The sequence below is a fragment of the Arachis stenosperma genome, chromosome 4 (assembly GCF_014773155.1).
Source record: "Arachis stenosperma cultivar V10309 chromosome 4, arast.V10309.gnm1.PFL2, whole genome shotgun sequence".
In the NCBI taxonomy this organism is placed as follows: Eukaryota; Viridiplantae; Streptophyta; class Magnoliopsida; order Fabales; family Fabaceae; genus Arachis; species Arachis stenosperma.
The window spans coordinates 150,674,390-150,734,309 of NC_080380.1; the positions used below are offsets into that span (position 1 = coordinate 150,674,390).

The 59,920-nt window shown below is 29.9% G+C and overlaps 6 protein-coding genes across 7 annotated transcripts; all 6 read left to right on the forward strand.

Annotated features, from left to right (window-relative positions):
- Positions 1-8,684: 8,684 nt before the first annotated feature.
- On the forward strand, positions 8,685-9,227 carry LOC130975975 (protein FAR1-RELATED SEQUENCE 5-like). The gene has a single exon (XM_057900684.1). It carries the CDS (start codon positions 8,685-8,687, stop codon positions 9,225-9,227), a length of 543 nt encoding a protein of 180 aa, XP_057756667.1.
- A 97-nt stretch (positions 9,228-9,324) lies between these two features.
- On the forward strand, positions 9,325-10,542 carry LOC130975976 (protein FAR1-RELATED SEQUENCE 5-like). The gene has a single exon (XM_057900685.1). It carries the CDS (start codon positions 9,325-9,327, stop codon positions 10,540-10,542), a length of 1,218 nt encoding a protein of 405 aa, XP_057756668.1.
- A 6,711-nt stretch (positions 10,543-17,253) lies between these two features.
- On the forward strand, positions 17,254-20,426 carry LOC130973210 (uncharacterized). The gene is made up of 2 exons (XM_057897647.1): positions 17,254-17,706; positions 19,510-20,426. The coding sequence occupies exons 1-2, from the start codon at positions 17,402-17,404 to the stop codon at positions 19,949-19,951; spliced, it is 747 nt and encodes a 248-aa protein (XP_057753630.1). The 5' UTR covers positions 17,254-17,401; the 3' UTR covers positions 19,952-20,426.
- Positions 20,427-23,018: 2,592 nt separating this feature from the next.
- LOC130974246 (uncharacterized) lies at positions 23,019-29,852 on the forward strand. The gene is made up of 4 exons (XM_057899046.1): positions 23,019-24,524; positions 26,232-26,803; positions 26,912-27,131; positions 27,307-29,852. The coding sequence occupies exons 1-4, from the start codon at positions 23,253-23,255 to the stop codon at positions 28,654-28,656; spliced, it is 3,414 nt and encodes a 1,137-aa protein (XP_057755029.1). The 5' UTR covers positions 23,019-23,252; the 3' UTR covers positions 28,657-29,852.
- A 6,269-nt stretch (positions 29,853-36,121) lies between these two features.
- Positions 36,122-38,289, forward strand: LOC130973156 (protein FLOWERING LOCUS T-like). Of its 2 annotated transcripts, none has more exons than XM_057897579.1 (4): positions 36,122-36,417; positions 36,733-36,794; positions 36,889-36,929; positions 37,720-38,289. In XM_057897579.1, exons 1-4 carry the CDS (start codon positions 36,178-36,180, stop codon positions 37,908-37,910), a joined length of 534 nt encoding a protein of 177 aa, XP_057753562.1. In that variant the 5' UTR covers positions 36,122-36,177; the 3' UTR covers positions 37,911-38,289. The 2 variants fall into 2 exon arrangements, with proteins under 2 accessions (XP_057753562.1, XP_057753561.1); XM_057897578.1 differs by having other exon boundaries at positions 37,714-38,287.
- An 11,919-nt stretch (positions 38,290-50,208) lies between these two features.
- On the forward strand, positions 50,209-53,577 carry LOC130972968 (protein TWIN SISTER of FT-like). The gene is made up of 4 exons (XM_057897317.1): positions 50,209-50,451; positions 50,543-50,604; positions 52,660-52,700; positions 52,795-53,577. The coding sequence occupies exons 1-4, from the start codon at positions 50,245-50,247 to the stop codon at positions 53,025-53,027; spliced, it is 543 nt and encodes a 180-aa protein (XP_057753300.1). The 5' UTR covers positions 50,209-50,244; the 3' UTR covers positions 53,028-53,577.
- Positions 53,578-59,920: the final 6,343 nt, after the last annotated feature.

Consider the following 59,920-nt stretch of genomic DNA (forward strand, 5'->3'; position numbering starts at 1 on the left):
ATTCAAGGGTAGAAGATTACATTTTACTCTCTAAAGTGAAATTCAAACTTTAAAGAATCTAAATTCAAAAAAAAAAAAAAAGAGTGAGACTCAAAGGATTCAAAGGAATTAGCGAGCTTGGATTTATATATATGTGATCGATATCATCATCATGTACATAAAAATCTCCATCATTAATAATGATATATTTATACATATTTGGTTGATTATTTTATTTAAAAATTATATAAAATAATATATATGTAAATATATAATTATTGATTAGTGACAGATAATTTTTAATATACACAATGTATTTCTTTCACAGACATATATGTAGTTATTTAAAAAAAAAATCAGCCAACTCACAAAAGTAAATCAAACCGAGTTGAATTAAATCAAACTTAAATTTGACTTACAAATATTATAACAAATTTAACTTACCAAAAATTCACAAAATAACTCAAATAATTAGAATTTATATGGATAAATTATAATTTATGTATGAAATATATATATTGTATATCTATTAATTATTATTTATTTTCTCTATTATATATACAAAATTATATATGTTCTTATGTAAAATTATATATTATTATTATAAATTAAAAATATAAAATACATACTTAATATATTAATATAAATAATTATATTAAGTAATATATAATTATCATATATAGTCGAATTAACTCAAAAACTAATAAATTTAGTTTATTCAAGTTTAAATTTAAGTTATTTAATATATAAATTTACATTAAGTTCAAATTTAACTTACAAACTCATGAACTCAGTTTATGAAATAAACTATTAACGAATTGAAGTTGTGCTACTTCATGAGCTTGCTTGAATTAATTTTAGTCTAATGTGGGATCTATATATCTAGGTACAAATTAAAGCACTCTTCGATTTATATGGGGATTGCGAGCCACACCTCTAGCTAGCTTTATAGGGTTGGGTGCTAAACATGAAAAGAAAAATTAGAGTTAAAAAGATAAAAGACAAAAGGAATAACCACGTGTGTGATCATTTGATATGCGTGCTGTAAATTTGAAGTTGTGATTCCAATTTCTAGCCAGAATAAAAGAGATTACAATTCACATATTCATGTCAAATTCAAAACTTGATTGATTCATCATATATACTTAATTAAATTTCAAATTGAATAAAATAAAATCACTCTTATGCATGTATAATTTTGAAGTTTCCTCTTACAAAATTTTCGTCAGGGGAAAAAATAATGTCTGAGAAGTTATGTTTTTTAAATGGAAATGTAGAAATATAATTTGTTTATAAATATAATATTGAAGGTATGATTTGAATTTAGTTCCGTCAGAAAGAAATATTTTAAGGAATATATATATATAAGAGGAATGATAGAGGCCAATAACTTTTGGGATTTATAGCCATCAAATAGCTATCAATGAAACTTTTAATGATGTGAAATTGGTGTGAAATTTCATCAAATGACTCACTTCTCTTTGCTAGTTACATGCTGACCAGAATTTGATAAAATTGCTGGCTCTCTAAACTTTTCCTATATATAATGTTGATGATATTTTAGGGTAAAATATATAGTTAAATCAAATCATCTTTAATATTTCCTGAATGTTCCAAACCAAAAAAGGCTACATCAAAATCCCATATACATATCTATATAAATCGAATTAATCTAATTTAAATTAGTCTTTTTAGTAATAAATCGAATTAATCTAATTTGATTTATATGGAACACACTGAATATTAGTAAATTGAATTGACCTAATTCGATTTATAAAGAAACTGAATAGATACTAGTAAATCGAATTGACCTAATTCGATTTACTACTTAACAGCCCATATATAGTAAATCGAATCAGTTTAATTCGATTTACTACTATTAAGTTAATTATTTATTTATTATATATTAATTTTAAAACATAAATATCAATAAAAAATACCTCCCATTTGAATTCAAATAAAATATAAAAAAATAAAAATGAGTAAAAATAGACATCCAATTTTTATATTTTAGTTCAAATTCTAGAAATTCTACATTTTCATAAACTTATGAATTTAAAACGGAATAATAAACGATTTCTAAAAAGTTCATTAAAAAACATTCTTTGACTTATTAGCATGTAAAAAATCATTATCGAAACGTTTGATGTTAAAAAAATTAATAAGGTATAGCCCTCCAAGGAGACATAGGACTTAAAACTTGAATTTTTTCAGAATCAAAAGTAACATATAGTTATATATTATAAAATGACTAACTATATATATTTATACAATATGTAATTTGAGAAATAATATATTTAAAATTTTAATTATTGAAATATATTTTTTCTCAAATAAATATAGTTGACTATTTTAATATATATTTCAATAATTAAAATTTTAAATATGTTATTTTTTAAATTACATATTGTATAAATATATAATTAATCATTTTATAATATATAACTATCTATTACTTCTGACTCTGAAAAAGTTTAAGTTTTAAATCATATTCCATCTTTGAGGGTTATACTTTATTTGTATTAATTTTTTTAACATTAAAAATCTTAGTAATAATTCTTTACATGCTAACGAGTCAAAAAATAATTTTAATAGAAATTATTTATTGTTCTGTTTTAAATTCACAAGTTTATAAAAATATAAATTTTTTGAAATCTGATCTAAAACATAAAAATTGGATATCTATTTTTATTCGTTTTTATTTTTTTGATATTTTATTTGAATTTAAATATAGAATATTTTTTTATTAATATTTATATTTTAAAGTTAATATAGAATAAATAAATAATTAACTTCTAATTTATATCAGTACTACTAATTGAATTAGGTCAATTCAATTTACAACTAAAAAACCTAAATCAAATTAGGTTAATTCGATTTATATAAATATATATATAAGACTTTAATATAATGATTTTTGTTTTGGAATATTCACAAAATATTAGAGATAATTTGATTTAATTATGTACTTTATCCGATATTTTATTTTTCTTTGACTAGTATGAATGATTGTAATTAGTAGATATTCTCGTTATTGGGAAGCTATTAAATTATTAATTAATAAGAATACCCAATCATTATTACTGCAACAAAACGTTAATAACATTATATGTAATTTGCACCGACGCGTTTTGCATACTGCATGCAGCACTTTTGGATGGTAAGAATATTTAAAAACAAAAAAGATGGCAGGTAATGGTACCGGCGGTGGTTTATGAGTTTTTGGTATACGTGAATTTAAAAATTGTCAGTGTGTGTGTGCAAAATAGAATGATGTAATTCATGGATATAATATGCTGTTAAGTGTTAACCACTTCATCACTTAATACTCATAGATTTTATAAGAATAATAACAGAAAATTAATATTTTTTCGGTCAAAATAAATTAATTTTTTAGAATTATTTTATTTATCTTATATTTTAAATATTAAATTATAAATTAATAATTTTAGAACTTAAATTATAAATATAATTTTAAAAATTGACTAATATTAACTAATTAAAAATTAATTTTTTTATATATTTGTTTCATTTTAAAATTAGAGGATGGTGATAACCAACTATTTATCTTTAGTTTCCTGCACTTTTGGTTACGACTTAAGAGGCGCATGCACTCAGCATGCTCTAATTAAAGGGTACATATTCATTTTATTTGTCGTTTGAAGGGAAAAAAGGGGGTGAAAGTGTTATGTAAAATACTAAAAAAACGTGAACAGCTATTATAACAACTATATATCTTAATGATCCATAGTAGTTTAGGTTTTATGATTGTGTTCATTGCATTTTGATATTTCGATTGATTATGACTATATATATATAATTTTAATGTACTAATAATATAGAATATTTTATATATATACAGCCGTTTAATTATATTTATTAATTTTTTAATTTGGATAATTATTTGTAGTTGTCAATATAAAAAATACTTATTTTTTTATATGACATTATATAATTAGATGAATATTTTTTTTTGAATTAAAGAAGCTCAACACGAACGTGGAGCATAAAGTAGAGACAACAACAAATAAAATAAAATAAAAACAACGCAAGTTATATCCACCTAGTAACTTGTTAGAGCGAATAAGAATATCAATGTCATCTTCGACATTGTCATCAACAATAAAAATGATCTTTACACTTCTACTCTTTGTAGTTAAATCGAGTCATGTTGATAATGTCTTCAACACCTTTATTTTTATTCTGATTCCTTTCCAGCCAGACGTTACATATAATGACAAAAAAAACTTATAAACCACACCTTGCGTTCCTCCTTTCTACCTGTAGCACCTGTTCAACTTTCAAAGTGTTTCTTGAGGGTACCTTGAATAGACTATTTTCTGCCAAAATCAGATAGTCAAACGCACCACACCTGTCAGATAAATTTATAGCCAACAAACAGGTGGTGAACATATTCCACATCATGATTACATAATACACACACATTATCATCCTGGTTAACGAATTCCGAGACGACACAACATTTTCTTTGTGTTCATCCTACCTATATAAAACTATAAAAATTTATTATTTTTAGTTATCATTTTTAGTTATCAATCTAATTCTTTTAATTTAGTAATCTAATAATATCATATTTAGCTTGTATTTTTAAATATTGATGACTGAAAATAATACATTTTAATAATTTTTTAATATTTTTCACAAAAATAATAAAAAAAAAATGAATGAAGAGTTACTCATTTTTCATTGGAAATATATTATGTGAAGTGTATGGAATGGGCGGTGCAACATCGTCATACTAATGTGGAACCTAACAGAACATGCTGGGTCATCTTATATTCTTATCTTGTGATCGTGGCCCCTAAAAATTCCACTATTTTATATTCGTATAATGCACCTTCACGTAGTAGCTGAATTACTGTTTTTAGAATTCGTTTTTTTGCCTCAATAATTGTTCTTTACATAAATTTATTGAGGTTAATATCTTAATGATTAATTGGATCAGCTAAATAAAAATGGAAACTTCATATCCTTCCTTAAAAAAGTTTTAATTACATTTAAAAAACCACAACATTTTGAAGAACTAGTTTTGATATACGTAATATTTTTGTTATTTTTTGTCTTCTTATTATCGTTTTCTTCTTTTCGTATATATATATATATATATATATATATATATATATATATATATATATATATATATATATATATATATTCTGTTTTACCATGATGTAGTACATAAAATGAACGAATATATTTATTTTCTTCTGGTAAGGTGATATATCATCATGCACGCGATGATTTAATTTGGTACTGCCACAAAGTATAAACTAATGATGAATAATGACTGAATGAACAAATTAATTAGGCATTGCAATTTGCACCCAAAACAAAATTAGGTATTTCACCAGAAAGGTAGGAACTACACAAATATAGTGGAGTGGGAGCTTGTCCTATTAATAACTTGATTTTATTAATGCTGATGGATAATATTCTTATTTGCAATTTGATTTTAAATAATTTTTGCATTGGATTATTTTGTCTTTCACTCTTAGTTTTATGTCATAATCAAAATCTTTAACCATATAAATCATGAAACAAAATAAATATTTCTTCAAACTGAAAACGATTAGTCCACATCTTGCATTATTTAAAAAAGTGACATGTTAAATTATATTTTTAGTTGTCCGAAACATTTTTGTTTGAATAAAAAAAAAATAACGATTAATACATTTATAAAAATGCTATTTCTTCAAAACTTTTATTTGTCTAAATAGAAGGAAAATGAGTTAAGTCCTAATAAAGCGATTCTTGATATTAATGCCATGTATTAAAATTATCTGTAAAATATTAATTGCACCAATTATATTTTTGATATTGGTCATGTTAATCTTTGACCCATTTTTCGTTAGGTATATTAACATGACTTGATAACCTAAACTTTTAGTGATACATGTTATTTTATAGTTTGGCCACGTGTGACATATGATATATTTAAGTGGATGGTTGTGTTTCGTGTTACAATACTATTTGGTCACATATCAGTTTGTGTTATTTGTTCCAACATTTTTAGTTTATGGGCTCAGGATTCGGTGGTCCAGGAACCTTTGGACCACTTAGTGGTCCAAGTAGAAAACATGTTTTTTAAGATTTTTTAACAACTGCTACATAGTTCTTTAACTAATTTTAATTATAAATTGACCCATATATTTTATATAATTATAAAAATAATTTTTTATTTTATAAATAATTAATTTATCATAAATCTATCATGTTCATTAACAATCAAATACAAAAACAATTTTTTGGCCATTACAATCGATTAAAATATTAAATTTGATTCGTGTCGTTCGCGAGGAATCATAAAATTGTGTTTTCTGCGAAAACCAATCGATTGGAATAATAAATCAATCGATTGAATTATATCTCAATCGATTGGATTACAGTTTACCACTAAACAATCGATTGAAAATTGCCAAAAGCATGATTTTCGCATAACTCAATCGATTGGTCATACGATCTAATCGATTCGATCTAATCGATTGAACGATGCATAAAAATTGGATTTTTGTAATTCAATCGATTGTTTAGAATTTCCAATCGATTGAATGCTTCAAAACAACCTGAGTCTCACCAAATTCAATCGATTGCTTTTGTGACTCAATCGATTGAATTTACCCAAACAATATGAATTTGCCAATTTCAATCGATTGTAGTGTGTGTGAGTTCAAATTCAATCGATTGAAATGATAATTCAATCCATTGGAACACGATGTATTACGTCAGTCTTGTTTTCGTTTTTAAAAATTATCTTCTTATTCATCTATCTCATCTTTAAAATTCTATCTTCCTTTTTTAAGGTTTTATTTTGATTTAGATACTCTAATCTTATCTTTTTCTTAATATTAATATTATAAATTAGTGAATAATCCATCACCAATTATTCAATCCCACCATTAAAATCGTGTATCATTCTCTTTATAAAAAATTTCATTGTTTTTCTTTCGAACATCCATCCATCTACTGAATATCTAATTTTTCTTATTTTTTATCCGTCTATTTAATATCCAATTTTTGTTCATCGTTAATTGACAATCACCGTTGCAGCAATCAGTAAAGGTCCAATCAATTTTTTTCATTGTTCAGAAAATAATCCATCGTTTTGATTACAAAATCGAGGTAAGTGGATAGAATCTCTAATTTTCCAATTATTCGTTTCGATATTTTATTCGTAAAATTGATTGTGTAATGAAAAAATGTTTTTTTTTATCTTTTATTAACTTACAAGACATTGAGAATTACTAAAAAGAAAATAGATGTTATTATTTTTTATTACTAATTAGCTAGCAATCAGGGACGGACCTAGAGGGGGCGAGTAGTGGCCTGACCCCCCAAAATTTTAAGAAATTATACTTATATATACGATTTATGTTTAAAAAATAAAAACAAATATTAGGTAATTTAATAGTTTTATATGTATTATTTTTCACTATGTAATAGATTTATGTCTTAATTGTTAATTCATTAATATTTTTACCTAACTAATTTAATATCATACCCTCAAGTCTTTGTACCTTTCAAATTAGTTTTTATATAATAATTTTTATGTTTATTTTTTTAAAAATCATTTGTTTTTTTATATTAATATATTTAACATTCATATTTTTATATTAATAATAACTTAAGTAGTTATGCTTTGGTAATCACATTATATACTGTAGATATTGTTTTCTTGTAAAAAATATTAATTCTTCTTCTAAATTCACATTGGTAAAAGAAAAATTTTATAAAGATATCGTATATCTTGTATTCTACAATGGTACCGTGTCTTTCAATTAATTAATAATTTATAATTTATTTTCAAATTTTTTTAAAACTTTTGAAAGAATGAATTTTAATTAATAAGATATGGGATCATTTTTAGCAAATCCCGTTATAAATTATATGGTATTTTATAAATTTGTAATGTACAATTGTTAAAGTTATATTTTATTTATGTAATTATCATATTAAAAATAAAATTATTGGAAAAAATTATAATTATATGTATCTTAATAAATCTATTAAAAAACTAACTCCAATAACTATATGTTAATTATTTTTATAGATTAAAAAAATTATATAAAAATTGGCACCTCAACATTAAAATCTCTGGATCCGTCCCTGCTAGCAATATACGAATCTATCTATTTTATGTAATGTTATAAGATGGAGTGTACTGATTTTTTTTTTCATTGGACATTTTAAGATGTCAGGTATATTTACAGACACTGAGATGAATGAGCAATACCAGGAGGACAATGACTTTAACCAACAAGAAGAGCTAGTAAGTGACCAATATATGATGGATGAACAGAATGAATTCGAACAAGATTTCAGAGATGAATTTATTGAGGGAGCGTTTTTTTCTGAATCTGATATGTCAGAAGATATCCTTGAAGCCGCTTATGCGGTTGACTCCGTGCAAGACATTACAACTTTGAAATTTAGTGAGAATTTTGCGGAGAAAATTGACAAATACCACTTTTCTACTTTGCAGCTTGCATTTGATTTTTATATGAAGTACTCAAAGTCGAAGAGCTTTAGTGCAAGGAAGAGCAAGACCTTCAAGAATAGTACTGGCGAGATATACAAACAAAAGTTTGTATGTCATAGGAAAGGATTCAGGATGGAGAAATATTACACGATGGAAAAAAAGGAAGAAGGAGCCTAGATTGGAAACAAGAACTGGATGTGAAGCCCAAATGGATGTTAAATTTGTACCAGAAACTGGAAGGTGGCATATCTTTTATTTCTCTGACAAACACAACAATGATCTATTGGATACACAATTCAGTGCTATGTTGCCTGCCCACAGAAAAATGTCAGAGGCAGATATTATGCAAATGATGAACATGCTAAAGTCAGGGATTAGCACTTCACAGATATTTGGTCTTCTAGCTAGTCAAGCAGGCGGGTATGAATTTGTTGGCTATGGTCCCAGAGATATGTACAATGAGATTGCTCGGCAAAGGCGTCAAATTCCTGGTGATGCAGCACGAGTGTTGAAGAAGTTGGAGGCTATGCGGTTGAAGGATCCACAATTATATTTCAAGGCATGTCATGATTCAAGAGGTTTGTTACGTAACTTGTTCTGGTCTGATGGGATTAGCCAACTAGACTACCGACTCTTCGGGGATGTTATTGCTTTTGATGCTACGTACAAGAAGAACAAGTATAGTTGTCCATTAGTCATATTCAGCGGGGTTAACCACCACAACCAAACAATTATTTTGCTGCTGCGTTAGTTGTGGACGAAACTACTGATACATATATTGGCTCCTGCGTCAGCTCATGTTTGCAATGAAGGACAAGACCCCGACCTCAATAATAACTGATAGGGCCATGGCGATTAGGAATGCAGTCAGAGTTGTATTTCCCGAAGTCAGACATAGATTATGCGCTTGGCACCTTATTCGAAATGCAACTAGCAATGTTGGAAGTCCATCGTTTACATCTAAATTCCAAAAAATTATGTTGGGAGACTACGAGATTTCCGTGTTTAAGCATAAGTGGGTTCAGCTTATTGAAGAATTTGGCCTTGAGGATAAGCCGTGGGTGATCAACATGTACGAAGAGAAGCATATGTGGGCTACTGCATATATAAGAGGAAAATTCTTTGCTGGCTTTAGAACTACCTCAAGATGTGAAGGTTTACACTCAGTTGTTGCAAGGTATGTGGGGTCGCGGCATGATTTGACAAGTTTCGTAGAGCATTTTCAAAGGTGTGTTGCACACTTGCGCTTTAAAGAATTTAATGCTGATTATGAATCTACACGTGGGGTGCCCGTTATGCAGACTTGTATAGAGCTGCTAGAGAGATATGCTGCTGAGTTATACACTCATGAGATATTTCGTTTCTTTCGGCCATTTTTTTCTAGAGCTGGATCAATGCGGGTGCTAAACATAGAGAATAACGATGATTGCATAAAGTACATTATGTGTAAGCATGGGAGGCCCGATTTTATGTGGACTGTTGATTTTCGTCAAGAAGAAATGATCTTCATGTGTACCTGTTTAAGAATGGAGTCATTTGGAATTTCCTACGAACATATTGTGAAAGTTATGGTTGACAAAGACATTTGTGAGATTCCCCGGTCATTGGTATTGGATAGATGGACAAAAAAGGTTAAGTCAGCACTCATTGATCCAAGTGGGTTCACGAGGGATGCTGTTATTATTAGTCGCCAAAGTGCCTTGATAGAATTTTCTAAAAAATTGGCTGCTGTTGCTGCTAAAGTACCAGGGAGATATGAAGAGACACGTGACCTAATTATGGGATTGTACTCATCTTACAAGGCTGCAAACGAAGGCACTAATCAACCTCATTCAGGTGTAGCTAAAAGTAGCAATCCGTATGCTCATCAAATTGGTGTAGGCTCAGGACAACCATCTAGGAAGAAGCGGCAACGTTGTAGTGTTTGTCAAATGGAAGGACATAAGAAGACAACATGTCCTTGGCAAAAGGACATTGACAACAATGTTATTGAAGATGAAGCTAATGGTTCAGATGATGGCGACGTATATTCAGTACCGACGGTTGAGTTAGATAGTGATAATTAGCCACCTCCATATACTTAATATTTTTGCGGAATGAATCAGTTCCATAGTTGTGTTTATTTATTTTATTGCACTATATTAATGAAATATATATAATTCTTACAATAGTCGTGCGTATGCTCTTTAGATGAAATAATTGCCAACTGAATATCGGTTTGCGAAAAAGGGTAAAAAAATCACTCAAACCGGCAATGTAAACGGTCTGGTTCAGTATTTAAAATCGTCAGATTGAAAACCATTGAAAATTGTTGAACCGGCCGGTTTGATCGGATTGTGCTCTCTGACCGGTTCAACAATAGGACGCCGGTCTGATTAAAAACAACACCAAACGCGTAACGCGTCAACCCCCCTTCCCCTAAAACCTTCCCCCCTTCGTTCCTCATTCAGAATCAGAATCAGAAAAACTAGGGGTGTTCAAAACCGATCCGGACCGAACTAAACCGACCAACCGATATGAAAAAATCGAAAACCGAAAACAAAAAACCGAAAAAATGTGTTTTGCAGTTTTTTGCGGTTCGGTTCGATTTTCGGTTCTGAACAGGAAAATCTTAACCGAACCAAACCGAACCGGTTTAGTAAAAAAACCCTTAAAAACCAACCCACTCCCCCCACCCCCACCCCCAAACGGCCAAACCCAATTCCCTTGAGCGCGATTACTGAGCAGAAGTGAGCCCTAACCCCACGCCTCCCACCCCCAATCCAAAGCTCTCAGTCTCAGCCTCTCACCGTCGCACTCTCCTCTCACCGTCGCGCTCTCCTCTCTGCAGTGGCGCACGACACTCGCACCACAGCCTGAACAACGCTCGCACACAGCGCACGACCCTCGTCCCTCGCAGGCTCGCACCCAGCGCTAGCAATAGCAGAGCACGAGCCTCCTTCCTCGCACCCAGCAGTAGCAGAGCCCGAACCTCGCAACCTCGCACCCAGCAGTAACAGAGCCACAACCCTCGCCAGTCGCCACCCACAACACAGCACCCACCAGTCACCGATTCAAGTCAGATATGGAGCCCGAGCCACCGAGTCAGGTATGTGATTTGGTTAAATCGTTGATTCATTGATATTGTTTACTTTATTGCTGACTTGCTGACTTGTTAATTCATTGTTAATTTGATTCATTGTTGCTGGTTATTGATTTATTTTGTTAGGTTTTGTTGCTGGTTAGGATTCGGATTAGGATAATTTTGATTTCCCATTGTCTCTTTCAGGTTAGACTAGGCACTGCAAGAGGCGCAGAGGTAGTGAAAGTGGCAGTCATGGCACTCTATGCTCTTTTGATTGCTTTCGGTCTGTGCAAGGCGCTTCCCCTAGCCAGTATTGTATGCAACTCTAAACACTTAATTTCTGATATCTTCTCATCTCATTATGAGCTTATGATTTGTTTGTCTTCTCTCTTGCTATGACTATGGTGGTTCTAGTTCCTTTGTGCCTTGACCTTACCAATTGGAAACTTGGTAGTGAGATTTGTGCAAGAAAATCATAAGGCACGTCCAAGACTTTGTGTTACCCTTTTATGATTCCTGGAGTTTGGTATTAAGCCTTGGTTATGTTATTTACTTACAGGACAAAAGCAATGTCTTCATGGCAAAGTACTTCTGTGTGAGGTTACATGCTTTGTTTGGAGCAGCTCTGGCTTGTGGGCTGGTAGCGGCTAGAGTGGTTTAACAACAGTTCTATGCATGCAAGAGACCATATCTCTGAAGATGGAAGCTGTCTCAGAATTTTATACTGATTCTTTGCATTCTTCATTTCAAGTGTTTTTCATTTGCCTCCACTTCTTATGGCCAACTAAATAGTGGAGAAAATTTATATCTTATATGTTGAGATACCAATCTAGTTAGGAGTCTCACTTAGGTTTTTTTGATAGTTTAACATTTTTTGGTGTTACATACAAGGACACATACCTTTGTTTGTTTTCAAATCTGATTGCTCCTTGTCCAGTTGTCCCTAATGATGTAATTGCATAGTTTGTAGTCCAAGTGAATATATGCACGGTTGATTTTTCTATGTTACCTAAGAAACTCTAGAATGGAAATCCAATTTACCACATGTTCTCTACAATTAAAATATGTGTAATGAATTTTTCATTCCCCTCGGAATTTTTTCATTATGTGGTCTCACCTTGGTTTTTCTAGCCGAACCAAGAATTTCTATATCTCATATCATACAGTATTAAAATTAAAAGGTATTTAGTAAGTCCCTATGAAATATGAAGGGTTAAGAACGATTTTGGTTCTTAAGGTATAGGCTAAAATTTTTTTCGTTTCTAATCTTTTTTTGTATACGAAATTGTCTTTTTTACTTAGATGTTAAAATTTTGGATCAAATTACCCATAATAAAAAATTATAAAATGAAAAAAAAAAAGAGAAAGAGTGTCTCTGTTCGTCTGAAAGGGGAAGGGAAGAAAAAGAAGGGGGAAGGGAAGAAGAAGAAGCTGTTCTTTATGTAATTTGAATTTCTGGTTTGCTATTCTAATTTATTGCTTCTTGATTTTTCGTTATGTTGTTTTAAAAAATCTCTCTTTCCAAATGCAATATATAATAATCATGATTGATTGTTCTTATGGTTACTCTTATCAAGATTTTTTTATCTATTAGCAATATATATAAAATTAATTAAAATAGAGAGGTCAAATTTTATAAGATGCAAAAATCCAAAATAGAATGCAAACAAATAAAAAGACATGGAATTTTTTTATTTATAAATTAATTAAATAATATAAAATATAATTCACAAGACATAATATTTGTATGCAATTGTTGTTGAAATAATAAACGAAAATAACATTACTACATCAAAATAATATGAGTTTTTTAAACTAAAGTATCTATAAATTGCATAGAAATAGAGAAAAATTGTAGAAGCCACAAAACGATAAATATCTATTTAAGAAGTCATTGAAAAATAACTAAAGAAGTACATCCACCAAACATAACAAATAAATTGACAATAACCAAAGTATTAAGTTTTATCTAGATTACTACTATAATCTTTACATCTTATGCTATAATTTGTGCCTTCTTATGGTTGATCCGATTTCAGAGTAATGCGAATATCGTGATCCTCAAGCTGCAATTTATTCACTATAAATTAGTACAAAAAAATGGTAAGTGAATAATTTTTTTTGTAAATTTTTTTTGTTAAAAAAATAGTAAGCTGCAACTTATTCACTATAAATTTTTTTTGTTAAAAAAATGGTAAGCTGCAACTTATTCACTATAAATTAGAGATTCTATCACTTACCTCGACTTTGTAATCAAAACGATGGATTGTTTTCTGAACACTACAATGAAAAAAATTGATTGGACTTTTGCTGATTGCTGCAACGGGTGATTGTCAATTAACGATGAACAAAAAGTGGATATTAAATAGACGGATAAAAAAAAAAAAAATAGATATTCAGTAGATGGATGGATGTTCGAAAGAAAAACAATGAAATTTTTTATAAAGAGAATGATACACGATTTTAATGGTGGGATTGAATAATTGGTGATGGATTATTCACTAATTTATAATATTAATATTAAGGAAAAGATAAGATTAGAGTATCTAAATCAAAATAAAACCTTAAAAAAGAATATAGAATTTTAAAGATGAGATAGATGAATAAGAAGATAATTTTTAAAAACGAAAACAAGACTGACGTAATACATCGCGTTCCAATCGATTGAATTATCATTTCAATCGATTGAATTTGAACTCACACATACTACAATCGATTGAAATTGGCAAATTCATATTGTTTGGGTAAATTCAATCGATTGAGTCACAAAAGCAATCGATTGAATTTGGTGAGACTCAGGTTGTTTTGAAGCATTCAATCGATTAGAAATTCTAAACAATCGATTGAATTACAAAAATCCAATTTTTATTCATCGTTCAATCGATTGGATCGTATGACCAATCGATTGAGTTATGCGAAAACCATGCTTTTGGCAATTTTCAATCGATTGTTTAGTGGTAAACTGTAATCCAATCGATTGATTCATTATTCCAATCGATTGGTTTTCGCAGAAAACACAATTTTATGATTCCTCGCGAACGACACGAATCAAATTTAATATTTTAATCGATTGTAATTGCCAAAAAATTGTTTTTGTATTTGATTGTTAATGAACATGATAGATTTATGATAAATTAATTATTTATAAAATAAAAAATTATTTTTATAATTATATAAAATATATGGGTCAATTTATAATTAAAATTAGTTAAAGGACTATGTAGCAGTTATTAAAAAATCTTAAAAAACATGTTTTCTACTTGGACCACTAAGTGGTCCAAAGGTTCCTGGACCACCAAATCCTGAGCCTAGTTTATGTGTAGGTACTTCCTATTCTTCTCATATAAGCCAGTTTAAATTCTAGTTGATATAGGCATCGAAGTTTCTTATAGGTATTCTCAATCACTATTTTAGAATTGATATAAAGGCACTTCAAACACTCTTAGTGTCATTTTCGACATCTTTCATCTAGTCTATTTACACACAACTGATTTTTAAGTATGTCTCGTAACAATAACTATGTTATTCAATAAAAAAAATTATATCATTAATTAAAAATATATATTTTTTAAATCCAAAATACAGGTATTTTATAGAAACTGAAAAAAAAATTTTAATTATTGATTTTTTATTAAAAATATGCATATTTTTGGACGAAAATAAATAATGTATTTAATCAATCATATAATTTTTAAATCAATATACTTATATAAAATATTTTATAAAAATATTTGTATTTAAATGACATGAAAAAATAAAAATAAAATTAATATATTTAAAAATATTAAAAATTTTGAATTTATAAAAAGGATAAAGTGCTAAATTGGTCCTCTAGGTTTGGACGTAATTCTGTTTTGGTCCTTAAGGTTTAAATTGTTCTATTTGAATCCAAAAAAGTTTCATTTAACATCAATTTAGTCCCACAGTGAGGTCAAAATTAAATAATTAACAAAATGTCCTACATAACAACAGTTCATGAACAAAATCGATAATCTGTCGAACAAGTACAATATCCAGAGGCACAAAATCAACCATTGATGCATCAATATATTTATTTATCATTTTTTTAGTTTTATAGAAAATATTTTATTTATATTATAAAAAAATAGTAAATAAATGTATTATGTATCAATGGTTGATTTTATGCCTCTAGAGCTTGTACTTGTTCTCTAGATTATCAATTTTGTTCTTGTACTGTTGTTATGTAGGATATTTTATTAATTATTTAATTTTAACCTCACTATGGGACTAAATTAATGCTAAATAAAACTTTTTTGGATTCAAATAGAACACTTTAAACCTTAAGAACTAAAACAGAATTACGTCCAAACCTAGGAGACCAATTTAGTACTTTACCCTTATAAAAATAAAAAAAAATTAGTGAATGAATCAATTTTTTTATGATATTTAATTTTAGAAACTAAAATAAATTATTTAATGCAAAACTAATTTAATATATTTATAATAATAATATAACAGATAATATGTGAATAAATAATATTAACAAAAATAAATATATAATTAAAGAAAAAATATTTAAAACCAGAAGGTTACCAGCCAAAAACTAAACAAAACTACATGAATTTATATTAATAATAAATTTTAAATTTAAGGAATTCAAAAATTAAAAAATTTAAAATTAATTAAGTAAACCTAATTAAAACTTATAAAAGCTTTTCTTTTTTTTTCTCACATCAACATACCCACCTTCAACAATCACACACACCGACTTCTCTCTCTCACCAATGCGGGCGCACTGCTGATCGTAAGATTCAGAAAACACTGATGGAGTTGCTTAATCAACTAGATGGATTTGATCAACTTAAAAAGGTACAACATGCTTCATTTACTTTGTTTTTATTTAGAGACCACCATATGATTTAGAAACATTTTTTCTCTTCCTTGTAGCAATTTAGAAGGATTAAAAACTTTATCTTGGAGACCACCGTATGGTTTAAAAACATTTGCGACGTGTTCTAGCTGGAGGCTGGGATCCTGAGGTCCAATTGGCTGGACGGTGCTAACTACTTGGGCCAGGAGACGGTTGATAATTTTGTTTGCAATATTTGGGATAAAGCTGATTTCATTGTTTATATGAAGATGTTACTCTGTATTTTGGGATATTAGGTGTCATTTTGATGATTAAAGAGACTGCAAACTATACAATTACAAAATTATAAAAAAACATTTATTTAATATAAAAAAAACATCTTAATACTTAACAAAAGAAACATCCAATTATATTTTAGCAAAAATAATTAAATATCTATAAAATTTAAAAAATAAATATGAAATTCTTAAAGAAATAGAGACATTCACATTTGCAAGATAAAAAAATTCAAAAAATATATAAAAGAACATCTATTTAGTATAAAAAAGAAACATTATGATATTTAGCAGAAGAAACATCCATATATATTAACTCGTAAAGACTTTAGATTCACTCAAAAGTATTTGGCTGATTTTTGGCTAATATCCTTTTATTTTCTAGTATTGCTCATAATTAAATAGTATTGTGAGTTTATAACATATGACAATCATTCATATCAACATATCACATGTCACTAACCAATCTATCTTCGTATTATTATAGGTGGTTAAATTATAAGATGTTATTAAACTACATCAGTATACTATTAACAAAAAATGAGTCAAAAAAATATGGCACATTTTTACTGACATTAAAGATGTAATTAGCGTAATTAGAATAGACGATTTTGCTGTACGACCCAAATGGGCTCCGGGGCTTAACTCAATGGAGCGAGAAAGGAAAGACCAACGAAAAAATTTTTTTTTTCGGGTCTTGAAAGGCGAAAGAGTTGAGTTGCGGGTTTGATATCGTCTAATCTATTCCAATCCAAATGGCGCGGTGGTGGTGGAAGGCGGCGCTGGTGGTGGCGATGGTGGCCGCGCTGAGAAGTTACGCGCTGAGCCACGGTTGGGACAAGGACGCCGCTCTTAACTTGCTGACTGACTGGTCCCAAAGCCTGGGCGTCTGGGCCATCCCTCTTTATGTCTCCGTACACACTCTCTCCATCGCACTCTGCCTCCCCTCCGCCGTCTTCCTGGAAGCCGCCGCCTCTCTCCTCTTCGGCTTCCTCCCGGCCGTCCTCTGTGTCTTCTCCGCCAAAATTCTCGGCGCCTCCCTTTCCTTTTGGATCGGCAGGTCAGCTCGCTACTTTTTTTAATTCTAGGGTTCAAAAGTGCGAATTATTTCTCTGCTTTGCTAATTGCTAGTGTGATATTATTTTTTCGACTTCAAATCCAAAGTTAGAATTGAATTGTTTATCTTCCGAGTGACTCAGCTCACTCGAATGTTTATTTTGCCATTTCAATTGAAACTTGAGAGTGCGCGATTGGTTGCTTTTTGCTACTGCGATTCCTCACTAGTGTTTATTTGTTGACCTTCCAAACATGTTGATTCCATTTTTTGTGTCAAAAGTGGTGAAGTGACTGCGGAATCAATGCTTTTCCTGTTTGAATAGTAATTCAATTCTATGAAATTCAGTTCCTACGGTGCTCAAGGCAGAGAGAGACTTATATTTTAGTGGCACGAATGTATACATGATTCACACTAGGGCACTATGGCTGCATTTGATTCAGCTTAGTTGATGTTGTTGCCTTGCTATAGGTCTTATTTAAGCTTACTATTGATGTGCTGTATCGTGGTTGTTCTTGGTGTTCTTAGTATAAAGGATTGTAGATAGTATGTTAAATAGGTTCAGAAGGCTTAAGTTATGTTTTGGTGCTCCTAGGAAATTGGCATTGCCTAACACAAATATTTTGAAGGGCTATGATTTATGGGGACTAGAATCTGTGGCCTTTATAAAAGTTCTGAAGGGCACTTCATTTGCTTTCTTTCCGAGTCTTTTAAGGATTTTTAATCGGTTACTTATTGCTATTCTCTTTTCAAAGAATTCCTTTTAAATCTTTTAATCTCTATTTCTGGAATCAAACTCATTGGTGTACTTGATTTCTCTTAACTGGGATTAAGGAACTCTATCAAGATAGCTCATACAAACCCTACCATAATTTAACTTCTTATTGTCTTTGGAACCAGAACTTTAAGAATCAAAGCTCTTCTGTGTTACTTTAGGGTATTTGGCTTCTTCTTCATGTTTTTTCCATGGCCTTTTTCAAGGCACCCCTTTCACAAATATTCAAAGGCATTGTTGAGTGGCCACTGGCTAGTGTTCTGTTGATTTTGTCTTTTTTAATCTTTCCTTTTTGTTTTTTTTTAACAGCATATATTCTTGTCTTTCTCTTTATTCTTACTTTTGAAAGGAAGCCTTGGGTGGGATTATCCTGTTAGGCTGCATACATAATACATTACACCCCTTAGGTGCGGCCTTTCCCAGGACCTTGCCTAATGAGGGATGCTTGTGCTCCGGGCTGGCCCTTTTTCTTGTCTACATTCTTACTTTTCACTTTCCATTAAAAAAATTTTCCTTTCCCATAAAGTAGACTCCAATAAATGTAAGTAGCTGTTGGCATTGTCTATTGTTTTGACATAATAGCAGGAGTCATAAAATCAAATTTGAACTGAATACAAAAATCAACATGGGGATAAAGAATTTTTTTTGTAATTTTGAAATTTTAATTCATAAAATCAATGCGCATAATGAAAACATTAGCTGTTCTGGAACATCAAGTTTCCTCAAGGGGACCTGAATTCATATCAGTAGGAAGGGGCAGAATTATGGCACTGCTGTTGAGGTGGTGGTTAAGCGACATACTTTAGAATTTGATTCTTTGGCATCATAGATTTGCTTGGAGTTGTAGTTCACTTATGCCACAAACGATTACTATTAGGCTACAATACTATGAAATGGTAGTTTCAGTTTGTGAGAATTAGTGAATGAGAAAGTTGTGTGAATATTATTCTATTTTAACCCACCCGTCATATATTTCTAGATCAGTTTATTTACGTTGTGAAAGACTAAATTAAGGTTACTTGGGGTTATATCAGGTTGATATTCAGGAGTTCCAAGTCAGCAGTTGAATGGGCCCACAGAAACAGATACTTTAATCTTCTTTCGAAAGGAGTTGAGCAAGATGGTTGGAGATTTGTTCTTCTTGCTCGCTTCTCACCGCTGCCGTCATATGTTATTAACTATACCTTAGCTGCTACCGATGTTGGGTTCCTTTTGGATTTTCTTCTTCCCACTGCAATTGGATGTATACCCATGATCTTGCAGAATACATCAATTGGAAGCCTCGCCGGTGCTGCTGTAGCTTCAGCCTCCGGCTCCAAGAAATCTCAATTTTGGTCTTACTTTTTCCCCCTAGTTGGTATTTTATCAAGTGTACTTATTTCCTTGAGAATTAAAAAGTACTCAACTCAACTTTCGGTATCTCAAAACACTCCCAGCAAAGATAACCCCGTTGAAGCGCATTCAAAAAGTTCTTAACATTGTCTTAGGTGCAAAATTAACATCATATAAGCTTTTCTTTTTTCATATTTTTTATTTTTATAAATGAATGTTCTGTTATAATTTGAAACATGATCTTTCACTTAGTCTGGTAGTTCCTCTTAGTTTTCACTCTTGTAAGATTGTTATATGTTCAGACTCAGTCCCTTAGATCTTGGTTGGGATTTTCCTCTTAACATTTGAGTAGATTCGTTGAACTTACTCAATAATTCTATTGATTGAACCTGCACGCAAACTGAGCTTGACATGTGGGTCGGTGGGATGCATTATGCAAGTTTGTGAATGGAGGGAATGTGCAATAGTTTACGCGTTTTTATTATTAAAATACATTGGAATTCAATTGAAAGCATTACCGTATACAATTCTGTGAAAATCAAATAATATAATATAAGGTTAAAATGGTATTGAAGTAAAACGATAAAAAGAAAAGAATTATCTATCCCCAATAAAAAATTTTACAGAAAGGAGAGAGTACCTGGAAAAGAAAGAGATAGAGAAAGAACAGGAAGAAAAAAAGTAAGAGATAGAGAAAGAACAGGAAGAAAAAAAGTATCTCTGAACGACGCAATAGGAAAAATAAGAAGGGGTAATAGTGGAAAAAAAGAAAAACAAAATTTATAAAATTGTCCGTGTCCACTCTTCTAAATTCCGTGTCCATCATTGTCCTTCGTGAAAGAGTGGACACAAAAGTATCAAAAACTGTCTCGGAGACAATATGTCCACTGTCCATGTCTCTGCTTCCAAACACTTTTTAAACAAGTGTTGTCCATGTCTCCGTGTCTTGCCCCCGAAAACAAACGCTACCTAACAGATCTTTCGGAGATTTTGACTTATGAAGCAGTTATCGTCTCAATGAAATTCTCTTAACACACGACAAGTGTTTGATTGCGTGCAATTATACACTACACCAATCACCCGTGTGCGTCGACATGCAACAATATGGTTTTCAACAAGGTTAATGGCGGCATTAGTGGTATCGTAACACAGTATAAATGCCCGTAACAAGTGTCTAGATTGCAGAGGATTCATGGGTGGGTCACTGTCATGGGTGCTTCACCTTTGAGAAGTCATATTCAAAGAAGCAGCATAAAGGTAAGATGCCTAAAAGAAAAGACGCGCATTTTCGTGATCATATCTAAATTTTGATCGATAAAAAAGCTAGGGGTTAAATTCCGGACAGGTGCACATCGTATCGAGGTTTACCTGATTTTTGTGCGGCGTTTTACAACATAAGTAAATCAATCATCCTTCCCCCGAAAAAAAGTGACAACTTTTCCCCTAACAAAATCGAAGGGTCGGACAAGAAGAAATGAGCAGGTGTACCACGCATAAACACACGGATTCGGATATAGCAATGCGCTTTATTTGGACTTATCATCGATCTCCACTTCAAGCAGGATAATATTTATCTGGCAATCTTTGAAGCATTATTCATGATGCAGTATGTACACATAAGAGAACCATGTCTTAACTAGAAAAGCCATATTGTATGATGTATAGAGCACTTCAATCCAATACCAAACATGTGGCCATAATATATAGTTACACTTTTATTAAATGGACAAAAGTTAAAGAAAAAGGGGGAAACAATTACAATTAACGGAAGAAATTCTAATCTTCTTACATTCGGCATTCCTACTTAGAGTATATCACTATATGTAGAAATAACAACATTATTCAAATTTAAAAGTATCCATTCTGTTTTTATCTGATCGAAATAGATAATTATCCGATTTCAGTGTGAAGGCGAACTTTTTGTGGGATAAAATTTTAAATAGAACAGAGTCGGATTTATGGAATCTTCGTCCCAGTATACATATATTATATGTAATTTTAATATATAATATATATAAAATAATTAGTAAAATAATTAATAATATTGTATTATTGTTAAATTTTTATTTTAATTTATATTATATATCAAAAAATGGTTATACAAATTTTGAAATTTAATTTTATTCGTTAGATTATAATAATTATAGGGGCGGGAGCAGTAAGGACGGATTAATATTCAATTTCTTATTATTCGAAGATAAAAGTAAAGCGAATTTTATATTGGTTATTGTAAGGTGGAGCGGGGTCAAATAGGATAAAAATTTGCTCCTACTCGCTCCATTGCCATCCTTATGTATATGCAATCTTGCATTCTATTTTAGATATTAAAATTTAAGGCTTGCTCATATAATTTTGAGATAGTGGTTTTAGTAATAATCATAAGTTGTTCAACACGGAAATATGAGTGTCCTTTATTTTTGTTATTTTTTTAGTCGATTTTATTGATTAAAAAGAGAAAACTACTGTATTTATTCATAAAAATTTATAATGTTAATGTTCTGGCCCGACCAGCCAGTGACCCGGATCTAAATCTGAGCGGCCGACCTGACGATCACACTACTAAAACTTAGGAGAACACGTCTCTCACCACGTGGAGTTTGAACAGCTAACAAAAGCTTTTAAAATAGTGGACCGACCACAAGGGACTCACCCGAATACGGACTATAAAAAGGGAGGGACCTACCCCTCCCCGAAGATATGTCACCTTACCTAACCCTAATAACCACCTTTATCCAGATAATTGACTTTTTTTTTTTTGTAGGAAAGACAAAAAATTGGCATTTATACCAATAAAAGTTTGAAATGTTAAAAAATCTACACATGAATAAAATTAATGTTTGAATATTTTTGTTACATAAAAATCATATTTTATGAATATCAAACTAGTTTTGTTCGTTCATTATGGTTAGAACGATAGCTTGCTCAATTAAAAATGAAAATTCAGACATTAGTAGCTATGCATTTTTGGGCCCGTAGCATCTGTTTTCTGGTTTCCAGATTATGTAGAGCATTTTGGCCCATACCGCTTTTTGTTTCTTTTTAATGTATTGCAGCGAGCTGTCAAAAATAGTCGCGACCCTGAGCCCAAAGACTCTTCCGAAAGAAACGGCCTTGTTTAGCAGAAGCAGAAGCATACTGACTACTCTGTACTGCAATGTAACCAACAAAAAGTCAAAAACAATCAAAAGAGATGTGGAGAGTGCAATTCAGTAGACGAAGGTATTCGGTATTCCAAAGTCCAAACACCCCCCACCCAAAAAAAAAAGAGGTTAGTGGAGAGTGGAGGAAGACAATGTGCATCGTCATCGAAGTTTTGTAAGCGAGGCGAGTGAGGTGTATGAGCTGAGTCAACTCAACTGATAAAAAGTAGTAGTAACATCACATCACAAAACGACAATCACCACCGCCGTGTGCTGAGAAGAAGAAGAAGGAGGAAAAGAAAGAAATGCTGCCGCCGGAGCTGCAGCCTCGATCATTCCGCCCCTACATATCAAGCTCGAGCAGCGCTCCCTCATTCTCCTTCTCCAATTCCCAATCCCAGCAAAGCTCGAACCCTAGCTCCACCGAATCGAATTCGTCATCCCAGAGCCATGGCAACCAGCGTGGTCACTCCGCTTCCCCTTCCACATCCTCATCCTCCAGATCCATCAAGAACCCCACCGGCTTCACCCACAACTACCGGATCGCGATGGCGCTGGTTCCCTCCGCCATGTTCCTGCTGGACCTGGGCGGCGCCCCCGTGGCATCCGTTCTGGTGGTGGGGCTGATGATCTCCTACATCCTGGACTCCGTGGTGACCTCAAAGGTTCCCTCCTTCTTCGGCGTGTGGCTCACACTCATATTCTCCCAACTCTGCTTCTTCCTCTTCGCCTCGCCCTCACTCTTCGCCACCTTCAGTTCCTCCCTCCCTCTCACCCTCCTCTCCTCATTCCTCTGCGCCCACACCACCTTCCTCGTCGGCGTCTGGTGCTCCCTCAACTTTCGCTTCCTCCCTCTCGAGAACCCTTCCATCGCTCTCTCCCTCGAGCGCCTCCTCTTAGCCTCCGCCCCTATCTCCGCCTCATCCATTTTCACCTGGGCCACTGTCTCCGCTGTCGGTATCCGCAATGCCGCCTACTACCTCGCCGCCTTCAACTCCCTCTTCTACTGGCTCTTCTCCATTCCCCGCCTCTCCTCCTTCAAGACCACCCCCAGGGCCAGGTTCCATGGCGGCGAAGTTCCTCATGACAGCTACATCCTCGGACCCCTCGAAAGCTGTGTCCACACCCTCTACCTTCTCTTCCTTCCGCTTGTCTTTCACCTTGGCTCGCACTACGCCCTCGTTTTCTCCTCTGCTGCTGCCTTCTGCGACCTCATTCTCCTGTTCTTCCTGCCGTTTTTGTTTCAGCTCTATGCCTCCACCAAGGGTGCTTTGTGGTGGGTCACCAAGAATGAGAACCAGGTTCATAGCATAAGGGTCGTCAATGGTGCTGTGGCTTTGGTGGCCGTTGTCGTTGCTTTGGAGGTTAGGGTGGTTTTCCACTCGTTTGGGAGGTACATTCAGGTGCCCCCACCCTTGAATTATGTTCTGGTCACCATCACTATGCTTGGAGGGGCTGCTGCCGCTGGTTCCTATGCCATGGGGATGGTCTCGGACGCCCTCAGCTCTGTGGCTTTTACCACCTCCGCCATTGTGGTCAGCGCTGCCGGAGCTGTCGTCATTGGGTTCCCAGTGTTGGTAAGCAGGTTCAGCTTTGTTTTCAATATGATGGTTTTCTTGATCGCTGATTGTGTCTATCACATTGATTAGCTAGCTGCCTGGAAGCTTGTTGGCATTACCTTATTGTTAATTAGGTGTTGTTTTTGTTTGTTCATATTTGGTGGTTTTAGTCTTCCTATACCTGGAATATGTTCAGCATTATTGCTTGTCTCTGATGTTCTTGATGCTTGTGGTATAGGTTATGGTAGACCTATCTGAATGGTATTGCTTTATTTTTCGATAGATGATAGGAGACTTTCTTAATTTATTAATTTTCGCGGGGGGGGGGGGGGGGGGGGGGGGTAGAAAGGTGATGCCGTGATAATGATCTTACAACGTGGATAATGAAGGAGTCACTAAAGGCTATAAAAGTAAAAGGAAAAAGAAAATTGAGTAAACGAGCAATGTGGTGACTTTGTCAAGCGCAAAATGGTGTTTGAAGAACTCTTGAACACAATGCCAACATTGTGAGGACTTGTATCCTCTCATCTGAGTCATCTCACTTCATTTTCTAACTAAGTAACATGAGGAAGCCTTTCAATTAAATTAGAGCTGTTATACATGTTAAGAATTTGAAAAACCATCCAATAGGTGACTCCTATCAGTCTAACCATCATAGCTTACCCTTTCTCTACCATCATAAATCCTCAATAACCCTTCAACTTCCTGCATCATTTTCTTTGTGATATTCTATTGGAGCCAGACTAGCAAACCAAGGTGTGCAAAAACCAGTAGGCGTTCCTGGTTATAATGAACTGATAAACCTTAGAGACATGTGGTTTTGTGAGTGTGTCTACATATATTTGGAATCTGCAAGTGGTTGCAAAGAAAATAGTAGTCTGATTCACTCTGGTTGGTTTTGTTAAGGTTTGTTCTTGTCTATGTTGAGACTGTAGTATGCATATTTTTTGGTTGATTAGTGTCAACTATCTAGATGTCTTGTGCTGATGGCCAAAAATTGTTCAGTTGATTTTCATTTATTTTACTTTTGCAACTTGTGGGATATGTTATTTCTTTTTCTATTGCTTATTTATGATCTGGATTTTTTCTGTTCAAATTTTTAGTATGGGAGTTTTAGATTGATATCAAGAAGATATATCTGGTGATCTCTCTCTGGGTTGTGTGGTGGCGCCTAGCACAGAGAGATGGGGGAGACTATGTTTAATTAGGTTCTTGAGTGAGAAACTGTTTTTACTTTAAATTGCCTGGATTTAAGATCAGCTTGAGATATTTCTTCGATGATCCGATCATTGCCACTGTGCTGATGATCAATAATCAGTCTTTTGCTTCATCAAATATCGAACACAGAAATCAACAGTCTATTGTAGATGATGTGTGCATTCTTTTTTAATAATTGTTCTCCATTTTTCCTTCTTTATAACCGACAGATTAATTCTGAAAGAATTACAAGATGCTGTCATCAATTAGAAGTGGAAATGGGGGAATAACATGGTATGCTAAAATTCAATCAGATTAATGAAACAACTTATGAACCATTAGGAAAAAAGGAGGCTTTTCATATTATGAGATGCATAGCTTTTTCATAACATATTCTAATCTTGGCTGCTGGTTTCTTTGGTGGATGATGATAATGTTAATTACTTCGGTCGTTACATATTCAATTTGATTAACCTTTATTGTTTTTCCTTACTCTTTTTTATTGATTATTTACTTTTTGACTTGCAGTTCCTTCCTCTGCCTGCAGTTGCCGGATTTTATTTGGCTCGATTTTTTGAAAAGAAGAGCCTGCCATCTTACTTTGCTTTTGTTGTTCTTGGGAGTTTAATGGTTACATGGTTTGTGCTTCACAACTTCTGGGATTTAAATATTTGGCTAGCAGGCATGTCCCTGAAATCTTTCTGCAAACTTATAATAGCAAATGCTGTCCTGGCAATGGCTATTCCTGGTTTAGCTCTTCTACCTTCGAAGTTAAAATTTTTATCCGAGATTGGCTTGATAAGCTATGCATTACTCTTATGCTACATCGAGAATCGGTTCTTCAATTACTCCAGCATTTACTATTATGGGTTTGAGGATGAGGTGATGTATCCTAGCTATATGGTTGTGATGACAACTTTATTGGGTTTGGGTTTGGTGAGAAGGCTACATGTGGATCAACGAATCGGAGGAAAAGCAGTATGGATTTTGACTTGTCTTTATTCTTCAAAGCTCGCCATGTTGTTTATTGCATCAAAGTCTGTAGTATGGGTATCGGCTCTTCTATTATTAGCTGTTACCCCTCCATTGCTTCTTTATAGGCAAGTTATTCTAAATTCTTAAAATAGTTTGGAAGGATCCTAACTTGTATTATGCCTCTAGACTTTATTTTATGCCTGATTATATTATGCTATTCCTGGAATTTATAGGGATAGATCAAAAACAGGTTCTAGGATGAAATCTTGGCAAGGTTATGCGCATGCCTTTGTGGTTGCCTTATCTGTATGGTTTTGTCGTGAAACGATTTTTGAAGCACTTCAGTGGTGGAATGGAAGGTCTCCTTCAGATGGTTTAATCCTGGGATCATGCATTCTCTTGACTGGATTGGCTTGTATTCCCATCGTCGCTGTTCATTTCTCTCATGTTTTGGTATGTATAACTATTCAATTCAGTGTTTTTCAGTTTAGTTTGGGTTGTTAATCGTGAGAACTATTTGATGTTCATTGGAAATTATTTGCTAGCCACGTTTCATAACCAATTAAAAATTATTTTTGGTTGATGCGGTACTAAAGGCTGATAATGAGCTTTTTCGTTTTCCCTGCAGTCTGCCAAAAGAAGCCTAGTGCTGGTAGTGGCAACTGGTCTGCTTTTTATTCTGATGCAGCCCCCTCTCCCTTTGTCATTGACTTACCAGTCAGACCTAATCAAGACTGCCCGCCATTCGGCTGATGATATCTCAATTTATGGCTACATGGCAGGGAAGCCTACCTGGCCTTCTTGGTTGCTTATTATTGCAATTTTGCTCACGCTAGCATCTGTTACATCTATCATACCCATTAAATATATTGTTGAATTAAGGACATTTTATTCCATTGCAATGGGGGTTGCCCTGGGAGTCTACATTTCTGCTGAATACTTTGTCTGGACAGGCATTCTGCATGTTCTCATTGTGGTCACAATGGTTTGTGCCTCTGTATTTGTTGTCTTCACTCATCTGCCCTCTGCCTCAAGCACAAAGCTTTTGCCCTGGGTATTCGCTCTGCTTGTGGCTCTCTTTCCAGTTACTTATCTTTTGGAGGGCCAACTGAGAATTAAAAATATTCTTAAAGACACTGAAATAGGAAATTTGGGCGAGGAGGAGAGGAATCTTACAACATTGCTAGCCATTGAGGGGGCCAGGACATCTCTTCTTGGTTTGTATGCGGCAATCTTTATGCTAATAGCCTTGGAGATAAAATATAAACTTGCTTCAATTTTAAGGGAGAAGGCTATTGATATAGGTGGCATTAGACACAGCAATTCCGGTCAAAGTGCATCTGCTAGTTTCCTTCCAAGAATGAGATTCATGCAGCATCGCCGGGCTTCTACTGTTCCCTCCTTTACAATTAAGAGGATGGCTGCTGATGGATCCTGGATGCCTGCCGTTGGCAATGTTGCCACAATTATGTGTTTCGCTATATGCCTAGTCTTGAATATCAACCTTACCGGTGGTTCGAACCGTGCCATATTTTTCCTGGCTCCTATCCTGCTGCTACTGAATCAAGATTCTGATTTTGTTGCTGGTTTTGGGGATAAACATAGATATTTTCCTGTGGTTGCTGTTATATCTGTCTACTTCGTTTTGACAGCCCTCTACAGCATATGGGAAGATGTCTGGCATGGTAATACAGGATGGGGTCTTCAAATCGGTGGGCCTGACTGGATATTTGTGGTAAAGAACTTGGCCCTCCTTGTTCTCACGTTCCCAAGTCATATACTGTTCAACAGGTATGTATGGAGCTTTACAAAGCAGAGTGATTCACCCCCGTGGATAACCTTACCCCTTAATCTGCTCCCTATTGCATGTACAGATATTCTCAAGATTAAGATCTTGGGTATATTAGGAGTTATATATTCCCTGGCTCAGTATCTAATCACTAGGCAACAGTATATTTCTGGCCTCAAGTACATCTAAATGAGAACGTAGTCTGTACGATAGTCTTTTCTTTTAATCTAGGTACACTCCTGCCTCTGCTTGTCATGCCTAAATTTGTGTGCTGAGGAATACGTTGAAATGCCTTATTTTTGTTATCGCCAATGGTTGGTAGTTTAACAGAGGTTGAAAGATATGAATTAGTTTTCTCTTCTGTCTTGATGGTTTAATGCCTTATTTTGGTGTGTTTCTGAAAGAATGTTGATTTGGAAACTGGAACTGCTAGAATTAGGAATATGGATGTAATTTGGGATAGGAAATAACGGATTTAATAATGTACTAGAGAAAGAATGCAACCAGGAAGAACAAGAGGTCTTTTTAAGACATTTCACATTTCGCATATTGGATGAGTATTAGTATACTCTATCTCGGATATTTGAAGAAGATACAAAGAAATGAATAGCGTTAACATTTGACATTAGTATACCCTATCGTGGCAATCCATAAGGATGTATTTGTTTCCTAGGACTGGGACTAAGTTTTGTATTTGGTGAATAGAAATTGAAATTAATTTTAATCTTTTCAGCGCGCTTCTAAAAAATGGGGACATAGGAGCCTCCCTGACCCAGCCCATATTCCTCATGTTCACCACCACTGTACTCATCATTCCACCCACATCTCACCGCTACTTCTACAACACCTCTATATCCTTCACTTCACCACTGCAGCACCACCCCTAATCCCTCACCTCACCGCTATACCTACTCCCATCATGATATCTCACCACTGCCATTCCACCTCAACAACAACAACTACAATTAACAAGGAGAGGGAGCGGGAGACATAGATCTCGATGACAAGGAGGGAGGCAATGGAAATGGCAAAGCAGAGGAGATGCAAACACAGATCTCGACTATAAGGAGAGTCAGTGATAGTGGCAAAAACAAAAGAGAGGCGGATGGAGAGAGAGGTGGAGTCAAAAGTAGAGGCGATTGGTGGGGAAGAAGGCTGCGTTGTTGCCGTCGGAGAGTGGAGGCTGGCCAGCATGAGGTGAGGCTAAGCTTTAAGGAGTAGAGGGTGTCGTTTGTGACGTTATGGGAGAAGCAACGATGAGGCTGAGCTTTGAGGATTGGGGTTTATTTTATTTTTATTTTTTTAATTAACAAGAGTATTTAGGTCATTTTACTTGTTTTATTCTTCATATTTATCTTAAAAAAAAAATACTAAGGCATAACTTAATTTTATACAATTTGCACTAAACACAATACAGAGACTCAATTTTTGTCTTTCTTCCAAACTTCGAAACTCAGCTTAAGTGACGGATTTCTAGTCTGCCCATCTTTTTAAAGGTGCCAAAACCTTTCATAGCATTAACATTTGACATTAAGCTATATATGAACACTTCTCGCTATGCCTATGATCTTTCTCAATTTTTATTCGATCTAATCCATTCATTAATCTTAACCCTAAATAATAAGGGACATGCTTCACCACAGTGTTACCCTTAAAACTTTAGTTGCGATTAGGGATGGCAATACCACCCGAATTCGCGGGTACTCATCCCACCTCTACTCGCTCGGGGCAGGTTTCTAGCAGGGCGGAACGGAGTCGGGTTTAGGTAATATCCGTCCTTACTCGCTCTGCTATATATATAATTTTAATACATAATATGTATAATATATGTAAAATAATTAGTAAATGATTAATAATATTGTATCATATTTAAATTTTTATTTTAATTTATGTTATGTATATGATGATGGTTATATAAATTTTGAAATTTAATTTTATTTATTGGATTTTAATAATTATAGGAACGGGTTAAGATTCAACGTTTTACTATCCGCGAATAAAAACGGGACAAATTCTATGTAGGTTGTTGTATGGTGGGACGGGGTCGGGTAAAGCAAAAACTCATTCCTACCTACCCCGTTGCCACCCCTAGTTGCGGTCTCCCTTTCAAAACTAATGAAATGTGTTTTTGCAGTGCTTACAGTTTAGTTTCGGATCAAGTATTTCTTTTATATTTTTCTAATTTGTGGTTACTTGTGCACTTGTACTAATATACTATTAAATTAAATGTTCATTCGTTATAATTTTTATTACAACTATGTTAAATGTGTATTAAAATTAGTCACAAAATCAGTTATTAATATATAATATATATTTAAATACAAAATATATATTAAAAATGAGTTAAGATACACATATATTTATACATAAATAGTTATGCTAGTATAATCATTCTTGTGATTTAGTGTAAATAATCATTCATAGATTTGTTAGGGTATAAATTTTTTATGGTGAGAAATAACTATTTGTCTTGTGATTTAATTTTTTTTTTTAGTTGGGTATGGTTAAAATGATTAAATATCCTTAAAACCGTTTAAAATATTAAAGGAACGATTCAAGAAAAATTAAAGATATTTTTTTATCAATAATAAAAAGTGTGTCTTCAGTCATGTAAAATTTGTATTTAGCATAAATAATAATAATAATAATAATAATAATAATAATAATATCGATGAAAGAACTAAAATAAAACACTATTGTGGCATTATGCACAATTGAGCCAAGGATGTATGCATTTTGTTTAAAGTTTTTTTCATAATATATATATATATATATAAGTAAAGAATGTTATATGTTTATTAATTAGTCAAATTTTAACTTTCTATTTTATATAAATTATTGATATTTAGAAGGATAATTCGCTATTTGAGTTTACTATTTTATTTTTAAATAGGTTATATATTTTTTAAAAAAAGAAGAAAAATTAAAAACTTAAAATTAATTTTATTAATTGTTTTAGCCCTTCCCTACAAAGCTCCGCCCTGATTGAACCTGTGATCTGTTAGAAGATAAGGAGGATATTCATTGAGAGAAAAAAAAATCCATGCAAGACCACATTGTTCTGATTCCTCGAGTTCCCAACAATTGCAAAGTAGAGATTGTGTAGCAAAATAGTGGTCCCACATTTTCAAATTCTTATCTTAGAAAATAGCATCGCCCCCCCCCCCCTCTTCTCTCTCTTCACATCAACATGGATGAACAAATCATAACTCAAACATTAAAGTAATCTCTAAATTTGTAATTGAATTTTGAACTAATTCTTAAATTTAAAATTGTTCCAAATTTATTTCTAAATTTAACAACGATCATCTTAAAGGATTTTTTGATGATAGATTGACGAGATATTTAAATGGAAATCACGCCGGATTTATAAACGTCATCGTTTTCTTTTTGAAGATAAAGATGAAGGTGAATTTGGAAAAATCCTTCAACTTTCGTTCTCTCTCTTTTTTTTTTTTTTCGAATTTTACCATAACGAACTCTCCTCTCCCCTTAACAGTACCATCTTCGTAGTAGAAAACCAGCGCGTAAATAGAAGAAAATGGAATGAACTGTCAAATTTTAGATCTTTTTTGATAAATTGTTTCAGATAATCGATGATCACACATTTTTCGGCATTTTAAAAGTTATCAAAAAAAAGAGAAAGTAACTTAGCAGTGGAGAGAAGGCCAGCAACATGGCATCGGCGGCCAATGAGAGAAGACTTGGGACGGCGGGAATGGGAGTAGAGAGGAGAGTCAATTTTGGGAGTGACGAGGTGGCAACGAGTGGAGTAAACAATTCAATTGTATTTGGGGCTAGAAAGAAAACAATGACGTTTATAAATTTAGCATAGTCTCCGTTCAACTACGTCATCAATTCGTTGTTGAAAATACCTAAAGGGTAATTGTTGTTAAGTTCAGAGATAAATTTAAGACAATTTTATGTTTAGAAATGAATTCGAGACTCGATTATAAATTTAGATATCACTTTAAAATTAAACTCAAAATTATAGAGCAGATTTGTTATTCATGCACTTATTTTAAAATATTGTATTTTAATGTCTAATTAAAAAAAATAAGACATCATATTGTTAGATTATTCAGAAGACGATCAAGACAAATTATTAACATTTAAAATAATTATTTATTTATAAATCCAATTTAAAATATTTGCTGAAATTACTTTTTGTTATTTTTTTAAATTATAATTCCAATATTATTAATTAATAATTATGATAAAATATCCATCCGTTATAATCTATCAAGTATCAGAGCAACTAATAACAACATCAGCATTATGGGAGCAGTGGCAACAATAATGACATTACTGAGTAGATTTATGATTTTTCTTACTTTAGTTTTTAAAATTTAAATTTTATTATATTAGTCTCTAAGATATAGTTTTAGGCATTCTATTAATTTCTAAATTCTTTTTAGCAGCGAATGAATTAGCAAATGAATTGTTGAATTGGTTCTGATATGCTACACTGAACACAAAGTTAGCATGCAAATTCCTTGGCATGGTTCTTGTAACTTCTTTTTTCTGGCCGAACTGATAATTCCTTGGCATGCAAATCCTCTTGAGATGCAATTAATGACTTTTCTTGTTGTGGGGGTTGATTTTGGGTAAGCCACCTCGTATTGTTTTTTGAAGCTAAAGATAGGTTCGATTGTTTTTCCGTTATCGGGGGTTTGTTGTCTTTGTCGCGCCAATCTTTTTAAGAGGTCCTTTGCTATCACAGATTCATCTGTTGTGTGTCCAAATTTTTGGTGAAAAGCACATTGCTTGCTTCTATCGACGTATTTTTAGTCCTGATAGGTTCCTGCCTTGCTAGGAGGGTTTGATGATTTTAGCATGTAAGATTTCCTTTATTATATCCTCTCTTTTTTTATTGAACTACGTGTAGAAATCGAACTTTGGTGTCAATTTAAAAGGTCTTTTGCCGTCTCGGATATGGCTTGTTTTGTTTTGCTTATCATCGTCCTTGCATGGTGGTGGTCTTTCTACTCTCCTTGCTTCTCGTAGTTCTTCGATCTCAATTTGTCATATTGTCTTATCTCTAAATTCGGCTAGTGTTTTGGGCTTTGCTATTGCTATTGCTTCTTGAAACTTTTTCGGATGAAGCCCGTTTTTCAAAGCGTGTAAATAGACTTCAGGGTAAAGGTCAAGAATTTTCATCGCTGCCTTTGCAAACCTCTTCATATAATCATTTAAGCTTTTATATTGTCCATGCTTAATTGTGCTGAGGTAATATGAGTCTCGTATGTAGATTTTAGATGCTGCAAAGTTGTTTACAAATAAATCGGCGACCTCTTTGAAGCTTGAAATTGAACCTGCAGACAAATTTGAAAACCAAAGTAAAGCAGTTCCGTCCAAAAAGATAGGAAAAGATCGACATAAGATAGGGTTAGAAGCACCGTTTAAAACCATTATGGATTCGAACTTAGTGATATGTACTTTGGGGTTGTTCACTTCTTTCCTGTCTTGTGAGATGTCCCTCCCATCTTCATGTTTGATTCACAGTGACGTTTTTCATTAGGGTTTTCATCGCTAACATTCTTGTGCTCCTCGTTCTCCTTGTCGTTATTTGTCTTAACTGCCAGCAGTTCGGCCATCTTTTGAACTTCTGCTTGTAAAGCAGCGTTCATGGCCAAAATCTCCGCATGGGTCGGAGGTGGTGGTAGAGCTATGAAATTGTCTGTCGTGGTTCAAAATCATGCAAAAGAAAAAAGAAAAGGAGGAAAGAATAATGGAATGTGGGGTTACGTTTGAAATTGGACCCAAACAATGAGCGCCAAATGTTCTGGCTAGAAACTGCTCCTGAGGTATAGCTCGTAGGCACTCGGGAATCTCCTTTTCCTGTACTTCCGTGCTACAAGTTCCTCGGATGTATGACCTAGGTAGAGGACTTGCAAAAAGGACTCGAACGCTCAAATTATTAGTATTATCTCTAAGAAACTGTTCAAGAAATTAATCACTAAGAGCCAATAGAGAATTATCTTTTTTCTGTATCTTCCCTTGTGTGTCGTAGTTTTGATTAACTCCTAGTTATTATAGCTAGTGGTAACTGACCTGTACCTTTAGTGGCCAAGATTTGCACCTATGTAAAGGTCCCTCTGTATTTGATGAGATTGGGTCAATTATTCAAAAATTAGTTTCAAGATATAATGTTGTGTATCTGAATTATCAATTCAACTAGGTATTCTTTAAAATTTGTACAATATTTAGTCTTTTATTATAATAATTTAAAAAAATAAAACAAACACATTTAAATAGATTTAGTGTCTTTTTAAAATTGAATACACATCTAAAATACAAACTAAATAAATTTAAAATTTAAAATTTCTGTTTCAGTTTTATTATTTTTAATTATTAACATATTATTATTTAAATACACTTCCAAAAATATAAATTTAGTAAAATTGAAGATTTTAATTCGTTCGTGTGATTATTCCTCTGCGCCGCTGTCCTCTTCGGTGCCGCTGCGTCATCCCCAGCGCCATTCTTCCGCTTGGCCGTTCCTCTGCAACGCCATCGTCCGCCTCGCTCGTCCTTGGCGCCTTCCTCTTAGCCGCTCAGTTCACAGCCTCGCTTTGTCCTACTCCTCGTCACGTTAGTCATCATCAGCGTCGCTAATCTTTCTTCGTCGGAAGTGGACATCAGGTATTTTGGATGTGTAAGAGAAAGTGATTTTGTTTAATTATTCAATCACATTGATTTTGCACGCCATGTACAACATCCAAATTTGCATTAGAGAATGATTTAGGTAAAAGAACAACTTAAAAAATAACAATTCTCAAATTGTCAACACTGTTATATCTACAATTACGGCCACTGCAAGAGTTTAAATTTTTTATTTATGATGTTAAATATGTTTTTGAAATATTTTGTTTATCATTTCATAATTTTAGATGTGTTACAATTGTTTTTTAATGTTTAAATTTAAATTTTAGATTTACGATTTTAGATGTGTCAAAAATATTTTCTGTATAAGTTAATTTTAAATGTGTTACAATTGAAAAAGAAATTACGGCCATTATAAAAAAGAAGTGGAAAACGAGATAGAAGAATAGAAGAAAGAAAAAAATCGTGTTACAAAGAGAGAAGAAACATAAAAGAAGGAAATAATAACTAACTATGAAGTGGGTAAGAAGTTAGAGAAATTTTAGTTTTTAAAATTTAAATTAATCCTAATTATAAATGTGTATCTAAAGAATAGAAATATGTTTTAATTAAAAAATAATTAAGTAATATTAAAGGCTGATCAAAGACTGAATTTTGTTGTACAAATAGTATTTTTCTTAAATTATTGGATATGGATCAGTGTCCCTTTGTTAAAAACCCGAACAACTATTTTTGTTTATAATAATATGGTTGAAGACACAGATGTATACAAGACGTCAAAACGAAAAAAAGAAAAATGATAACCTCCATTTTGTAAGATTGGAAGAGATGCTAAGCTAGCTAGATTCTTTTTATTCCATGTACATACAGAACATTTCCTTTTCTTATCTTTTTCCTTTTTAGACAAATATAGAAGATGAATCTTAGAATTTAGAAATAAAGACAAAAAGCTGCACTAATTAAAATGTGGCTCATCAGCAAATTTAAGAAACATACAACATATATAAAAAGGTGCATGGATACATTCATTCATATGCATTATAGTTACCACGTTACATATAGATATATTAGTGGTTTACCCAATAATAAATTAAAAAAACAAGCATGTCCTCATCTTCAAGAGCAAGAGCAAGTAGTTTATCATTAGGTCATAATGATCCTCTTGTTCTAGGCCGTGTAATTGGTGATGTTTTGGATCCCTTTACAAGTTCTGTCAACATGAGGGTCGTTTACGGCAATAACATTCAAGAGGTTATCAATTGTTGTGAATTAAGACCCTCCCAGATCATCAATAAACCAAGAGTTGAAGTTGGTGGACATGACCTTAGGACATTTTACACTCTGGTAACTAACTGCTCACTTTTTTTTCTGTGCATGTTAAAAATATAATTATTTATATACATCTTTTTAACATTTAAAATTTTAAAATAAGTAGTTTCATGATACCATATAAAAGTGTTAATGACGTAAAAATCTGCGACTTATTAGAAACAATATATATGTACTCATGATTGAGTACAGTGGTTTTCCAATCCTATTATTATCACTGGTCTTATATATACTCAGTGGTTTTATGATCCTATTATTATTACCGGTCGAGAAACAAATCCTATCCTAATTTTAGGGATAGGATCATTGATGTTATAATTTAATTTACAGATCATGGTGGATCCTGATGCACCTAGTCCATGTAATCCAAGCGAGAGAGAATATTTGCACTGGTAAGATTATAGAAAATCAAAATAATTAATTATTAATAATAAAAATTTGAAAACTGAGTATTATGTTTTATTGGTCTTTGATGTCCATATCCAGGCTGGTAATCAATATTCCCGAAACTACAGAAGCAAACTTTGGTACGTATATACATACAACTTCTAATTCTGTTTTCTACCTATTTCTCTTGTTTCCTCGTTTTATTAAAATTTAGTTAGCATTTTCAGGCATATATTAACTTAATAACTGTTCTCACAAGCAATCAATTTTTTTTGGTGACTTCACAAGCAATCATTTGAAGTTGAATATTAGAATTAAAAACCAAAAAAACAAATAAAATAGAAGAAATTTAAGTTATTCTTGTAATAAACTGATTTGAGTTAATATATTAGTCAAACTACTCTGTAAATATAGCTAACTTATTTTACAAAACAAGAAAAATAAAATTTTACATGTAATAATTCACTCTTAGATTTTGCATTATAAATTACATATAATTGATTTTACTATAAGTAAATTTTAAATTTAAATTATTATTATTATTATTATTATTAAGTTCTTTATTTAATTTTATTAAAAATTAATATACACAAATTATCATTATTATTATTATTATTATTATTATTATTATTATTATTATTATTAATTGTTGTTGTTTTCTGATGGTATGTATATACGTGTCTATATGTACTATATTCATATTTCACGAGAATTTAATTATAAAATTAATTTTTTAGTTAATATTAATTAATTATTTTTATTTTATATTTTATATTCTAAATTTTAATCTTTAAATTATAAATTATAAATTATAAATTCTAATCGTAAACACTAAATTTTCAAAAAATAATTTTATAATAAATAACTAGTTAAAAATATGCTTATTCATTTAATAACAACGGTGATGACGATGATAATTGATAGGAGAAGAGATAGTGCCGTACGAAAGTCCACGACCAACAGCAGGGATTCATCGTATTGTGTTTGTGCTGTTCCGTCAGACTGGGAGACAGAGCGTTCATGGTCCTGGGTGGCGTCAAAATTTCAACACTCGAGATTTTGCTGAGTTCTATAATCTTGGGTTGCCAGTTTCAGCTTTGTATTTCATCTGTAAACGATGATCATCACATAGAAGGTACAAGAATGAATCTGCAATACTAGCTCCAGCTCCAACTAATTAACGAAGGATGGAGGAGATTAAATAAATTTCAAGTTCAACGTTAATAAAAACATGTATACATATATGCATGATTAAGTATGTAACTAACATGCTAAATTGTGGCACATAGTAGTGTCATAATGGTCATAAATAACTGAATTGAGAGTTTTCTGTTACAATGATAAATGGGAAGGTGCTATCAAGAATAATAATATTGATTGTCGTTAATAAGTGGATAAATGACCTATCATTGTTGGGATATTATTTTAAAAAGCAGTAATGTTAAAAAGAAAAAAAAATAAATAATTTAAATTTATCTTATTTAATATTTATTTGTTATTGTGTGTATTAAATAAAAATAAAAAAAATAAATTTTGATAATTTTTAGTTAATATGTTATGCTATTACACATTTTCGTTTAAAAAGAATGGTAATAACAATGTAACAGGGGTTGACCAAACTCACGAAAAGCTTGGTCTTGTATCTGCTATAAATCTTACTTTCCTTTCACATTAATTTATTATTGCAAATATAAAAAATAAAGTAGTGATTATAACATGATATGAAATAAATATTTTTTTCTTGAAAAAAAAAAGATACTCCTACGAAAACATTATGTTAATAATAAAAAAACAAGATAGATCTCAATTTAACTCTTGAGAGTTGGTTTGATATTCAATTTAACCTTTATAATTTTATTAGCCTCAATTAGAGTCTTTAAATTTCCAACATTAACTTTCAGTTGTCTTTCGTATCATCTCCATCATTGGAATGTTGATCTCGCACATTTACTTATTCAAATCCTTAAACATAGTGTTCTCCACATGGCATGTTTAGTGCTGAGTGTATTTGATAAGGATTATATGACCTAGAGAATGTATTAGATGACTCAATCTGGCACCTACAATTAAAACGAATTTTTAGATAAAGTCTCGAAATTCTCAAACTGATAATCTATTGTTGTCTTTCTAGAACTCTGCTAGGTCACGTTTACATAGATGTGTTTGTGGTTATTGTCTCAACATAAATGAAACACAGACATAGATACATAAGAGTACATAAATATAAGAAGACACTAATTTCATAGTGTATTTGGTAGGTTAGATAAGATAAAAAAATTGTAAAAAAAATTAGTGTCTCAAATTAAAAATTTGTGTCTCAATATTTTAGAGAAATACAAAATACTGAAAATTCAGGATGTGTCTTCCTTCGTGTTAAGTAAATGTTCAGGAAGTGTCTTCTGTGTTAAGTAAATGTACCAGATCAACATTTCGATTACAGAAATAATCGTAAGAATAATCAAGAGCCACTAATATAAATTTAAAAATTCTAATTAAGACTAACAAAATTGTAAAAATTAAATTGAATATCGAACCAAATTTTATGGGCCAAAATATGATTTAACTCTTAAAAACTTTATAAAATTGTGTATTACAGTACCAAAAGTTGTGTGTATATGATTTTTTAACTATTTATACTACTCATTACAACAAATGATGCATTAAATGTTGATCAACTCAACAACGTTAGCTATTTACATAAGAATTGACCATAATAAATTTCACATTAAAAAAATACCATAAAATAAAAATTTCATAAAATTATGATTCTTATTTCTAAATTCTAAGAAAGAGTAGAGTTTTAACTTTCAACTAACAAATAAACTGAAATTAGATACTTTTTCCCTCCCTTTTCCGTTTTTACCATTTATTGAAAGGATTGACTCAAAAAGTTGTTTTATTTGTATAAAAAGTTAGTAATTGAATATTCAGTTTATTCAATAAAATATGGAGTAGTTAATATCTTTAGAATAAAAATAAAAGAATCAACTTGGAGTATGAAAAGGATGCATGCCATTACATACAATAAAAACGTTATAGCAAAAAGGCTATCAAAAATTTAAAGTATGAGAATCCAGTCTCACATTCTCTTTGTAGTAGTGGTGTTGGCTAAGGGATCACGTTCGGTAGGGACAAAGAAATTAGGCTTATTGCATTGGATGCGCCACAGTAGCTTTTAGCATTTTCTTTAAGAATAGTATTTTTTCTTATTTTTATCATGGCTTTTTATTTAGTTATTTTGGAAAAAGAGAACAAGAGATATATTCAATATGGTTGTGACCGGGTATAAGTCATAGTGATGTTTATAGCATGGCTTGATAAAATTTTTATTTCCAAAAATAGTTTATAAAAACTATTTTTTAAAAGATAATTTTTTAAAAAATATAGTACTTTGTATATGATAAATCAAACTAAATATGATTTCAATGAGTACAAAACTTTTAAAATTAAAAAAACCATATAATAGACATAAATAGAAAATTTAATTTAAAAATTACAAACACAAGTATGTAGTCTTTCGATTTACTAAACATAAAATAAAGAATTTATATTTTTAATCTCTTTCGAAAGTTTTACCAAATAAAACTTACATAAATTTACACTATTAAGACATTATATATACCTATTAATTGAAAAGTTATAAATTCAATTCATATTAAAATTATGACAAATAAAAATATTAATATTTTTTTCATTAATTCATTTATTTTCTATAATTAAATAATATAATTTTTATTTTTAACCTAATCAAAATGTTCATTTTTTAATTTGGCATTATATTCATTTTATTTTTAATATTATATAATAATGAGAAGATATAACACACAATTCTGATCTTTAATAAAATGACACAGTACATATACAAAACAAATTTTTAATTTTGAGTTATACATACTATTTAAATAATTAAATATAGTTGTCTCATTTAGACAATTATTATTATTATTATTATTATTATTATTATTATTATTATTATTATTATTATTAAAACAAAAATACTCCTGTTGTACTTGACTAATAAAGTATTTAATTGTACAATGTCATTAACTAACATAAAAATCAATTCTTTGTCGATCTTCATCATCATAAAGGATCTGTAAATCACTCCTCTTATACTTAAGATTTTCTCATTTCTATTTATCTAACTAGACATTTCAAATAAAAATTTAAAATTGAAATAAAACCTTCAAATTTCTACTTCCACTAATATAACTTCTATGACCGTGTGACAACATAGATACACAAATTTGCCAATCAAACGGCATGCATAATGCATATAAGAGTCTTAGATGAATCACTTTTTTAAGAGATATCATATGCTACTTTACTCTCTTTTTTTAACAAATTAAGAAAAAATCGACAAAGAAAATATAAATAGCTAGGTATATATTATATACATCTATATATTTCGTGGCCTATGCATATTATGTATCGTCTTGGGGGTTAGGAGATGTCTCATTCCTTTTGAATTTGAGGATTATTATTATGCACTTGTCAATTTGTTGTGATGAGTTCAAACTCTCTCTACACTACATTATTACACTAATATGTAGAAGCTGTTACACATGGCATGATATATATATATATATATATATATATATACACAGACACACTTTGTTACAATCAAATGCGTGCATCATTATCCTTTGTCTTTCTCTTTTTCTTCTTGGAAGAGTTCCATTCCTATACCTTCCAAAGATCAGATGCATGCATGGCGCAACAACTTTGATTTAACACTCGCCACTTCGATGAGGATGTAAGGCTTGTGTGTGTTTTATTTGCGTCCACTCTTAATGTATTGCGCAATCAATTGTCACTTTTTATAAAGAATAAAACACTATCTAGCTAGTACATTAATTAGTAATAAGAGCATACAATAAAATCAAATCCAACAGTAGTGATTAAAATTTGATTTGCTTTGCTTTGCTTTTTCGTTCATCATGTGAATTTTGATAAGAATGTTATTCTCATAAAACAGTTAATACTTTATACTACTACTTATTAATAAGATAAAATGAGGTATAGTTTGTGATCATTTCTGAAAAAAATGTGATCATTTTTAAGAAAATCATAGAAAAATGAAAGAGTGGCTATTTGGAGCAGCAATTGCACTTATAATAGAGATGGCACAAGATTCAACTCATATAGCTTGCAAAAAATAAAATAAAATGAAAGAGCAGCTATTTGAGTCCAATCCACGTCCAACAAAAGAGTTCACTTAAGTAGCGTTTGTTTTGAGGTACAGAGACCGAAAAATTGAAATTGAGTATCATATTTAGAGACTAGTATTAAAATTTTTATTTTTGTCTCCAAAATTTCAGTATTTCATTATCTCTAAAAAATGGAGACATAGGGAACTAAAATTTTTAGAGATAGAGAATAAAATTTTAATAATATTTTATACTTAAAATATCTTCATTTCAATTAATTAATTTCAATTTTACTCTTTATACAAATTAAATTAGAGTTTCATTCTTGTTTCAATTTCTATCTTCTGTTTTACATCAAACAAAATATTAAAATTTATTCTAATTTATTTTCTGGTCTTTATCTCGCAGTCTCAATTTTTTCATCTCTATTTCTCTGCCAAAAACTACCTTAATTCACAGGTTTTGGCAAGGCCACATTAGTTGTTTTTCATTTTAGAGTATTAAAAATGAAAAACACTTAACTCCTCGTAAAACGTGAATCCTATAAGTTTTCTTCTCTCAAAGGAAGTTTTAGTAATTCACACGACATATCTAACCTACATTTATTAAACTTATTTAATTATAATGTGGTTATTTTATTTAGTATATTACCGGTTTTTTATAGATAATAATTTGCAATATTTATCAAATTAACATATTTATCCCTTTTTTTTAATATAGCTGGAACGCCCCCAGCCTAATACTAGTTAGGTATGTACCAATGTCTTTATCCTGTAAATTTTTTTTTCTAATTATTAACTAAAAAGATTCCCGGTTGACAACCTATGCTACCATTAATATGGAAGTATAAATATTGAGGCATAGGTATAAAGTACGTATTGTGGTTCAATAATTGAAGATGGGTTATTTTTGAAAAAGTTCCTAGCTAGCTTATTCTCTTAATTAAATCTATATTGGCCACTCACCAGATATTCTATGCTTTATTTATTTATTTTCATAATACATTCTATTTCAAGTAAACATATGTAAAGATACAAAAATGTGTACGTAGTATATTTTTAACTCTAATTTACAAACCCAAATTAGGCAGATGCCAAATACTGCGTAATTGGATGTGTATATACTAATGTTATAATATTGATATAATTTAAAATATTTTATTTATCTCAATATTTATAATTTTATGTTTATAGTATCTATAATTATATACTCATTACATTTAATATTATCTAATAAATTTGACAATAATTAAAAATATAAAAATAAGATAATTTTATAATAGTATTAGACTCATTTTTTATTATTTACTAAATATTTTTGTTACTAAATATTTTTATAAAATAGCTGCTGCCGTTTGAATTCCTGATGGATTATTAGAGAAATTCTAATGGGATATTTGTTCGATATTATTTTTTATTTTTAACATAACTGAATTAATTTGACATTGAAATTTATATTAAATATAATTTTTGAAATAATATTAATATTAATAAAGAGATATCTATCATTTAAAAAAAAACCAATATAATGTAGCCACTTGTATAATATATTTATTAACTCATTAAATAAATATTATAATATTGTTAATAAATTGAAATGAAAACAAATATTAACGTGACAAATTTTATATTGAGTATCAAATTAATTTTTATGATATATGATCTCACAAATACTTTCGTAAAGCTTTGTAGGATTCAAAATAAAATAAAATAAAAACTAAATATTGGAGATGCTCTCGGGATAAGATAGAATCTCTATGAATATGTCCAAACACCACCACCAATAATATTATTAAAGTAACCAGTATATTTTGACTTTTGCTTTTATTGGTAAGAAGGAAGCACCACCATGAAAGCGCTCTCCGTGAGACAGAGAGGATCAATTAACATCAGAGGTCAATTCACCCTGCTACTGGTGTATAGAAGCTTAACTTTGAAAAAGAGAAATAAGTTTACATCAAATCTTCAAACTTTAAAGTAATAAGACTTAAAAGATATAATATTTGTACAAAATAAAGTATGAAATCCACAAAAAAAAAAAATTAAAGTAAAAACCACGTAAGGTTACTAGCTACCATAAAACGTTATATTCGCCAAAGAAAGCCATTGAAAGCCTTGAGCCTTTGATTGTTGCAGAACCGTACAAAAGTGAAGGGATTGACATATGCTTTGAAGCTATTCATTCAGAGCCAAATAAATATTGATGTTAAAGAACCCACACTTTTTATCTTCTGGATCAGAGCCTCTCGTAAGAGTTGTTGGCCTCCCATCAAGCTGCATCAGGTTCCAGTCTTGAGTTTAACTCAACTGGTGGAATTTAAGAATTCATGGAGTTATTAAGGCCTTACATGATATATATGCTAACTTCATTTATGTTTTATATCTTTTTATTTTGTTTGTGTTGATGGACTAAGCTATACCATACTCCATTCTCACGCTTGTTATTTTTTATGTGGGAGAGAGAGAAGTGTATAACAAGAAGCTGTGAACAAAAACGTGTTTTACATTGGTATGGGATGTACAAATCGGATGCACCGATTTGTTTGTTTTATTTTTTTTTCAAACAAACAATCACAACTCGGACGGTCCGTTTTGATTTTAAAAAAAAAAAAAAAAAAACCTAAAACGGAGGGTCCGTTTTGTTTTAAAGGAAAATTAAAAAAAAAAATAGAAAACGGAGGGTCCGTTTTCGGTTTTTAAAAAAAACAAAAAAAAAACCTGTACACGGAGGGTCCGATTTCATGTTAAATAAATAAAAAAAAAACAAAAACTAATCGGACGGTCCGATTTGTGATTAACGAATTTTTTAACAAAGAACTCGGACGGTCCGATTTTTTCCTGTCCCACATTTGTGTCTAACACCTGTATACACCATAATCAAGCACAACTCACACACTCTTCCAATATAAAAAAAAAATTAGCCCCATTCTCAACCTGCTGAGGGTTTATTTGTGTACTCTATGAAATTATTAAACAGAAAAAAGAATTTGTAAAGTTAGTGTGTGAGTGTGATGATGATCCTTAAACATTTCATTGCTATTTAAACAAGAAATACTTCGCTCTTTGTTAACTAGAGAAATCATCATAATTAATTGAGAAAGTATGAGGAGTCAATGGAGGTTTATGAAGTATTAGAGATATAATCATTAGTGTTATCTTTTTTCATCAGTTGAAATTTTTGGGATGAGTGATATCATGACATACTATTAGATGCTAGATCTGAAAGGTTAAGAGTTTGATCTTTGGTGAACCCTAAAATCAGTTTAATCTTTTGGGAAGATGTTTATTACCCCTAATACTCGGATAGTTATTATAGATAGTATAATAAAAATATTAAATTTGATATTAAAATAAAAAAATATAAATAATGAATAAAAATATAAAATCTAAAATATAAATATTTAAGATCAAGAAAACAAAATAATTATTTTTGGATGAACAATGACCCAAATATTTGAATTGATTAAATTAAATAATTAATATAATAAATTAATTATAATTTGCTTGGCTCAATAAAGTAAGTTATGTAAATAAAAAATATCTTATAAATATGTCATCTAAAAATTATAATATTTTTAAAAATTATTAATCAAAATACATAAAACGAAAAAATTAATATAAATTAAAAACAAAATTAATTCATTTATTTTAGTCAAATTAAATATTAATATAACTGATTAGTTGTATTTAATATGGTAAAATAAAATATTAAATAATTTTATATTTATCTCAATCAAATTAAATAAATGATTAATTAATACTCTTAAAAATCATTAATCAAAATATATAGGACAAAAATTAATACAAATTAAAATAAAATCAATTAATTTATTTCATTAAAATAAAATAATTAATATAATTCATTAGTTATAGTTAATATGATAAAATAAAATACTAAATAATTTAATATTTATCTCAATCAAATCAAATAAATAATTAACTAATATTTTTAGAAATCAATCAAAATATATATGACAAAAAATTAATACAAATTAAAATAAAATTAATTATTTTATTCTATTAAAATAAAATAAATAATATAATTAATTAGTTATAGTTAATATGGTCAAATAAAATATTAAATAATTTGATATTTATCTTAATCAAATTAAATAAATAGTTAATTATAATATTTTTAAAATTATTAATCAAAATACATAAGACAAAAAATTAATATAAATTAAAAATATTTATTTTGGTCAAATCAAATAATTAATGTAATTGATTAATTATAGTTAATGTGGTTAAACAAATATTAAATAATTTGATATTTATTGCAATTAAATCAAGTAAATAATTAGTTATAACTATTTTAAAAATTATTAACCAAAATATATAGAAAAAAATTAATTCAATTTAAAATAAAATTAATTTATTGATTCTAATTAAATTAAATAATTAATATAGTTGATCATTTATATTAATTAACCTAAATAAATAAATCAAATGAAATAAATTAACAAATTTCTGAAAAAATAAGACTATACTATTGATTGAAAAACTTAATTTTAATTATATATAATAGATTAACATTTGTTGTGAGCGTAATACTGAAGTGTAAGACTATAAAAGAAAAAATTACTACTTTTGTTTTTCCTTTTATTTCCCAAAAGATTATTGTCAAACAATCTAGATTCCATGCCAAAAAAAATTAAACTGGACCAGAAAGAATCCTTCTTTTATTCTCAACGAATGGAAGGAAAAGAAATAACCGAGAATAACTTCTCGTTCTTATCATTGACAGATTGTGATGTAATACATATTTACTAAAAAAATCAAAAAAGAATATTGTCTGATTACATCAATTTGGAAGAGGTTCTGACCATGATATTTAATTATTAAAGGATTATTAAATATAGATGAGTTTCATGGTACCTATGTTATAGTGTCTAAATTATCGAGTAAACACTCAATTCGGTTCTTGTCCATTTTTACGAAGGACAAAGTGATTCCTGTCTAAAAAAAGGGACACTTCGACCCTCAACCTTTTTATTTAGGGACAATATGATCCCTCTGTTAAAAAAATTATTTAAATAATAACAAAAATTGATTTTGTGGGATTTTATTTGTATTTTGTTGGGGTTTTAAACCTCCACAAACTATTAATAAGTTTGTTTTTGAAAAATTCCTTCACCAATGGTGGTTAAGTGAAGAAAAACTATTAATAAAAATGATGCCACAAAAAAATAATAATTGTAGTACAAATACTTTTTAAAAGAAAAAAATAACATCGAATAAGAAATGAAAAAAGAGAACTTTAATGTTGATAATATTGGTATTAGTGATGATGATGGTAGAGGAGATAATGATGATGATAAATCAATAAAAATAATAGAAGTAGGAGCGATAATAATGAGAATGAAGAAGATAATGGTAGTAGTGGTAGTAATTAGCTATATTATTGAAAATAATTTTGTAAAGGTTTAAAACCCCCACAAAATATAAATAAAATCCCCCACAAAATAAATTTTTATTATTATTTAAATAATTTTTTTAACAGAGGAATCGTATTGTCCCAAAATAAAAAGGTTGAGGGTCGAAGTGTTCTTTTTTTGGATAGGGATCGCTTTGTCCTTCGTGAAAATGGACAAGGACCAGATTGGGTGTTTACTCAATTATCTAACTTTTCTTTTAAAGTAAAAAATAAAATGTTTAAAATAAAAATAAATCATGTAAAATTTATTAAATATTATTTATTTACCTTTTTTAGTAACTTAGGTAAAAAGTGAAAGGCACCATAACATTAACCTTAAATATATTGCATCGTTATTTTGACAAAACATAAAGATATAGTAAACAAATCTCTTAGAAAAAGTCTAGGCCAACAGCAACTTTATTAAATTATGGTCAGCATGTAATTAGCAAAAGAAAAGTGAGTAATCCTACACAGTTGGATGAAATCTCACACCATTAAAAATATCATTAATGACTAGTTGATGACTACAAATCACAAAAATTACTGCCCCTAACACTCTTCAATCTCTTAAAATCGAGCATAAAAAAGTTAAATAAAAAATGTTTTTTCAATACATAAAAAAGTTAAAAAAATTAATATTTAATTTGTATTTTCAATCAAAAAATTATTTATAATATCCTTAATTAATATCTTTAAAATATTTATTGTAAGACACCAAAACAAATATTTATTATTAAGAATAAACTATTAAAATGGTATATGAAAGTTTATGTTCTAACAAAAATAACTTTAAGAAGGCTAATAACAAATAAATTTTTAAAAGATTTAAAAACACGACAGAAAAAATTAGATATTAAATATATATTTAAATAAAAGACTTCAAAGAACAAATTTTGATTCAAATTTTTGTAATTCTTATTAAAAAATAAAATATTTTTATTCTTAAAATTTGATAATTTTATATTAAGTGATTTAAAAAGAGTTATTTTGAATGACTATATATTTTTGAAAAAATATAAAGATCAAATTTTGTTTTAAATTTTTGTGTGTATTTTTTAAATATTTATTTAAATATTATTACAAAAATTTAGATAAAATGAATAAGCTATTCCTTAAATACAAAATTTTTTTATCAATTATAAAAAACATTATATTTATTGATTATTTCTGTCATATTTTAAATTTATTTAGAGACAATTTTATCAAAAATATTTTGCAAAAATCTTTTTGTTAGTGCTTAAATTTTTTGAGTAATAATTTGATAAGTAACTCAATTGTTAATGTTTTTTATTAAAAGTGAAAGAACTAAACAAAATTTTTAAACAATGATAACACAACAGAAAATACTATTAGAAGAAAATAGCTAAAAATTACAAAAGATTAAAGCATTTGATGATAAAGACTAGAATAATGAATTAAATCAAGACTTCCATTCTCTTTGCACGTTGTAATTGCAAATTCAATTCGTGACTGAGACAAAACAAGCTAAGAAATTTGGATGTTTCTTCCCTTTTGGAAAGAATAGATATATAATATATACTATATCTGGTAGAATATTTTCTACAACCCCAGTCAATATTAATCAACTATGTATTTTTTTATTAGACAATAATATGTGAACAACTACTAAATAAAATTATTTTTATAAAATTTAATTTAGTAAATATTATTTTTTTATAAATAAAATTCTTATTGCATATTTATATATTATATGTATAAAATATAAATTCTTAAAATAAATCATTAATACTTATTAAAATACTCGATATAATAACTAGAATAAAAAAAACACAATAAAAACACAACTAAAATACTCAATATTGTATTCTTTTAATGAATGACTATCTATTCACACAAAAAATAAAAATAAGGTTGTTAAGAAAAAAGAATATATTGCTTTACAAAAAAGTAAAGATTTCAAAAGTTACTTTATATGCTATTTATTATACACCATATCTTATCTTTTATGTATATAATCTAAAAGTTAACGTATCTTCTGATTCTTTGAAGAAAACAAATTTAGGTAAACGATGAATAATTATTGAAACTATATATATATATATATATAAGAAGAAGAAGATAATTTAACTTGTTTCAATGGACAAAGCATATTATTAGATTTTATGATCGTCAATCGTTTATTCCTTATTCTATATTGATGACTATTATTTCTTAGACTCATATTATTGTCTGGTACAGCTGTATATTAACAAATTTAAAAAAAAAAACTTATTATTTATGAAACTGATTTGAGTAGGTAAATAGGTTATTATTAACTTCTCAAACGTTTATAAATTATAATTAGTTAACAGGTAAAGGAGAGCGAAACTACTAATAAATACCTTGAGTTTGTTTGTTTTTAAAATGGATGGAGGACTTGATTTGTTTTTGTTTTAGTTTATGCACGAACCATTAATATAAAAAAAAATCATGTGGCTCAATTATTATTGCCATGGTGCATAGAATAGTTCAAGTAATGAACTACTAAACTTTAGTACTTTCTTTTGATTATTAAATCGCTCATAATATTGAGTTAGAAATATTTTATTATTATTCTAATTAAGGAACTCACCAAAGTATATATGCACATATATTTTAGACATCAATCATAAGATATTCATAAATATCTCAAGTATATTTAGTTTACACTTTTTAAGATATGCTTCTTTTTTAAATAAGAAATATTTAGTTTTTTAAAATATTTAATAGATGATCGACATTTTTTTATATTTATTCTTTATTTAAATTAATATTAATCGACTTTTTTTTTTTAAACTCAGTAGTCACGCTGAAGGGAGCTAAACGCATAAATAGGGGATAAGCCCTCTCACGTTCTAGTAAAATTTGACAATAGACAGTTAAACAAACTGACGTAAACATAAATAGCTGTATGCCTAGAACAACAATAATGGATCCTCTTGCTGTTGGAGGGGTAATCGGAGATGTTGTTGATCCTTTTGTAAGTTGTGTTTCTCTGAGGATTGTATATCACAATAACTCAGAAGTTGTTAATAGTTTGGAGTTGAAGCCATCCCAAATTATCAATCAACCAAGAGTTGACGTTGGTGGTGATGATTTTAGAACTTTTTACACTCTGGTACATGTTACTACTTTGTATTTTCTCTGTTATTACCGTATATTTTAAAATTTCATATAATGAATAACTATATCTGTATATTATGATGCAGATAATGGTGGACCCTGATGCACCTAGTCCTACTCATCCAAATATGAGAGAGTATTTGCACTGGTGAGTCCATAGTTCTGTATCTCCATCTGTGTCTGCTACAAATTATATGACTGAATTGTGTGAGTACTCAGTACTAAGTAATATGGTTGTTTCTTAAGTTTCCTTATAAATGGTTAAAATTTGAGGGTCTTTTATTTAAATAAAAAATTTATTATTTATATGCAAAAATATATTATTTTGTGCATTTAGTTATGTTTTTACAGTTAAAAAATATAAAACTAAAAGAGTAACATAAATGCACAAAATGATATATTATGTATCTGCATTTAAATCAGTAAATAATGACTTTTTTATTTTAATAAAAAACTTAAAATTTGTTAGTCTAGAAACTATAGTAACGTTGACTGTGCTTTTCTTGTATGTAACAGTGTAACTCACATCTTACTTGAATTTTCGAGAGTGTCTAATTATAATAAAAAAATTTACATGACCCAAAATAAATAGTCACATTCAATATATGTATGATATAGCTGAAGTTAATATTTAATTGAAAACCTATTAAATTGAAGGGATCGTTTTATTTGTATTTGTATTTTTTTTAATTTTATAAAAAAAATAGAGATAAAAAAATAAAAATTTTATTGTTTTTACCAAAATGTAATAATAAAATTTGTTAGCTTTAAATAGGAAGTCTCTACTATTTAAAAAATTTAAAAATATTATTAATTGATATTCCATTTAAGTAATATTATTAAAAAATGTTTGAATTTTAAAATAAAAAGAAAAAAATCTCAGATTGAGAGTATAAATTTTAGAAAATTCAAAATTCTTTTAGCCAGTAACATGAAAATTCAAAATTTATATTAAAATTAAAAATGAACTAATCTCATCACTTTATACTTCATATATTTTAAAATAATTTAGAATTTCTTAACGATTTTAGACTTTATTAACATGTGAAAAAAAGTTTCCTGGTAATGGAAACAGAAGTAATATATGTAAGGCTTGTAAGCTAGTGATAAAATATTAAAGTACAGTTTAAATAAACAGTTTAATTAAATTTTTTTAAAAAATAATTTAAATAATAAATATTTAAAAGTAACTTATAAATAAATTATTTTGTATTTAATTTTTTAAGTTTTAAAAGTGTTTATTTTAAAAAAAATGTAATAAAAATTTTTTTATTACAAGAGAAATAATTTTTTTTAATTTTCCTATAAGTATTTAAATAACTTATTAGAAAGCTATAGTTTAATTTCGAAAATTGTACTAGACATTAATAGTCTATAGATGTTCGCGGTGCGGTTTGAATTAGATGATTTTTTTTTTCTTAAATAATCCGATCCGATCTAATTTCAAGCGGTTTTGATTAGATTAGATTTGCGATTTTGTAAATTAAAAAAATTAAATATATATAACAAATCTCAACATCACTTTTTAAATAATCAACAATGACATAATAAGTCTCAATAATATCTTAAAAAGCCAATGAAAACATAACAATAGAAATGAAATTATAGATTAGTTAAAATAAATAAATAAATAACATATTAAACATAAAATATTTATTAAATAATAATAATACATATATAATATAAAAATGTATAACAAATTGAACATGATATAAGTATAATTTTAAATATAATAATAAAATAATAATATTATAGTCCATTGTGCAGTTTAGATTAGATTAGATCGGTTATAAAAGATAGATCCAAAATTCGATCCGATCTAGCGGTTTACAAAAATAGAATTCAATCAAATCCGAATTAGATCGGTTTTAATCGATTTTCGGTTTAAATTGAATTGAATGAGCAATTTAATTTAAATTGGTTTAGATTTTTTTGGTGACTAAATTGGTTTAGATTTAAACACCCTAATTAATACTATTATTTTTTATAAATTAAAAACTCAAAAAAATAAATTTTAATCTATGAATATAATACACACATTACTCATTGTAGCATGACATATGTTTTGAAGCCATGACAATGCAATCAACATGTATCCCATAATAATACGTTCTCTAACTATGTATCATATCCTAATTAATAACTTAAAAATATCTCTATATATCACTGATGAGTTTTGCTTCGATCTTAAACCATGGTTTAGGTTGGTAATGAATATCCCAGGGACGACAGGAACGAGCTTCGGTAAGCAGTCAATCAATTAATATATCATGTTATGTAGAATAATGTGATTATTAAATAAACAAAATTTTAACTAAGTGAAAGGTAACAAATGCAGGACAAGAGATAGTTGGATACGAAAGCCCAAGACCAATAGCAGGAATACATAGAATGGTGTTTGTGTTGTTCAAACAAATGAGGAGGCAAGAAGTGATTCACCCTCCAAGATGGCGTAACAACTTCAACACTCGTGACTTCGCACAAGTGTACAATCTTGGATCTCCTGTTGCTGCTCTCTACTTCAATTGCCAGCGGGAGAGCGGTTGGGGTGGAAGGAGAATCATCATTTAGCTTGCTTCCAGCTTATCAACGCAAAAATGGGCTTAGGCCCACCCTTAATTTACCAAAATGGGCTTTTTTATTCATAAGTTCTAAAACACTACTCGTTTAAAACCTAAACCCATCACCAAAATTCGGCCTCTATCCTTCAACAAAAATAAGAAAACTACTGTTATTTTCTTTATCGTTATTATGACCCATAACTATATAATAATAATACTCAAAAGGGTCTGAAAGTTGTACTAGTTATAAGTTATTGAATTAAACAAGGCACTGATAAATGTGTCAAGAATGTGTGGGTGTATTGTATACCTAAGATTAAGAGTTGTCCAATCTATTAGGATACTTAGGATTGGAGGTTGTCCAATCCACTGACCAATAAAAAAAGAAAAAAAAACAAGGCTGATAAAGTCCTTGTATCAATGGTAGCATTACCTGCCTCACTAGAAGCTGTACCTAGGATCAAATTCTCAATGAGAAATATAAAATTCATATTAGTAGTAATAATGTGTGTGAATGAATGTGTGTTGTGTAATGTATAAGAACTAAAAAAAACAAGGCAGAGGTGATTTGTGTCAAATATAAGTTTGGCTCTATCTTATATTTTTTTTAAGGTTAATATTAGAATTTACTTTTTAAATAACGAATTGAATGGTGACTTTTAATGGATTTTGAAAAAAAAAAATTGGTTTTAATATTTAGTTTTATATTCTTATCTATTTTGACTTTTTATATTTAATTTAAATTTTAAAATTACGAAAGAGTACATAAATACTGTGCAATCAATTCATTTTCTTTCATTGATTTACATAAAAATAATAATAATAGTAATAGGATTAGGACTTAACCTAACTTTCAACAGCCAAGTGTTAACTTAACTTACAAAAAAATTTTCACAGGATCATGACATAAAACAAAAAGATGTACAAAGAAAATTTGAGACATCTTATGACTTTTTCTCCAAATTTAACTTACTGCATTTTACTTTTTATTGGTTTTTTCTTACAAACCTCACCATATTTGTCTTTTTCAATGAGACTCAGACAGACTAAATTGAAAAAAAGAAATACAACATGTAAATCATGAAAGAGAAGAACTGAGAACAGTTTAGGTAGCTGTGAGAACTGAATTCAGTGCTCTATTTTTTTCTCTTACCTTCAACTCTTGGCCGTTCACCCTTATTATAGAAAAGTGGAGCTTCCAATGTTAAATCAAGTTCAAATCATATGCTGTCTTTTTCTCCAATTCATCAGATCTTGTAGTAGCTTGGTCAGAGGAAAGAGAGAAGAGCGAATCTAAGACATGCAACTTACCTTCTCTTTCATCCTTTTTCTTCAAACTCCATTGATCTTGTCCGTTGAACTTAACTTTGGTCCCAAATTTTATTTCTGAGTCTTGATGAGCTTCTGACCATGTTTGACTTGATTTTTACCATGGTTGCTTGAATTGTGCTAAGAGCTGGCAATCTATACCCTACTCGCGGGTACTCAACCCGGACCAACCCGTTCGGGTAGGGTTGTCTACCCTACCCACTGTGGGTAGGATAGGGTGCGGTACGAGTTCACCTGCAGGTAGGATAGGGTACGGGTTCAGGGTATACCATACCCTACCTTACCCGCACTCCTAATATATTATATAATATATATGTAAAAGTTATGTATGTAGTGAAGAAAGTCAGTGTTGAACCCACAATCTTTCTCTTATAAAAACTTGAAATAACCACTAAACTAATTGATGATCATATTATTTATAATTTTATGTTAGATTTTTTTAAGATTTTATTATTTTTAATTTTAATTTGAATTTAGTTTTTATTTTCTATTTTATTAATATGTATGAAATTTGGAATTGTTGAATTTTATATTTGTTTAAAAATTTTTTATTTTTCTGCGGGTAGGGTAGAGTTTAGAACTTTAGGGTGCGGGTAGGGTTAGGGTTGAGAAATTCTCAACCCACAGGTAGGGTAGAATAGAATTTTAAAAAAATTTTCAACTCGTGGGTAAGATTAGAATAGAGTCCAAGCCCTACTCTATCCTATCTATTGCCAACCCTAATTGTGCTTCAAGCTTGCTAGATTTTTTCACAGTTTCTTGGTGTAGCCCAACTCGAGAAATAGACTTTGGATGATTTAGGCCATCTTTCTTTCTTTTCTCTTATTTGATTTAGAGACTTATTATAGGACTTGATTTATTTATAATGGACCAAGGTTTGTATTTGTGTGGACTTGATATTTGTTTTTTGTGCCATATTTATTGAATTATTTTCTTATACACAAATACAACATAATTATATAAATAATTAATAATCCTCTAATAATATTTGTTCATGACTTTAACTAAATATTAATTTTTTAAATTCAACAATAATTAATCTTTATTATCTAATTAATTTAATGTATATGATGTCCTATTTTTATTTTTTAAAATTTTATTTTAGAATATTTTATACTTTCAAATTAGTGTGAAATCTATTCCATGAAAGACGGTGATATTGTACTATAATATAACACATATGCAAAGGTGTATTATAGGCCAAATAAATTACAATAAATAGTAGTACTACAAGACAAGCAAATTTTATCTTTTTTATTATCAATTAGTTAATTAGTATTAATATTTTTATACTTTTATATATACACAAATCCAAAAAAATTCCAAGTACAACAAAGTGTTGAGACTTAATACTGACCAAACATTGGTTGGAATTTATTGAAAAAATTGGTTTACAGACATGAACAGTAAAATATTGCAACTCTATCTTAGAACTCGCCACAACTTTAAGCTCGATTATTTTGAAAAAGTAAAGAATTCAGCTCCCACCTATGATGCATGGACACTGACACGGATACGGAACACGATACGATATGGGATACGTCGATACACGAATTTTAAAATTTTACATGACATTGGAACACGCATACATATAAAATATAAAGTATTTTTTAGATAAATCGTAACGATATTTTGATATTTTATTGATATTAAAATATAAATTAAAAATTTTAATTATTTTTAATATCTTATTTTAATTATATGAAATATTTAAAATATTTGTTTTAATAAATAATAATATATACTATATCTAAATTTATTTTAAAAATATATATTAAGAATAAGATTGGACACGCTGATACGTGATGATATTTAAGTGTGTTTAAACGTGTTCGTTGAAAAATTTTTTATCTTTTATTAAAATACAGTTAGACACAACAGACATATATGTCAGACAAATGCCAGTAAATATCGTATCTAAAATATGTTCCGCATACAAATACGACAACTTATTAAAATATCCTTCTTTCGTAGGCTCCCACCAATGCTTATTGAATGGTATATATATTAGTTGTGTATGTGTATAGTATGCACCCTGATTTCAAAAAGTCAACTATATAGCATATTCTCATAACAACAATTGCACCTGCATGTCTTCATCGCAACAAAAGTATCTTTTCAGTGCCACTAAATTAAAATTCTGAGGGTGAAACACAAAAGTATCTGTTCTTTCTTCAATAAATTTATGGCCAATTTTTTTGTGCCTGTAATTTTGGTGTCGAAATTGCTGAAATTATTTTTTATGGTAATTTTTAAATATTAAAAAATAATTTACTTTTATATTTTTTAATTTAAATATTAAATTTTATCTCATTTTAGTAAATTACACAAATATATATAGCACCATAACATGCACCTTTTATATACTCGATCGCTATCTTTTTGTGTCCTAAATACAAGTAGATCCAAACACTGCCTAATAAGACTAAAGTACTTTCACATGGAAATTGATCTCTATTCTCTATCTACACCCCAACACGACAAATATCTTTGCAAGACCACAATAATATTATTGTTCCACAGAACCGATCCATCTACAACTCATTGGGACCACTATACCAATGTATATATGCCTTTTCTATTTATTTTCTTTTAGAGATTAGACTCCTTATTAATAAATTTTAACAGTAATCTAATTCATACACATACATTCTGATGGGGACCACTTAGATAAAAATGTTAAAATTTTTTTTTTAAATATTTTTTAATAATTAAAATTTAATACATATAATTAATTAAATTGTATTATTTTTATTAAAATTAGACTGGACAAATTAGTTTAGCCAAAAAATTAATAAATTAAATTTTAAATCGATCTAAATTAATATTTTTTTTATAAAAAATAACTAAAATATCCCTATATATATATATATATTAATTTTGAAAACTCTAAATACTAACCCTATGAGAATAAAGAAGAAAAGGGTTGGAATTTAGAATTCTCAAATTTAATATATATAATAAGAGTATTTTAGTCATTTTTTATAATAAGGGTATTGTAGTTATTTTTTATAAAAAATAATATTTAGACCAATTTAAAATTTTATTTACTATTTTTCGACCAAATTAATTTATCTGACCTAATTTTGACAAAAAATAATACGATTTAATCAATTATATGGTTAAATTTTAATTTTATATATATATATATATAATCAGGAACACATACATATTTAAAGGAATAATTTACATGGTTCGGTATAGTTTAATTTTGTTTCATTAAGGGACGAAGAGAGTTTTAGAAATTCATTGTAATTTTAGAATATTCACACAAGGTACTTTATATGGATGTTGGCTCATCTTTGCAGCGGTAAGTGTCGTTCACTCGTTCTGATATTGGAATACTTCTGTTTCGTGAAATTTATATTTGATTTGTGCAAAACATATATAGTTATATATAATATCTCATTTAAGAAGGAATTCATTTTTTTCTTCCCTTATCTTTTCAGGTTTCTTTCTTTTTAATCTTCTATTCTTCTTTCTAAATATGACTTAATGCACTATCTCCAAAAATATTGTTGAATTAATTGATATATAAATCAGAAATAATCATACCAAAAAAACCAAAAAGTATGTATTATAGTTGTCTATGACAAATATGTTGTTTACAAATTAAAAACATGATTATATATATAGATAGAAAAGTATAAATTTTGTTTATATATAATATCTTTAAGAAGAATAATAAAAATATAAGAAGGGCAATGAATTGTGAAGGAAAAAAAATGAATGAAAGAAAAATAACTCTGGACTTGGAATTGCTTGTTATATATATAGTTTTGCTAAATTTGTTCTAAACATGTGGATGAAAAGCTTGGAATTCGGTGCAATTTGGTGTATTATATTCTGCCAGATTCAGAATATTCTCAAATCACAACTATCGTCATTATTTTTATGTTGGAATGGCACATTGCATGAAATTGTGTTTAATATATGACCATCACTAGTGCTTTAAAAAAATTTGGATTCAATTGCCCGCACTAAATTAGATCCTTCACTATTTACCAAATTCACACACAAATTCATTACTCATATTCTGATTGTGATTAATTAGTGATTAGAAGTTGTTTCTCTATACTTTTTCAAAATAATTACACTTTACATTTCTGTTAAAATTTTTTCATAGGCATTGAGGCAATCGAGCATTTCATTCTTAGTCAACAAACGAGAGAACATAAGATGAGAAGACACCACATCCAACTCAAAACCTTAAAGTGTCAAGTTAGTAGGTCTCTCATCTTATAAACTTCTCGCTCTTCCTTGTTTTCTTTGATGTAGGACTAATTTCATCACTACTCACACTTACAACACTAACGTAATATACTTAGATATATGAAAAATGTTACTTAGAGAAGTGAGTGTTAGTTACTCTAAAGTCTGTTTTAGTTAGCTCTCATAAAACAGAGCATGTATGTATACAAAAAAAAAGAGCATTTAAAATGTGTTTTTCATAGCTATTAATAATTATATGTTTTTTGTAATATTTTTTGCATAAGAAAAAAATATTCAAGAATTCAAATTTCATAATTCATGTCGAATGGTCATTATTAATAATTGTTTTTCTTTTTTTTTTAATTGTTTTCCACATAAGAAAACATTTTTTGATAGGCAAATCATATTACTTTTTTTTTGTTGATACAGAGAATCTATCTAACAATGAGAATCACTATGATATAGCAACGAAAAGAAGCACACAATGAGGTGTTTAAGTGAAATTTAAGACATTGGTATGGAGCCTGAATAGAAGTATTGAGGTTAGCGAAGCAGAGAAAGAGGCTGAGAAAAGAGAAGATTGCTTTACTGAATGTGTGAATGTATGCTACTTACATAATGCTTACACTAAACCAGATTACTATTTATAGTAGTAACTACAACTACCTAACGGCTATAACCCAATATAACTAACATAACCGTCACTATGTCAGCCACATCTTCAGGAAGGCCAACTTCCCACAATTACTGTTAGTTCTTTTTGTGTTTTGGGCCTTTGGCCCGTCAAAAAAAAGAAAAGAAAACTCCTTTTAAATTTAGGTGGCATGACCAAAAAAAAATTAGGTAGAAAAGTAATTGAGACTTTAGTTCAAGTGATAAATTATGTGCCTCTTAATGTGTTGTATACGGATTCGAACTTGTGAAAATCAAATAGTAGATAAGAAATCTTAAGTGTTCCGTATGAGTGTGTAGTGTGAGTGAATTTGTGATGTAATACCTAAAATTGGAGGCTATTCAATCAAATTAACAAAAAGAAAAAAAATTTCTTAGGTGGAAAGCTCTTCCTGTTGGGTTTTTCTCTCTTTTATGAGGTCTAAACTCAATTTTTTGAGGGTGTATTCTTGCATCCTAGTATCACAATCTTAATTCAGTTTTTTGAAGTCTTTTGAGAGAAAGAGAATAGTCACCAAAAGAGAGAAAGAAGGAGAAAAACAGAATTATTAGTGTTGCAAGCGTGAGGAGTGTTGAAGTTAGTCCCACATCAAAAAAAACAAAGAAGAGTGAGGAGTTTATAAGATGAGAAACCCATTAACTTGACACTTTAAGATTTTGAGTTGGATGTAATATCTTTTAATCTTATAT

What these genes read in the sequence shown, in the direction of transcription:
- LOC130975975 (XM_057900684.1), top strand. Translation starts at nt 8,685, where the DNA reads ATGGATGTTAAATTTGTACCAGAAACTGGAAGGTGGCATATCTTTTAT.
- LOC130975976 (XM_057900685.1), top strand. Translation starts at nt 9,325, where the DNA reads ATGGCGATTAGGAATGCAGTCAGAGTTGTATTTCCCGAAGTCAGACAT.
- LOC130973210 (XM_057897647.1), top strand. Translation starts at nt 17,402, where the DNA reads ATGGCGCGGTGGTGGTGGAAGGCGGCGCTGGTGGTGGCGATGGTGGCC. An exon ending in CTTTCCTTTTGGATCGGCAG is followed by an intron (nt 17,707 to 19,509) that starts GTCAGCTCGCTA and finishes GGGTTATATCAG; the next exon opens with GTTGATATTCAGGAGTTCCA.
- LOC130974246 (XM_057899046.1), top strand. Translation starts at nt 23,253, where the DNA reads ATGCTGCCGCCGGAGCTGCAGCCTCGATCATTCCGCCCCTACATATCA. An exon ending in TCATTGGGTTCCCAGTGTTG is followed by an intron (nt 24,525 to 26,231) that starts GTAAGCAGGTTC and finishes TTTGACTTGCAG; the next exon opens with TTCCTTCCTCTGCCTGCAGT. An exon ending in TTCATTTCTCTCATGTTTTG is followed by an intron (nt 27,132 to 27,306) that starts GTATGTATAACT and finishes TTTTCCCTGCAG; the next exon opens with TCTGCCAAAAGAAGCCTAGT.
- LOC130973156 (XM_057897578.1), top strand. Translation starts at nt 36,178, where the DNA reads ATGTCCTCATCTTCAAGAGCAAGAGCAAGTAGTTTATCATTAGGTCAT. An exon ending in TTAGGACATTTTACACTCTG is followed by an intron (nt 36,418 to 36,732) that starts GTAACTAACTGC and finishes TTTAATTTACAG; the next exon opens with ATCATGGTGGATCCTGATGC. An exon ending in GAGAGAGAATATTTGCACTG is followed by an intron (nt 36,795 to 36,888) that starts GTAAGATTATAG and finishes GTCCATATCCAG; the next exon opens with GCTGGTAATCAATATTCCCG.
- LOC130972968 (XM_057897317.1), top strand. Translation starts at nt 50,245, where the DNA reads ATGCCTAGAACAACAATAATGGATCCTCTTGCTGTTGGAGGGGTAATC. An exon ending in TTAGAACTTTTTACACTCTG is followed by an intron (nt 50,452 to 50,542) that starts GTACATGTTACT and finishes ATTATGATGCAG; the next exon opens with ATAATGGTGGACCCTGATGC. An exon ending in GACGACAGGAACGAGCTTCG is followed by an intron (nt 52,701 to 52,794) that starts GTAAGCAGTCAA and finishes TAACAAATGCAG; the next exon opens with GACAAGAGATAGTTGGATAC.